Source organism: Alligator mississippiensis, chromosome 7 (genome assembly GCF_030867095.1).
Source record: "Alligator mississippiensis isolate rAllMis1 chromosome 7, rAllMis1, whole genome shotgun sequence".
NCBI classification, from domain to species: domain Eukaryota; kingdom Metazoa; phylum Chordata; order Crocodylia; family Alligatoridae; genus Alligator; species Alligator mississippiensis.
In genome coordinates, this window is record NC_081830.1 from 2,454,486 (window position 1) to 2,524,673 (window position 70,188).

Sequence of the window (70,188 nt, forward strand, 5' to 3'; positions counted from 1 at the left end):
AACTTGTTGATAATGCTGGAGTGGCAGAAAGGTAACCGAAAAGTGTTACCAGTGTGCAGCGCAGAATAAAGAATGGCACTGACCCATGCACTGACTGCCATCTGGACGCAAGCTCTCCTGTTCATGATGGTCTCATAGTGCAGTGGTTTGCAGATGGCAATGTATCGATCATAAGCCATGATGGTGAGGAAGGCAAAGTTGGCTGTACCAAAGAAGAAGAAAAGGAAAACTTGGGCAACACATCCAGCATAGGAAATCAACCTGGTGTTCCACAGGGAATTAGCCATGGATTTGGGGACAATGACAGAGATGCTTCCCAGGTCTAGGTTGGACAAATTCATGAGGAAGAAGTACATGGGAGTGTGAAGGTGGTGGTCGAGGGCTACCACCATGATAACGAGGAGATTCCCTATCAGAGCTGCCAGGTACGCTGCTAGAAAGATGGCAAAGTGTAAAAGCTGCAGCTCCCGGCTGTCAGAAAATTCCTGGAGCAGGAACTCGGTTACAGTGGTTTGGTTGGACATTGCCTCTTTCAGTCCATTGGGGGATGCCTGTGGTGGAAAGAACAAGGGCAGTGGTCAGGATCTGAAAAATAAAGCTCAAAGGCTCTGATTCTCCTGTCAGAAACATCTCACAAACTATCTTCCAAACATTCACATGTCTCTCCTTCTTCTTCAAGAGTGTGTGTATATATGTATTATATATATAATATATATATATTATATATATATATGTATAAAAATATACATATTATATAATATATATTATTATTATTATTACATACAAGCTCATACTATTTGATATATATCTCAATAGTATGAGCTTCTATATAATAATTCCCCCCCCCCCCCAAGGTTTGTGCACAGACTGACTGCCACCTGGTTGCAGACTAACCTATGGTGCTACATACCAGCTGGATTGTCATCTCTCTGTGAAAAGCAGATATACTACTCTCTCTCTGATACTTCTGCTCTGTATAACCACTCTGTCCCCTGCACCAAGAGCTAGATTTGGGAGGGAGTCTACCTTATATTACTTCAATGCTCTTCTCATTTATCCACAGCATTTGGTTTCATCTTGCAGCAACCTGGCCACACACACAATGCCAATCTCATTGACTTTCTTTCTGTCCCTAGCTTCCCATTCTATGCATTCGGACTTGAAGCAACTTACCATGCTGTTTGTGGGTTTTTTCCACAAGCTTCTGTTGCATTTGATCCTTCACTGACAGGATCCTTTGCTCAGTACACAGCTCTCAACCTACTTAAATACTCTTTCTTCTGCCACTGTGTTTCTAGAAGACAGGCACTGATATTTGATTCAAGCCTATTTCTGTGTACAGATGAACTGGGTGTCTCTGCCTCTGAGCATCCCTGGCATGAAAGAACAAAAGCTGCAGTAAGGTGCTTTATCTGTGTCCCTCTTCTAAGGGCTTGTGAGACTCATTCCCCTGAGCTCTGGATAGCTCCAAAGCAGAGGCCCAGAGGCAAACAACCTGGAACAAATTGTTTTTAAAGATAAAGAGACAATTGTGAATCTGTTGTTCGATCTACTGTAAGGCCCAGGTCATAAGTTTCACCCAGGGCTCCCTGCTTCTATGTATCCTGTGGGACGGATCGATAATGGATTATTTGCACCCACATGCAGACAGATGCTCAGTTGAATTTAGCAAGCTACATATGCAGTTTGGCTAGTTCCCTTCGCTTAGGAGCTGTATTAAATCCCATGAGCTGCTTACCTAAATCTTTAAGAATCGCAGTGCCTATGATACCCGATCCTGAATGTATGGCATCATCTATACTCTCTCTCCACAAGGGGCAAACTGCCATGAGTCAGGTTGTACCAAACATGCACCAAGTTATCATGAAGTAGCAAGTCTTCCCCCTTATTTATTTCAGGGACACTTCTTTAATTCCCTGTCCTGATAGATTCCTTGAAAATCACAGTCAGACATGATAGCAAGAGCAGCCAGGCACCAGGCACTGAGAGAAGAAGTTAAGATGACTAAGTCTAAACGAGATCCAAGTCAAATGCTGCAATGAAGACCAGATAAAGTTTGCCCTCAATGATTCCTAAGCACCTAAGATTTAGCTTCTGTACACCTTTGGAAGCAATGCAATTTAATCACCTAGGAGCCTGTTTCCCTTTTAGGTTCACCTATCATCTAGATAAATGCTGGAGGGGTGACCAGTCCTTTGGGGGAATCCAATCCAGTGGGTGTGCTCCAAGCATGCCTAAGGCACACGGACAGCTCTGAGCCTAGACCACCCACGTTGGGCTTTAAAAGCTTAGTGGTTGAAGCACTCACCCACAGATCAGGAGACCTGAGTTACAGGCCTTTCTGCAGTAGTGTCTGCTGTCTCTGCAGATGGGTGGACTGGATTGATTTGGGACAGAAAAAACTCTCTCAAGCATCTCATTACATTTCTATTCCTCAGTCCTACTGCTTTGTGAAGCCCCTGCCACCCGCCCTCCAGTTCTGCCCCATGCCCTCACCCAAGCTGAGCCTGACTGGATGTTGGGTAGACCTGCAAGTTCCCTATGGCCCTCTTATTTCTGTGGGTACTTTACTGTTCCCAAGAGGTTTGTCACTTGTAGCCTCTCCTGAGAGAGAGACAAGGGGTCCCATGCCAGTGGCCCAGCTTTTCTGGGAGGCATGCTCCACTGCTGTCACTTCATTTGGAGGGTAGTGGCAGGAAGAAGAGCCCCAGTGTATGTCCCCACATTGTCTTCATGAAGCCTTGATGGTCAGGAGAAGCTGGTCTGGCAAAAAAATGCCTCTCTTCCAGAGGTCCATGGGAGCCAACATTTCAATCACATGGAAATGCCAGTATTTCAGAATCTGTCTCAGCAACAAAACTCACCCTCTCAGATATTTTTTATTTCATCCTTTCCAGAAAAATCTCAGAGCAGTTTATGCGTAAAGAGAAAACATATGGAAACATCATAAAATACCAAAATAAGAAGGTTAGAGCCAAGCAAGCCCTGCCACTCCAAATCTCCAGCATTCAAAGCAATTCACCCTCACTCCCCAACTCCTTCCTGCTCCTCTGCCTCTGAGCAAGGAGAGTGCCCCCACTCCCAACCCAAACCAACTGCCCATCCTGCATTCACAATCTCCATGAACACCAGCAACATTGTGCATTTCTTCCCCAACTTCCCTCCTATCCCTCCCCACTGCCACTCCCCCGCTTCTCAGCTTCCTTACCCCCGATTCATAGATTCATAGATGTTAGGGCTGGAAGGGACCTCAGTAGATCGTTGAGTCCGAACCGTGCCCTGGGCAGGAAAAGCGCTGGGGTCAGATGACCCCAGCTAGGTGGCTGTCCAGTCCCCTCTTGAAGACCCCCAAGGTAGGGGAGAGCACCGCCTCCCTTGGAAACTTATTCCAGATTTTGGCAACCCTTATGTGAAGAAGTTTTTTCTAATGTCCAACCTAAATCTTCTCTCCATCAATTTGTGGCCATTGTTTCTAGTTGCTCCAGGGGGTGCCTTAGTAAATAGGGCACCGTGCTGATTTCCTTTCTGATTTATTTTCCCTGTTGGGCTCCCACAAATGTGATCCTTAATGATTTTTTCCAGAGTTTTCCCAAGGATAGAGGTGTGACCAACTGGCCTACAGTTTCCCGGTTCGTCCCTCCTCCCCTTCTTGAGAATAGGGGCCACACTGGCCCTTTTCCAGTCTTCTGCGACCTGACCGAGGCACCATGAGTGCTCGAACAGCAGTGCCAGCGGCTCTGCTATGACACTGGCCAATTCCTTCAGTACCCTTGGATAAAGTTCATTCGGGCCCACTGATTTGGATATATCTAGCCCCTCCAAGTGCCCCTTCACTAAGTCTGTGCTAAGAGTTGGTGGGCTGGTGTGCCTCCTGTGTCTATCTATGATCCAACTGGGAGATTGGTCTAGGTCTGTGTCTAGGAATACAGATGAAAGAACTCATTGAAGAGCTCAGCTTTGCCCCACTCCTATTCCTACAGTGTCTTCCACCAATGGGAATGTTGTGCGGGAGCACAATCCAGCTGTCATTGTGTGGATGAACAATGCATCTGAGCATGTCCAGCTTCTTTGCTACTTGTGGTCACGTCAGAACTATGGGAATAGAAAGAATAAATAAACTAGGAAGCAAGGTGTTTCTTCCTGGACCAACTGCATCGTTGGGAGAGAAGTCTGGCAAGCTTCCAGGCACAGACTCCCCTTCTGCAGACCTGAGGAAAGGAAATGTGTGTTGAAAACCTTGGCTGACTTCTCTCCCAATTATGTAGTTGGTCCAATAAAAGGTTTTGTGGAAAAAAAACAACAGGTTCTCATACAGTTCCTGCACCCTCATGGCTACAGAAACACTAGAAGCCAAAATGGGATCTACTGTTACCAGGGCCTTCATGGGTGTCAAAGAGCTCCAAGTAGTGTAAAGCTGGTGTGTAGGAGAGAAGAATCTGCAACATTTCGAGTTAGACTCTCAGCAAGCCAGCACAGGGCTGCTGATTTGATGAAGCTTAATGGACTTATGCACTTTGGGGATCCCTTCTCGTGCCTTCAATGGAATCTGTTTCTATCAGATAAAGACCGGTCCATTTGCTTTAGTGGCATGATTCATAAGTTCATAGTTGTTAGGGGCTGGAAGGGACCGCATGAGCTCACCAGGTACAGCCCCTGCTTCCTTGGGCTGTCTCTGGCACCCAAGAGTAACACAATACATACCCTAGTGTGAGGCACCTTGAAACAAAGACTCCAAGATGAAGAAATGGAAGGAAAGCAGGACAAAGCAAGAGTCCCAGGAAAAGAAAGTTTGGCCTTTTGACTAACGGGACTCTATTCTTGACTTGAGCCCAGCAATGGTGACACAAGGACTCTGCTGGCTGTATTGCAGTAAGCCAGTAAATGCAGTCTTGCTTCACAGGGGCTGTATGCTTTCTGCACGTGTGATCCTTTCTCTTTGTGAGGCAAAGTACCGCTCCAGGAGCTAAGGCAACTGGAGCTCGTTGTGGAGCTCAGCCAACTCAAGCAGCAGCTGGAAAGCCTGGTCTTGTAGTTTGAAAAGCCATGTGTTCACCTCTCTAGAAGCTACATCTGGGCTTGGTTTTCAGCAGGACACAGAGAAACCACATTATGGTTGAATATTCTCGAGAAAGAGCCCCTCTAGAGAAAGCGTAATAGGGTGAAGTGCAGTTCATCAGTGGATTCTGTAGTCAACTGCCCAGAAATTCAATTTCATGAACAACATATACTTACTTCCTTTATTTGACATGATAAAAAGGACCTTAGTTAGAGTAATACATGGGCACACTTAGTTTAATTACTCAATAATACTGGTGACCTTAAAATAATTATTTCAACAGAAGCTGAGCAATGCCGACACTTTCTACTTGTCTTTTCCACTCTTCATCATTGTGGAGAGAAATCCATCCCCCCCCCGGATTCCCCATTTACACAAAAACAAGGGTATGAGGAAATAATAGCTGAGCAATCATGCAGATGTCCCTCTAAGCAAACATTTCCCCCCTCATTGCATCCATCTTCCCAAGCACTTCCGAATACCTGTCCTGAAGAAAAAAATGTCCACTGCTTGGCTGGTGGGGAGTATGGATTTAAGACTCAAAGATGAGGTCTTAGCCTACAGAATGCCAGAGGTTCCCTGAAATCCACTTCTTGACTTTCATCTGCTCTTGATTTTACAAGGGAGTTGATTAATTAGCACAAGTATGGCTTTTAAGTCTTAATGATCTGTGAGTTCCAGGGGGTAGCATGATTTACATACACCAGTTTCTGGAGTCAATAGCACATAAGGAAGCTATGTGACTAGCATCACATCCAGCCACCTTTGACTGTGAAGGACTGTTAAGCAAGTACATGCTTACAAGTAGATTGAATTAGGGGGGACATTAGCACCAAGCCAGAGCAAGGTTTAATTTTTAACTCACTGGAGCTGTAACTACATACTGTAGCACTTTGTCATCAAGCTCCTTTAAGATGGGAAAGAGGGTAGTATAAACTTCTAAGGAAAGAAAGTCTAATTGTAATCTTTAGGCACTTTAATTTCTTCAGTGGAGTTGGTCTGGATTGCACATTGCCTTACTTTTGTGGACTTATCTACCGGTTAAATACCTATATGATGCAGAAAAAGATAATCAAACAACACTTATGAGAAAAAGATGGGCTCTTTCTTTCAACTGAATAAATTCCAGGCAATATGTTTCCCAAGGGCAGCTTTGATTTCCTTGTTCCTAATGCTGTAGATGATTGGATTGACTATTGGTGGCAGTACGGCATACAGAACATCCCCCATGAGATCCAGACCTGATGAGGAGTTGGATGTGGGCTTCATGTACGCAACCGTGGCAGTGAAAACAAGCAAGGAGACCACAACAAGGTGAGGAATACAGGTTGAGAAAGCTTTATGCCGGCCCTGCCTTGAAGGGATTCTCAGTACCACACTGAAGATCTGGACATATGATACAACAATGAAACCAAAACAGATGAAATATAAACACACACTAAAGATAAGAATCCCAAATTCACTGAGAGAGGAGTCAGAGCAGGAGAGCTTGAGCAGCTCGGGGACATCACAGAAAAACTTGTTGATAATGCTGGAGTGGCAGAAAGGTAACCGAAAAGTGTTACCAGTGTGCAGCGCAGAATAAAGAATGGCACTGACCCATGCACTGACTGCCATCTGGACGCAAGCTCTCCTGTTCATGATGGTCTCATAGTGCAGTGGTTTGCAGATGGCAATGTATCGATCATAAGCCATGATGGTGAGGAAGGCAAAGTTGGCTGTACCAAAGAAGAAGAAAAGGAAAACTTGGGCAACACATCCAGCATAGGAAATCAACCTGGTGTTCCACAGGGAATTAGCCATGGATTTGGGGACAATGACAGAGATGCTTCCCAGGTCTAGGTTGGACAAATTCATGAGGAAGAAGTACATGGGAGTGTGAAGGTGGTGGTCGAGGGCTACCACCATGATAACGAGGAGATTCCCTATCAGAGCTGCCAGGTACGCTGCTAGAAAGATGGCAAAGTGTAAAAGCTGCAGCTCCCGGCTGTCGGAAAATTCCTGGAGGAGGAACTCGGTTACAGTGGTTTGGTTGGACATTGCCTTTTTCAGTCCATTGGGGGATGCCTGTGGTGGAAAGAACAAGGGCAGTGGTCAGGATCCGAAAAATAAAGCTCAAAGGCTCTGATTCTCCTGTCAGAAACATCTCACAAACTATCTTCCAAACATTCACATGTCTCTCCTTCTTCTTCAAGAGTGTGTGTATATATGTATTATATATATAATATATATATATTATATATATATATGTATAAAAATATATATATTATATAATATATATTATTATTATTATTACATACAAGCTCATACTATTTGATATATATCTCAATAGTATGAGCTTCTATATAATAATTCCCCCCCCCCCAAGGTTTGTGCACAGACTGACTGCCACCTGGTTGCAGACTAACCTATGGTGCTACATACCAGCTGGATTGTCATCTCTCTGTGAAAAGCAGATATACTACTACCTTTCTGATACTTCTGCTCTGTATAACCACTCTGTCCCCTGCACCAAGAGCTAGATTTGGGAGGGAGTCTACCTTATATTACTTCAATGCTCTTCTCATTTATCCACAGCATTTGGTTTCATCTTGCAGCAACCTGGCCACACACACAATGCCAATCTCATTGACTTTCTTTCTGTCCCTAGCTTCCCATTCTATGCATTCGGACTTGAAGCAACTTACCATGCTGTTTGTGGGTTTTTTCCACAAGCTTCTGTTGCATTTGATCCTTCACTGACAGGATCCTTTGCTCAGTACACAGCTCTCAACCTACTTAAATACTCTTTCTTCTGCCACTGTGTTTCTAGAAGACAGGCACTGATATTTGATTCAAGCCTATTTCTGTGTACAGATGAACTGGGTGTCTCTGCCTCTGAGCATCCCTGGCATGAAAGAACAAAAGCTGCAGTAAGGTGCTTTATCTGTGTCCCTCTTCTAAGGGCTTGTGAGACTCATTCCCCTGAGCTCTGGATAGCTCCAAAGCAGAGGCCCAGAGGCAAACAACCTGGAACAAATTGTTTTTAAAGATAAAGAGACAATTGTGAATCTGTTGTTCGATCTACTGTAAGGCCCAGGTCATAAGTTTCACCCAGGGCTCCCTGCTTCTATGTATCCTGTGGGATGGATCGATAATGGATTATTTGCACCCACATGCAGACAGATGCTCAGTTGAATTTAGCAAGCTACATATGCAGTTTGGCTAGTTCCCTTCGCTTAGGAGCTGTATTAAATCCCATGAGCTGCTTACCTAAATCTTTAAGAATCGCAGTGCCTATGATACCCGATCCTGAATGTATGGCATCATCTATACTCTCTCTCCACAAGGGGCAAACTGCCATGAGTCAGGTTGTACCAAACATGCACCAAGTTATCATGAAGTAGCAAGTCTTCCCCCTTATTTATTTCAGGGACACTTCTTTAATTCCCTGTCCTGATAGATTCCTTGAAAATCACAGTCAGACATGATAGCAAGAGCAGCCAGGCACCAGGCACTGAGAGAAGAAGTTAAGATGACTAAGTCTAAACGAGATCCAAGTCAAATGCTGCAATGAAGACCAGATAAAGTTTGCCCTCAATGATTCCTAAGCACCTAAGATTTAGCTTCTGTAGACCTTTGGAAGCAATGCAATTTAATCACCTAGGAGCCTGTTTCCCTTTTAGGTTCACCTATCATCTAGATAAATGCTGGAGGGGTGACCAGTCCTTTGGGGGAATCCAATCCAGTGGGTGTGCTCCAAGCATGCCTAAGGCACACGGACAGCTCTGAGCCTAGACCACCCACGTTGGGCTTTAAAAGCTTAGTGGTTGAAGCACTCACCCACAGATCAGGAGACCTGAGTTACAGGCCTTTCTGCAGTAGTGTCTGCTGTCTCTGCAGATGGGTGGACTGGATTGATTTGGGACAGAAAAAACTCTCTCAAGCATCTCATTACATTTCTATTCCTCAGTCCTACTGCTTTGTGAAGCCCCTGCCACCCGCCCTCCAGTTCTGCCCCATGCCCTCACCCAAGCTGAGCCTGACTGGATGTTGGGTAGACCTGCAAGTTCCCTATGGCCCTCTTATTTCTGTGGGTACTTTACTGTTCCCAAGAGGTTTGTCACTTGTAGCCTCTCCTGAGAGAGAGACAAGGGGTCCCATGCCAGTGGCCCAGCTTTTCTGGGAGGCATGCTCCACTGCTGTCACTTCATTTGGAGGGTAGTGGCAGGAAGAAGAGCCCCAGTGTATGTCCCCACATTGTCTTCATGAAGCCTTGATGGTCAGGAGAAGCTGGTCTGGCAAAAAAATGCCTCTCTTCCAGAGGTCCATGGGAGCCAACATTTCAATCACATGGAAATGCCAGTATTTCAGAATCTGTCTCAGCAACAAAACTCACCCTCTCAGATATTTTTTATTTCATCCTTTCCAGAAAAATCTCAGAGCAGCTTATGCTTAAAGAGAAAACATATGGAAACATCATAAAATACCAAAATAAGAAGGTTAGAGCCAAGCAAGCCCTGCCACTCCAAATCTCCAGCATTCAAAGCAATTCACCCTCACTCCCCAACTCCTTCCTGCTCCTCTGCCTCTGAGCAAGGAGAGTGCCCCCACTCCCAACCCAAACCAACTGCCCATCCTGCATTCACAATCTCCATGAACACCAGCAACATTGTGCATTTCTTCCCCAACTTCCCTCCTATCCCTCCCCACTGCCACTCTCCCACTTCTCAGCTTCCTTACCCCCGATTCATAGATTCATAGATGTTAGGGCTGGAAGGGACCTCAGTAGATCGTTGAGTCCGAACCGTGCCCTGGGCAGGAAAAGCGCTGGGGTCAGATGACCCCAGCTAGGTGGCTGTCCAGTCCCCTCTTGAAGACCCCCAAGGTAGGGGAGAGCACCGCCTCCCTTGGAAACTTATTCCAGATTTTGGCAACCCTTATGTGAAGAAGTTTTTTCTAATGTCCAACCTAAATCTTCTCTCCATCAATTTGTGGCCATTGTTTCTAGTTGCTCCAGGGGGTGCCTTAGTAAATAGGGCACCGTGCTGATTTCCTTTCTGATTTATTTTCCCTGTTGGGCTCCCACAAATGTGATCCTTAATGATTTTTTCCAGAGTTTTCCCAAGGATAGAGGTGTGACCAACTGGCCTACAGTTTCCCGGTTCGTCCCTCCTCCCCTTCTTGAGAATAGGGGCCACACTGGCCCTTTTCCAGTCTTCTGCGACCTGACCGAGGCACCATGAGTGCTCGAACAGCAGTGCCAGCGGCTCTGCTATGACACTGGCCAATTCCTTCAGTACCCTTGGATAAAGTTCATTCGGGCCCACTGATTTGGATATATCTAGCCCCTCCAAGTGCCCCTTCACTAAGTCTGTGCTAAGAGTTGGTGGGCTGGTGTGCCTCCTGTGTCTATCTATGATCCAACTGGGAGATTGGTCTAGGTCTGTGTCTAGGAATACAGATGAAAGAACTCATTGAAGAGCTCAGCTTTGCCCCACTCCTATTCCTACAGTGTCTTACACCAATGGGAATGTTGTGCGGGAGCACAATCCAGCTGTCATTGTGTGGATGAACAATGCATCTGAGCATGTCCAGCTTCTTTGCTACTTGTGGTCACGTCAGAACTATGGGAATAGAAAGAATAAATAAACTAGGAAGCAAGGTGTTTCTTCCTGGACCAACTGCATCGTTGGGAGAGAAGTCTGGCAAGCTTCCAGGCACAGACTCCCCTTCTGCAGACCTGAGGAAAGGAAATGTGTGTTGAAAACCTTGGCTGACTTCTCTCCCAATTATGTAGTTGGTCCAATAAAAGGTTTTGTGGAAAAAAAACAACAGGTTCTCATACAGTTCCTGCACCCTCATGGCTACAGAAACACTAGAAGCCAAAATGGGATCTACTGTTACCAGGGCCTTCATGGGTGTCAAAGAGCTCCAAGTAGTGTAAAGCTGGTGTGTAGGAGAGAAGAATCTGCAACATTTCGAGTTAGACTCTCAGCAAGCCAGCACAGGGCTGCTGATTTGATGAAGCTTAATGGACTTATGCACTTTGGGGATCCCTTCTCGTGCCTTCAATGGAATCTGTTTCTATCAGATAAAGACCGGTCCATTTGCTTTAGTGGCATGATTCATAAGTTCATAGTTGTTAGGGGCTGGAAGGGACCGCATGAGCTCACCAGGTACAGCCCCTGCTTCCTTGGGCTGTCTCTGGCACCCAAGAGTAACACAATACATACCCTAGTGTGAGGCACCTTGAAACAAAGACTCCAAGATGAAGAAATGGAAGGAAAGCAGGACAAAGCAAGAGTCCCAGGAAAAGAAAGTTTGGCCTTTTGACTAACGGGACTCTATTCTTGACTTGAGCCCAGCAATGGTGACACAAGGACTCTGCTGGCTGTATTGCAGTAAGCCAGTAAATGCAGTCTTGCTTCACAGGGGCTGTATGCTTTCTGCACGTGTGATCCTTTCTCTTTGTGAGGCAAAGTACCGCTCCAGGAGCTAAGGCAACTGGAGCTCGTTGTGGAGCTCAGCCAACTCAAGCAGCAGCTGGAAAGCCTGGTCTTGTAGTTTGAAAAGCCATGTGTTCACCTCTCTAGAAGCTACATCTGGGCTTGGTTTTCAGCAGGACACAGAGAAACCACATTATGGTTGAATATTCTCGAGAAAGAGCCCCTCTAGAGAAAGCGTAATAGGGTGAAGTGCAGTTCATCAGTGGATTCTGTAGTCAACTGCCCAGAAATTCAATTTCATGAACAACATATACTTACTTCCTTTATTTGACATGATAAAAAGGACCTTAGTTAGAGTAATACATGGGCACACTTAGTTTAATTACTCAATAATACTGGTGACCTTAAAATAATTATTTCAACAGAAGCTGAGCAATGCCGACACTTTCTACTTGTCTTTTCCACTCTTCATCATTGTGGAGAGAAATCCACCCCCCCCCCCCCCCCCCGGATTCCCCATTTACACAAAAACAAGGGTATGAGGAAATAATAGCTGAGCAATCATGCAGATGTCCCTCTAAGCAAACATTTCCCCCCTCATTGCATCCATCTTCCCAAGCACTTCCGAATACCTGTCCTGAAGAAAAAAATGTCCACTGCTTGGCTGGTGGGGAGTATGGATTTAAGACTCAAAGATGAGGTCTTAGCCTACAGAATGCCAGAGGTTCCCTGAAATCCACTTCTTGACTTTCATCTGCTCTTGATTTTACAAGGGAGTTGATTAATTAGCACAAGTATGGCTTTTAAGTCTTAATGATCTGTGAGTTCCAGGGGGTAGCATGATTTACATACACCAGTTTCTGGAGTCAATAGCACATAAGGAAGCTATGTGACTAGCATCACATCCAGCCACCTTTGACTGTGAAGGACTGTTAAGCAAGTACATGCTTACAAGTAGATTGAATTAGGGGGGACATTAGCACCAAGCCAGAGCAAGGTTTAATTTTTAACTCACTGGAGCTGTAACTACATACTGTAGCACTTTGTCATCAAGCTCCTTTAAGATGGGAAAGAGGGTAGTATAAACTTCTAAGGAAAGAAAGTCTAATTGTAATCTTTAGGCACTTTAATTTCTTCAGTGGAGTTGGTCTGGATTGCACATTGCCTTACTTTTGTGGACTTATCTACCGGTTAAATACCTATATGATGCAGAAAAAGATAATCAAACAACACTTATGAGAAAAAGATGGGCTCTTTCTTTCAACTGAATAAATTCCAGGCAATATGTTTCCCAAGGGCAGCTTTGATTTCCTTGTTCCTAATGCTGTAGATGATTGGATTGACTATTGGTGGCAGTACGGCATACAGAACATCCCCCATGAGATCCAGACCTGATGAGGAGTTGGATGTGGGCTTCATGTACGCAACCGTGGCAGTGAAAACAAGCAAGGAGACCACAACAAGGTGAGGAATACAGGTTGAGAAAGCTTTATGCCGGCCCTGCCTTGAAGGGATTCTCAGTACCACACTGAAGATCTGGACATATGATACAACAATGAAACCAAAACAGATGAAATATAAACACACACTAAAGATAAGAATCCCAAATTCACTGAGAGAGGAGTCAGAGCAGGAGAGCTTGAGCAGCTCGGGGACATCACAGAAAAACTTGTTGATAATGCTGGAGTGGCAGAAAGGTAACCGAAAAGTGTTACCAGTGTGCAGCGCAGAATAAAGAATGGCACTGACCCATGCACTGACTGCCATCTGGACGCAAGCTCTCCTGTTCATGATGGTCTCATAGTGCAGTGGTTTGCAGATGGCAATGTATCGATCATAAGCCATGATGGTGAGGAAGGCAAAGTTGGCTGTACCAAAGAAGAAGAAAAGGAAAACTTGGGCAACACATCCAGCATAGGAAATCAACCTGGTGTTCCACAGGGAATTAGCCATGGATTTGGGGACAATGACAGAGATGCTTCCCAGGTCTAGGTTGGACAAATTCAGGAGGAAGAAGTACATGGGAGTGTGAAGGTGGTGGTCGAGGGCTACCACCATGATAACGAGGAGATTCCCTATCAGAGCTGCCAGGTACGCTGCTAGAAAGATGGCAAAGTGTAAAAGCTGCAGCTCCCGGCTGTCGGAAAATTCCTGGAGGAGGAACTCGGTTACAGTGGTTTGGTTGGACATTGCCTTTTTCAGTCCATTGGGGGATGCCTGTGGTGGAAAGAACAAGGGCAGTGGTCAGGATCCGAAAAATAAAGCTCAAAGGCTCTGATTCTCCTGTCAGAAACATCTCACAAACTATCTTCCAAACATTCACATGTCTCTCCTTCTTCTTCAAGAGTGTGTGTATATATGTATTATATATATAATATATATATATTATATATATATATGTATAAAAATATACATATTATATAATATATATTATTATTATTATTACATACAAGCTCATACTATTTGATATATATCTCAATAGTATGAGCTTCTATATAATAATTCCCCCCCCCCCAAGGTTTGTGCACAGACTGACTGCCACCTGGTTGCAGACTAACCTATGGTGCTACATACCAGCTGGATTGTCATCTCTCTGTGAAAAGCAGATATACTACTACCTTTCTGATACTTCTGCTCTGTATAACCACTCTGTCCCCTGCACCAAGAGCTAGATTTGGGAGGGAGTCTACCTTATATTACTTCAATGCTCTTCTCATTTATCCATAGCATTTGGTTTCATCTTGCAGCAACCTGGCCACACACACAATGCCAATCTCATTGACTTTCTTTCTGTCCCTAGCTTCCCATTCTATGCATTCGGACTTGAAGCAACTTACCATGCTGTTTGTGGGTTTTTTCCACAAGCTTCTGTTGCATTTGATCCTTCACTGACAGGATCCTTTGCTCAGTACACAGCTCTCAACCTACTTAAATACTCTTTCTTCTGCCACTGTGTTTCTAGAAGACGGGCACTGATATTTGATTCAAGCCTATTTCTGTGTACAGATGAACTGGGTGTCTCTGCCTCTGAGCATCCCTGGCATGAAAGAACAAAAGCTGCAGTAAGGTGCTTTATCTGTGTCCCTCTTCTAAGGGCTTGTGAGACTCATTCCCCTGAGCTCTGGATAGCTCCAAAGCAGAGGCCCAGAGGCAAACAACCTGGAACAAATTGTTTTTAAAGATAAAGAGACAATTGTGAATCTGTTGTTCGATCTACTGTAAGGCCCAGGTCATAAGTTTCACCCAGGGCTCCCTGCTTCTATGTATCCTGTGGGATGGATCGATAATGGATTATTTGCACCCACATGCAGACAGATGCTCAGTTGAATTTAGCAAGCTACATATGCAGTTTGGCTAGTTCCCTTCGCTTAGGAGCTGTATTAAATCCCATGAGCTGCTTACCTAAATCTTTAAGAATCGCAGTGCCTATGATACCCGATCCTGAATGTATGGCATCATCTATACTCTCTCTCCACAAGGGGCAAACTGCCATGAGTCAGGTTGTACCAAACATGCACCAAGTTATCATGAAGTAGCAAGTCTTCCCCCTTATTTATTTCAGGGACACTTCTTTAATTCCCTGTCCTGATAGATTCCTTGAAAATCACAGTCAGACATGATAGCAAGAGCAGCCAGGCACCAGGCACTGAGAGAAGAAGTTAAGATGACTAAGTCTAAACGAGATCCAAGTCAAATGCTGCAATGAAGACCAGATAAAGTTTGCCCTCAATGATTCCTAAGCACCTAAGATTTAGCTTCTGTACACCTTTGGAAGCAATGCAATTTAATCACCTAGGAGCCTGTTTCCCTTTTAGGTTCACCTATCATCTAGATAAATGCTGGAGGGGTGACCAGTCCTTTGGGGGAATCCAATCCAGTGGGTGTGCTCCAAGCATGCCTAAGGCACACGGACAGCTCTGAGCCTAGACCACCCACGTTGGGCTTTAAAAGCTTAGTGGTTGAAGCACTCACCCACAGATCAGGAGACCTGAGTTACAGGCCTTTCTGCAGTAGTGTCTGCTGTCTCTGCAGATGGGTGGACTGGATTGATTTGGGACAGAAAAAACTCTCTCAAGCATCTCATTACATTTCTATTCCTCAGTCCTACTGCTTTGTGAAGCCCCTGCCACCCGCCCTCCAGTTCTGCCCCATGCCCTCACCCAAGCTGAGCCTGACTGGATGTTGGGTAGACCTGCAAGTTCCCTATGGCCCTCTTATTTCTGTGGGTACTTTACTGTTCCCAAGAGGTTTGTCACTTGTAGCCTCTCCTGAGAGAGAGACAAGGGGTCCCATGCCAGTGGCCCAGCTTTTCTGGGAGGCATGCTCCACTGCTGTCACTTCATTTGGAGGGTAGTGGCAGGAAGAAGAGCCCCAGTGTATGTCCCCACATTGTCTTCATGAAGCCTTGATGGTCAGGAGAAGCTGGTCTGGCAAAAAAATGCCTCTCTTCCAGAGGTCCATGGGAGCCAACATTTCAATCACATGGAAATGCCAGTATTTCAGAATCTGTCTCAGCAACAAAACTCACCCTCTCAGATATTTTTTATTTCATCCTTTCCAGAAAAATCTCAGAGCAGTTTATGCGTAAAGAGAAAACATATGGAAACATCATAAAATACCAAAATAAGAAGGTTAGAGCCAAGCAAGCCCTGCCACTCCAAATCTCCAGCATTCAAAGCAATTCACCCTCACCCCGCAACTCCCTCCTGCTCCTCTGCCTCTGAGCAAGGAGAGTGCCCCCACTCCCAACCCAAACCAACTGCCCATCCTGCATTCACAATCTCCATGAACACCAGAAACATTGTGCATTTCTTCCCCAACTTCCCTCCTATCCCTCCCCACTGCCACTCCCCTGCTTCTCAGCTTCCTTACCCCCGATTCACAGATTCATAGATATTAGGGCTGGAAGGGACCTCAGTAGATCGTTGAGTCCGAACCCTGCCCTGGGCAGGAAAGAGTGCTGGGGTCAGATGACCCCAGCTAGGTGGCTGTCCAGTCCCCTCTTGAAGACCCCCAAGGTAGGGGAGAGCACCGCCTCCCTTGGAAACTTATTCCAGATTTTGGCAACCTTTATGAAGTGAAGAAGTTCTTTCTAATGTCCAGCCTAAATCTTCTCTCCATCAGTTTGTGGCCATTGTTTCTAGTTGCTCCAGGGGGTGTCCTAGTAAATAGAGCACTGTGCTGATTTCCTTTCAGAATTATTTTCCCTGCTGGGCTCCCACAAATGTGATCCTTAATGATTTTTTCCAGAGTTTTCCCAAGGATAGAGGTGAGACCAACTGGCCTATAGTTTCCCAGTTCCTCCCTCCTCCCCTTCTTGAGAATATCATGTTTTTTCCAGGGACTGAGGTGAGGCTGACTGGTCTGTAGTTCCTCAGATGCTCCTCCTCCTTTTTCTTAAAGATGGGCACTATATTTGTCCTTTTCTGGACCTCCCTCGATCACCATGAGTTTTCAAAGATAATGCCCAGTGGTTCTGCGGTCACTTTGGCCAAGTCTCTCAGCACCCTTGGGTGCATTTCATTGGGCCCCATGGACTTGTACACATCCAGTTTTTCTAAATAGTCCCTAACCTGTTATTTCAGCATTGTTGCCTGCTCTCCTCCTCCCCAAATTGGACTGCCAGGTGCAGTCGTCTGGCACTTGACCTCTCCTTTGAAGGCAGATGTGAAAAAGGCATTGAGCACTTCAGCCTTTCCTGCATTTTCTGTCACTAGGTTGCCTTCCTCATTCAGTAAAGGACCCACCCTTTCCCTAATCTTCCTGGTGTTGCTGACATACTTGTAGAAACCCTTCTAGCTAACCGTCACATCCCTTGCTAGCTGCAACTCCAGTTGTGTTTTGGCTTTTCTGATTTCATCTCTGGATGTCCAAGCAATATATAATGTATAATATACTCCTCCCTAGTAGTTTGTTCAAGTTTCCCCTTCTTGTGCCCTTCCTTTTTGTGTTTTGTCTGACTGAAGTTTATTGCTAAGCCAAGTTGGTCTTCTGCTGTACTTGCCAGTCTTCCTGTGCACTGGGATACTTTGTTCTTGCTCTCTCACTAAGGGTTCTTTAAAATGCAATGGAGTCCAGGAGGACCCATGGCTTCCCAGGGGATCCTGCCCATTAGTTCCCTGAGGGAGTCCAAGTCTGCTTTTCTGAAGTCCAGAGTCCTTACCCTGCTGCTCCCCCTCCTTTCTTTCCTCAAGATCCTTCCTTTCCTCGATTCTTCTGTCCCAAAACAATTGACTCCAGCGCTTAGCAGACTCAATAGACACTGCTGCAGAAGGGCCTGACACTCAGGTCTCCCACTTGGTGGGTGAGTGCTCCAACCACTAATCCTTTGTGCTAAAAGTTGGTACACTAAGCTCACAGCTGTCTGTGTGACTTAGCCATGCTTGGAGAGCAACTATAGGATGAGATTCCTCCACAGGATGAGGCACCCTTCCAGCATTAACATGGATTACAGTGGAGCCTAGAAAGGAAACATGCAGTTAGGTGATTGAATTTCATTGCTTCTGAACACGTACAGAAGGTGCATTTTGGGTGCTTAGCAATCCTTGTAGGCAAACTTTATTTGGCCTTCATTACAGCATTGTGCTTAGATCTCACAAGCCCTAATCATCTTAGCTTCTTCTGTCCAGTACCTGGTGCCTGGTTGGTCTTGCTGTCAAGTTAGACTATGATTTTCAAGGAACCTAAAGGGATAGGAAAAATAAGTCTCCCAGAAGTAGAGGAGGAGGAGATTTCCCTAGTTTGTGATAACTACCTCTGTGCATGGTTTTACCCCATAGTGGTTGCAATCTGAGTCATGGCAGTTTGCTCCTTATTGAGAAAGGGTATAAAGGATGCCATAGATTCAGGACCAGGTTTCCATAGGCATTGAGATATCTAAAGATTTAGGTAAGCAGCTATTGTGATTTTAAGCACCACTTAAACAAAAGGAACTAGGCAACCAGCTCGTGGAGCTTTCTACATTCAACTGAACATCTCTCAGCATCTGTGGGTGCCTAAAAACCTTTGTCAATATGTCCCAAAACTTACACTGAGCTAGGAGCCAGGGAACCCTGGATGAAACTTATGACCTGTGCCTTACAGTAGGTCAAACTACAGACCCAGGGTGGTTATTTTGCCTTTAAAAACCATTAAATCAGGAGTGTTTACTTTGGGGCCCCTGCTTCTGAGCAATGAAGAGCTCTAGGGAGCGAGTCCCGTAAGCCCTTAGGAGAGTGACACAGATAAATCACCTTACTGCATCTTCTGCCCTTTCAGTACAGGAGACTCAGAGGCAGCTACAGCCAGTTCATCTGTAGACAGAAATAGGTTTGAATCAAATCATCCATGTCTTTATTATCTAGAAGCTATAGTGGCAGAGGCAAGAGAGACTAGATAGATTGAGAGCTGGGTAATGAGCAACCAATACTGACAGCGGAGGACCAAATGCAACAGAAGCTTGTGGAAACCCCCACAAAGACCAGCACGGTAAGTTGCTTCAAGTCTGAATACACAGAATTGGAAATGAAGGGCATAAAGAAAGTCAGTGAGGCTGGGATTCTGTGTTTTTGGCCCCGTTGCTGCAGGCTAAACCCAGCTGCTGTGTAGCAATCACCGGAGTAAGGCAGACTCCCTCCAAATTCCTGCTTTTGGTCCTGGTGGCAAAGTGACAGCTTGGTTATACAGAGCAGAAGTATCCGAGTGATAGTAGTACCTCCTTTTCACATAGAGATGACAATCCAGCTCTTATGCAGCCCTGTATGCTAGTTTGCAACCAGGTGGCAGTCAGTCTGCGTGCAAACCTTTGGTGTGGAGTTATTTCTTACAAGCAGGTCCTGTGTGGTATATCCTCGGGAAGATGGAGCGATGCCATGCTGAAACATTACTGTTACTGTTTGCTTGACACACTGTATGGTTTTTTCACAGTGGGGTTGGGACCTTTTTTACCTAAAGGTTGTATTTGCTCTTATTTTTTCCAGCCGAGTTTTGGGACAGATGCTGCAAGTGACTCAGCCCTGTGAACACTACAAAAGATCTCCCATGTAACAGTAGTTTCATAATGAACCTGAATACAACACGAATTTTGAAAGCGTAGTGAGTTTACACCTCCTAGCTGATAGCAAGAATGTCATCTGTCTCATAGTGCCTGCTGAATAACACTATTGCTGTTTTGTATCCATATCAAAATATTCCTTCAAAACCAAACTTTTCCCGTGGACTAAAGATCTGGCTCCAGTTGATCCTGTGTGTATTTGAAAGTGAGCGTGTGAGATGTTTTTGACGGGAGAATCAGAGCCATTCTGATGCTGATTGCTGAGCTTTTTGTTCCCTCCACAGGCATCATACAATGGTTTGAAGAAGGCAATGTCCAACCAAACCACTGTAACCGAGTTCCTCCTCCAGGAATTTTCTAACGTCCGGGAGCTGCAGCTTTTACACTTTGCCATCTTTCTAGCAGCGTACCTGGCAGCTCTGATAGGGAATCTCCTCGTTATCATGGTGGTAGCCCTCGACCACCACCTTCACACTCCCATGTACTTCTTCCTCCTGAATTTGTCCATCCTCGACTTGGGAACTATCTCTGTGACTGTCCCCAAATCCATGGGCAATTCCCTGTGGAACACCAGGTTGATTTCCTATGCTGGATGTGTTGCCCAAGTTTTCCTCTTCTTTTTCTTTGCTAAGCCAACTTTGCCTTCCTCACCATCATGGCTTATGATCGATACATTGCCATCTGCAAACCACTGCACTATGAGACCATCATGAACAGGAGTGCTTGCGTCCAGATGGCAGTCAGTGCATGGGTCAGTGCCATTCTTTATTCTGCGCTGCACACTGGTAACACTTTTCGGTTACCTTTCTGCCACTCCAACATCGTCAGCAAGTTTTTCTGTGATGTCCCCCAGCTGCTCCAGCTCTCCTGCTCTGACTCCTATCTCAGTGAGGCAGGGATACTTGCCTTTAGTGTCTGTTTATATTTAAGCTGTTTTGTTTTCATCCTTGTATCATATGTTCAGATCTTTACTGCAGTACTAAGAATCCCCTCGGAGCAGGGCCAGCATAAAGCCTTCTCCACTTGTGTTCCTCACATCATTGTGGTCTCCTTGTTTCTTCTCACTGGCATTTCAGCTTACTTGAAACCAACTTCCAGCACCCCATCCATTCTGGATCTCATAGAATCTGTCCTTTATGCCATATTGCCGCCAATGGTCAACCCTGTCATTTACAGCTGGGCCTTGGGAAAGTGATTGTCTGTAAAATATTCACTGGGAAGCAAGTGTCCAGCTTGCAGCTTACCCCCAGTGTGAGAAACACCCCCTTTTCCACCTCTTGGGAAGAGAAATGAATTCTTGTGCGCCAAACCCCTGCCGTTCCCCACCCACCCACACCCACACACACAGAGAGAGAGAGCATCCAGGCCAGTTTGCAGTTGCAGCTGTTTATTGCAAAAAGCAGCCGGAAGGTTTAGCTCGGTCACAGCTTTGAGGACTCCTCATCAGGATGCTGGAGGATTGGCTGCACGTTCCTGCTGCCTCTGGATTTGGGCGCGGAGGGGAGATGCTGTTCTGTATATTGGGCGCTAGGGGCCAGAAGAGGAGAACGGCTGGGCTGGGAGTGCCTGTTCTGTATACTACATATGAAATAAGCAGTAGCGCGACTAAGGAGGGGAGATGGATGTGGGACGTGGGACGTTACTTTGGATGTGGGAATAACAGCGGCTGCCAAAGTTGTGCAACCATGCCATAAGTCACCGCTTCCCCACTGCGTTGTCCCTGCCCTGTGAGCCCAGCTGCTCTGTTGCACCTCTGACTGTAACTAGTGAATGAGGTGGATTTGGGACCTCTGTGACCAAGCCTTTTGCTCCAAGCAAGAGCTGAGGTTTGCAGCGGGGTCAAAGCCTGCCCCACCCCTGGCTACTAGGGGAAGCACTCTTTGTAGCTGCCATAGTGGACAGGTGCCAGTCCAGCTCCGTGGGCTTGCTCACAGGTTATGCAAATCCTCCGGGACAAGGTGGTTGCCTTGTACACGCAGCCTTGCCGTGGGTCCTTTCTTATAAGTTTGCAGTCAGTGACATAGAAGCTGTCGTTGCTGTAATACCTGTTGTTGGGCTTCTTAGTCCCAGTCCGTGTGCAGACGGCTTTTACTGTTCCTAAATCTGAGTGAATGAAGGTGTTGAAAAGCTTGCACTTGGGAGTGGTCATCTTCTGCTTCTTCATCCTCGTGTTGCAGTAGAGGTCATTGAACAGCTGGTCTGGCACCTCGTCGATGTGCTGCCGCTGGAACTTCTCGTATTGCGATTCCTTGCCGTCCGCGGTCGGCCAGGAAGACACCAGGGTCAGCATCAGGAACATCAGCAGCACGGCGGCGTGGGGCCCTCTGGGAGACATGGCTTCCTCAGAGCCACTCGATCCACCTGCAGTTGTGGAAGGGGCAGGGGACGTGGGTGGAGACGGTTATAAGGAGTACGGATTAACCATCCACCCGACTCTGTTATGTACCCAAAACCCATCACCTCCCCCCACCCTGTCCTCCCCAACTCTCCCTCCCATCATCAATGCCCTAAAGCCCCTTTCTCTCCCAGCAGCCATTAGTGCCATACAGAGATCCTCATCACCTAGAAAACAGGAGGATTGTTATTGGCATTGTCGCAGGGCACCTCAGTGCCTGCTCCTAGGGAGTAGAGACTGCCAGGGAGAGCGAGAGAGCCCCGGTGAAGGCGCAGCGTGCGGTGTGGAGCGCAACCAGTGGGTTGCGGGCGGGGAACATAGACCCCGGGTTGTGTGTGGGGTACGTAGACCCCAGCCCCAGAGAGGGGCAGCTTTGAGGCGCCCTAGCACAGGCACGACGAGCCCCAGAGAGGGGGCCATATTATTAGGAAGCCCGGTGCGGGCACGGTGAGCCTCTGAAGAAGGGCTCGGGGCAGAACAAATACCCACTTGGTCTCCAGGAGCTTGTGGGGAGCATGAATCATGGAGTGGTATCAGGGCCCTTTCCTATTTAGGGTGGCATTCCCCTTCCCTGCAGCCCCAAGGGGAAGGAGGGGAAGAAGGAAGATCTCTTCTTGTCTTGGGAGCCATCTCTGCAGGCATCTTTCTCTTCTTCTGCATGGAGCCTAGGCCCCGGGCAGATGCAGCATTCGCTTCAAAAGCAACGAATGCTTCAAAGGGTGAGTGAGCAGACAGCAAGCCCTAAGAAGCCCTCCAGAAAGGGCCACAGTGCTCCAAAAAATGAGCCCGGCTCAAGAAACTGTTTGTTAACCTTTGGTTGTTGAAGCACTTCCAGTCATATCTGCATGCTGCACAAGGCGCGCTGGGAGGTTGCTCAGGTCTCGGGCATCCCACAGCGCTCGGCTCTCCCCCACCTCCGCAGGGCAATGGGGCAGGACAGGGGGAAGACTGGGGTGGGCAGCAAAGCAGGGCGCTCCAGGGTGCCTGGCAGTTTTGCAGCTGGAGAGCAGGAATGGCTACGTGCATCTCTGACTCGGGTCCCTGGCCCCCCAGGGTGGGGTGCTCAATAATCCCCAGGGTTTTCTGACCTGACACTTCTGCTTCATCGCACTTGGAAGGCAGCTCCTAAGTTCGACTGCGTTCTGCGTTATTCCACTTGGGAAACGTGCATGTTGAAACACCCTTAAATGTTGGTTTTCCTGCTACCTGACATTGCCTTCTCGTTTGAAAATGCAATTTAGTTTCATTTTGAGTGGAAATTTAAGGCACAAATACTGAATAGTTTTTGCAAACCTTTGTTTGTGTCATTGTAAAATCAGTTGTGCTTTGCACTGACAATTCATTTTTATTCGTTTTAAATTTCTAGTGGCAGGCATGGACCTCTTCCTCAGATCTCTTGAGCACGTTTCAACATGGTCCACGGTATAGCCCCGATAGCTCTCAGCCCCCAGCTTTGCCTATGGCAGGGGAGGGGGCTTAGGGAGTTTGGTGGCATGATGCCGTTGCCTTGTAGTTGTGCAACAAGGTTCATTGTGTAATTTTTGGAATATGTTAGCTAAGGAGTTACATATCAGGGGTGCAGTACTGCCCACCGCAGCAGGTAAGGGGGGAAGAGGAAGGAGAATGGGGGTGCAGATCAAGGCCCCCATGCTGAGGGTGGGTGTGAAGCAGAGAGAGGGGTGGGCGCGGGGATGAATGGTGCCCCCGGGGCAGGTCGCGGGATGCTCGGAGCCCAGGAGGCTTGCCCAGGGGTGCAGGGGGCACGCACCTCAGCACAGCCCCGGGGGGGCACATGCCCCCAGATCTGTGCATGGGGCAGAGACAGGCTGCTGCTGCGGGCTGTACAGGACTTCAGTTAGATCAGTCTTGTCAGGCCTGATCTGTTAGCCCACATCACAAATAGGGTTAACTTTGGTCTATAAATGGGCAACCTGATCCACCAAACTTCCTGAACTTCTGGAAAGTGCATACTTAGATCTCTACTTGGGTCAATCAAGTTGAAGGTCTGCACCCGAGTGAACTAAGTTAGATTGGGTGGCCATTTTTAACCCAATCTAACCTCCCTGAACATCTGTACCTAGCCTGTGTGCCTGGGAGAGCCCCAGCTCCTGGTTAACACGTGGTAGCACCTATGCCCTGACTTCAGCAGCAATGCCCACCTCACTGCCCACACAACCCCCAAAAAGGCAGGACGCCCCAACCAAGCAGACACACGCTCCCCAAGCTACCAGGCTTCACCCCCCTCTCTCTCTGCCGTGTTCAGGACAGAAGCCACAACAGCCAGAGGAACCAGGAACAGAATTTATTTACAGAAATCGTGCGTGTGCACACACGCACGCGTAGCAGCTTGCTCTTAGTTTGTGCCGGGCCTCAGGCACCCAAAGCAAAACATAGAAAATATACGGGGCAGAGTACGCCCATGGTTTGCATCTGGAGATTGTACCCTTCCCCAAGGGCTTTTCGAGATTGCCTCCAGGACCTGGGTGGCCGCGACTTGCACTGGTGGTGATGAGTCCTTTTCCAGAGACCTCAGAGCTGGAAGGAGAGAGGAGACGTTCATGAACAGACCACTCGTGCTAGCAGCGCCACAGGCGGGTCATCCCTGGGCATCGGGGCTCAGGAGTGATGTGGGGTGGGCAGTGCACGATGCATGCAGACGTGCGGTCTCTCGGGGTCCTGCAGCCTCTCGGCTCCTTCTGGGCTCCAGAAGGGAAGGGCAGGGGCTGGATTTCTGACTTACAGCTCTGCAAGTGGGCGATGTTCAGCCACCTGGTAGTCCCTGGGCTGCTGTACTCCAGCATGATGCCTAAACACACAGCAGGGACAACCGATCAGCTTCCCCTGGTCGGGGTGCAAGGAGAACTCAGCTCCGAGGCAGGTCACTGGTTCCCCTGTGCCGTGTTTGCCATCACAGGCAGTTACAACCAACACACACCCTGCACGCTGCGGCCCAGGAAGCCCCTGCCCCATCCCATTTGCCTCCCCCATGAAGTGGGTGCCGAGCAATCCTGAGCCGTGCCGAGTGACCATGTCCCAGACATGTCTCCATCACTCAGGACAACTGAACCACGGCCCAGGGCTTCTCTGCCACCACCCAGCCCTGCTGTCTGGTTCAGTCCCCCTCCACACCAGCCTTGCAACACTGGGAGCATCATGCTTTCCCAGTGCTTTCTGGGGAGCCTGAGGCACGGGCTGATTTGCAGCCTGATCCTGCTCAGCAACAGCTTTCCCATTTCTAGTGAGGGTGGGGGAAATGCACAGGGACCAGGCATCCTCTCTCACCGGTAAAATGTATTGCTGCTGCCCGGATCTCTGGCCAGGAGCTGGTGTAGTACCTCCTGGTCCTGTAGCACAGACCCTCCAGGAGTGCCGGTTTTTCTTTGACCTGGAGGGACCAAGGACACGTGAGCTCCCGGTGGTGAGAAGACCTCCCGCACCACATGCTGGTGCAGATCAGGAGGAAACAGGAGCACCAAGGAGCAATCTTGGCCTGTCCCGTGCCCTGTGGTCCTGGACCTGGACCTTGCAGGCATTGGCACTGCGCCCCGGTTCCCTCCCTCCATCCTACAAAGAGCCCTGCCCTCCCTCACCTCCTGCCGCTCACAAACTCACTCACCAAGTGCCTGCAAAGGTCTCTCAGCAGAACGTTGACCCGCACCTCTCCTGACCCCTGCACATAAAAGGCCAGGACTCCCTGCACCCTCCTGAGCCCCAGGTAAGGGCAGCAGAGGCCCACAGCTCTTCTGCACTCCTGAAAAACATGGTCACACCAGGTCTGGACTCCCTGCTGACTGCTGAGCAGAGCCCAAGGATTGCCTCTTGACCCATGACTGTGCCCAGGCCAGGAACAGGAGGGGCTGGCCAGGAGGAGCCTGGCACTAGGCACAGAGGAGAGGCGGTGGGCAAAGGGAGGACTTCTCCTGCCTTTCAGGTGCCACCTGCAGCTGACCCCCGTCTCCCGCTCAGTAAACCATGCGGGGAGACTTCCTGCCTGCACAGGGGGTCGGATGTGCAACCTGCCCTGGACCTGGGAGGCAGCCCCAAGCTCAAGGAGGTGCCTGCATGAAGCTGCCCCAGCGGGAAGGGGATGGCCACCACAAGATGCAGGATTGGCAGAGCTGCCCTGGGGCTGGACGGGGGAGACCTGGGGGGGCTGAGGACACCAGTGTCACCAGTCCTTACCTTGGCCACCTCCTTGTTCGGGTCCTGCAGGTGCAGCAGCAGCGCTGCCCAGCTCTGCCTCACCTGGGTTTTAAACCAAGTGTGCCATCTTTTTCTGAGGCACCCTGCCAAGGTGGCGAACAGGGCAAATGAGGCTGTGCGCAGGGCATCATCCTTCTGTGGACAAGAAACCCCAGTGGGGTCACAACCAAACCTCTATCTCATGGGCTTGCTTTTCTTCCTGAGAACTCATTTCTTCCACAACAGTTAAAATCTTCCAGTTTGGGCTGGAGCAAGGGGCAGCAAGTGCATCCCCTCCCCGACAGGGCCCACAACGAAGAGCAATCGAATGGGGGTGGGGAGCGGTGCTCACTCACGTGGTCGAAAAAGGCCCTAACGTGCGTCCCCACAGCCAAAATGACGGGCCCTGTTCTGGTCCCGAACTGCCTGAGGACCTTGGCCAGAGATATCATGCCCTCTGTCATTAGCTCATCTGAAGATGGCACGAAGGAGGCTTGGACCAGGGTGTCCAGGATGAGGGTCCGGTGGTGTTTCAGCTGGACAAACAGAAGACGTGACACACGGATCAGCGCCTACGCTCCTCACCTCTGGGGTCCCCGTTATTCCCAGAGCGTTCAGGACTTCATCTGTCCAAGCAAGCCCCCGCAGCTACATTCCCGTATGCCTGTGAGATGCAAAGCACCCACTTCTACACCAAAAGTACACTCGTCACCCCAACGGTCCCTAGGGACACCGCAGGGGTGAGAGAGCAACACTGGAGATATGTCGGGGGGTTGTGCACCCTTTCAGCCCTGCCTCATTGTCCGGTCTCTATGGTCAAGCTCCGGTCCAGACATGGCAGAGGGATTTCGACCTCACCTGCGCAGGGGCACCATGTGCCACGTTCCCCAAGGCCCTGGCTGCCATCTGCCGAACAGCATAATTGCTGTCCTTGGCTTGTTCCACCAGTAGAAGAAGGGCTGGGTTCAGCAGCTCCTCGTCCTGGATGGACGGGTCACTCATAACCTAAAAGAAACCAATGCATGCATGAGATCCAGCACAGTCATTGCCAAGAGCCGAGCCCTGCAGCAGAAAGGTATCCTGTGCCAGAGCAGAGTCCCACAAAACACCACGAGGAAGAGCCTCAGCCCGTGGTGCTCTCCTGTTGGACGTGGGCATGCTTGTCTGCTTAGAGCCAGGGCAAGCATCAAGACAGGGGCCTAGCGTGAGCGGGAGAGGTGGTGCCGATGCGAGTAGATGGGGGCACTGCTTGGCTGAGAGCAGCGTCTTCCTGGGATGCCGGGTGCTTATAGAGGATGCACTAGTTAGGACCAAGCTCGGAGCTGCTGGCTAGAATGAGGGCTCGGTAAGGAAATCCCTCTCCTTGTCACATGGCAGAAGTGGTGAGGCGTGGGCAAGGGCACAAGAGAAACCTCTCAAGTTATTCCAGTGATCCTCCCTCCTAGGAAGGGGCTGGGGCACTGCCCAGGGAAAGAGCACAGCAACCAGCCACCTTTCCATCCAACTGCTCATTCTCTACGGGGCCTTACCTGGCTGAGGAAGGCTGTCCCTGTGAGCCTCAGCTTTGGTGACCCAGCCCGCACCCATTTGAGGATCTCCTTGATGAAATTTGGCGTTACCATGCCCGACGGCAGCAGAGCCCTGAAAGAGAAACCCCTGGCTGTGGGACCGGCTGGGCACTGCCAGAGCTCGGTTGCTCGGAGGAGGCAGCTCTCATCTCTTGGGGCACAAGCTCCCTGTCCCCAGCCCCACGCGACCCTGCAGCTTCAGCACGGAAAGTGCCCCCTCCGCCGCTCTCCCCTCTGCCTAGAGCGCAGATGCAAGGCAGCCTGCCTCTTACCTGGCCAGCTGGCACACCCCCTCGTGGTGTGTCTCTGGGCACTCAAGCAAGGGCCACGTTCCCTCCTTGCACAGGGATGTGGCCACACTTTCCCCTATGCCCTTTGAAATGGCGCAGGCCAGGGCCTCCATGGAAAGCCTGGGGAAAGAGAAGGCCACGTGGACAGGCTGTCAGGAGGTGCTGCAGCCGGAGCAGGACCAAAACTCCCTGTCACTCGGGAGGTGTGTTACTCAGACACTTATACACACCCAGCCAAGTGCGGTGTGATACCCATGTGCCTGGCCCCCCAAAGGGAGAAAAGGCCCTGTCTGCCCACAGCTGCAGCTGTAGGGATGACAAAGGTCTCCAAACTGGTTGCTACTTCTGCTCTCCAAGCCTTCCCGATGGCTAAGGCAGACAGCTCAGATCAAACCGATGCTGCCATTGTTTCTCATGCCTTTGTCCCCTGGCAGGGACAGGGCGGGCTGGGCCTTGCACGCATCAATGTTGGAAGCCAGAAGGCAAGCATGGAGGCTCTCCCAAGCCCAGAGGAGGTCAGATGGGAGGATCAAACAGCCATAACATGTCAGACTCGGCCCTTGGCAGACAAGCCCCATGTCTTTCAGCTGCCAGCACCAAGACAGCTCAGCACAGCCCTTGGCAAGGAGACATCACCCTGCAGGCAGCGGGCCTGAAGCGAGGCCAAACCTGTGACAGCAGTCTGAGCCTGCCCCTCACCTGCAAGGGTTGCCCACTACGTGGACTTGGCCCTCTGTAATGCTGCAAAGGCTCCCGCCGGGCGCTGGCATTTTTTGCCCCACGGTGTGGCTTGTTTGCTCCACAAGAGCACGCAGCATGGCTGGGAGCATGTCCCTCAGCACTTGGCCACACTGCAGGGTGCTGACAATCTCCAAAGCAGCACAGGTTGCCTGAAGGGAGAGAGAGGACCAGAGTCAGCCCGGGGAAGACATCTGGAAATCCACAACTCCAAGTCCAAAGGTCTCTTCCTCACATCCAGGAGAGCACAGGACAGCCCGGGGAGCACCTCCCTTAGCAATTGGCTCTCCTCCCAGTCACATCCCTTCCCAGTCAATCCCTTCCCAGTCACATCCGTGCACACCTGGGGCTGGGCTCTCACTTACTGCCAGTGGCTCAAATGCTGCGGTGAGTGAGCTGCTCTCCGTCTCAGCCCGATGGTCCAGCTTGGCGAGGAGCAAATGCAGCACGTGGATGGACAAATCATTGCCTCCACCCATCGCCCGCCACAATTCAGAGGTGTCACTGCAAGTTAATCCGAATTACATACGAGCTATGGATACTCTGGTGATGTCATGAAGCAATAGGGCATTGGAGCAAAGGCCAAAGGTGCTGCTGGGGTAGGACGGGGTTGGGCGCAGTGATTCCTCTGCCAATGCCATTAGGCACAAGCCTGGCATTTCCTACACACACCCACCAGGACATGGCTCTCTGGAAGCCATCCCAAGGGATCTGCACCTGGCTTGACCCTCTACGGGCTTATCCAAGCTGTGGGATCTGCGTGTCCCTCGGTACAGGAGGTGGGGAGTGGCAAGTACCTGTCCATGGGCAGAGGTCTACAAAGCAGGCTGCTGGTGACGGCCTCTACGTGGAAGCCTGCTAGACTGGCCACAGCTTCCAGCAGGCAGCTCTTCCTGCACCCTTCCTGCATAGCGGGCATGTGCATCGTTATGGTGCCCAGGATGTCCGGCACCTGCAGGGAAAAGAAGAAGAACAAGGGCCCTTGCTCACTCGCCAGCACAAGACAAACCAATCCCTCCCACGCTTGGAAAGATGCTGCCATCTGAGCTATCCCTTGCTTTAAGGGACTAGTGTCCAGACACTGCCGCCTCAGGGTGATCCTTAGCAACGAGCACGTCCCTATGCCCCTGCCCGGGGTGAAAGTGGGCGCTGCTACACATGCGCCGACATCCACCGACCCACTACCCTCAGCCCCTCGTGCACCCATGTGCACACACCTACAGCCTAATGGCATGTGCCACCTGGGACCTATTTCTGCCTGCCTTAACCTCGCACAAGCACCCCAACCAATATCAATATCTGGGAGCTGATTTAAGATGCTCATTTTGGCCTTTTGCCTGTGGGGGTGCTCAGGTGAGGACCAACAAGCACCACCAACTTCACACCCCCTGATCCGCGCATCCCCATCTCAGGCTAGCAAGGGAAATGGCCCTTGCTTCATGCCCAGGGATCAGCGGTAAGATCGCTGTCCACACCGCATGAAAGCAGCATTTGAAAAGCCTGAAGCAAATGCAGAAATCCTCCTCAGCTTCAACTTCACCTCCTCCAGCAGGGCCTCTCCATGCTCCTTGATGATTCTGAGGAGCCAATGTCCTCCTGCTGTGGCACATGTGGGGCTGGCTCTCAGCATGGCATTCAGCATGGTCTCCATAAACTCATGGGTCTGGCTTGATGTAAAATATTTTCCAAGGACCTGGAGACAAATTGAAAGAAGGGAAACTGCGCTGATTTTCTTCTCCAGGTGAGACAACTGGTAAAGACCTAATTGCTGCTGAACGACGGTTCATGAGCAGGTGCTGCAGGAGGGATCTAGCTCCTCATTGGGAATGGCAGCTACCCCAGAGCTCAAGGCTGATGTTAAAGAGTCGTGCTGTGCAGAAGCCTCTGCCCTATGGCAGCGTGGTGTACATGCAAGAGGCAAACCCTGAGCTTAAATGTTCCTTCCGTCTTCAATGGAGAGAGCCTCATTTGATAACACCAAATGATCCCAGCCAAGCTGTGCCCCAGGATATGTCGAAGCAGGTACACAAGGTGACCGAGTCCTGGTTATAGCTCTCATTTGGGTGCTGTACTGACACAGGTTTCTTCTTGTGTGCAAGGACAGAAGTATCTATAAAACTTTCTAAACTAGCTCTGACTTCTTCCTACCATGCACTTGGGGAAACAGCAGCAGGCAGTGGATGAACAATAATTGTCCCTAATGCCTGCCCCATGCACTCCATAGAAAGAGGTAAACCGTGTGTGAGCAAAGGAGTGGACAGTGAAGGACGCCCGGTCCCCAGAGTCCCCACACCAGCCTCTTGAGACACTCACCTTGGCCATGCGGGAGGATGCGGCAAGCACAGTCTCGGGGGTGGAGGCTTTCAGCTCCTCCCGGATACCCCTCAGCTCCTCCTCCGCTGCATCCATGCCCATGGACTGATCTGGAATAAAAATAAGGAGGATGGAGGGCTGTAATGATGTCTGCTACAGTACCTTGGCCCCATGGAGGACCCACGTGCAATGTCATGGGCAGTGCGGTCCAAGGGTGACGTCTGAGGTCTGAGCTGTTTCAGGAGGGTGGAGGTGCAGTGGGATCAGAGCTGCTACAAGCCTCTCCCCATGCAACTCTCCTCTTCCAGGAGGTCATCCCAGGGCCAGTCATGGGTCTTTTGAGATATCTTTAGACTAGCTGGGAATGGACAGAGGAGAGGAGCAGCGTTTCCAGAAGGAGAAATGGGGCAGAGTTACTTGCACCTACTCCGAGTGCCCTCACCTTGTACGGGGAGGAGGCAGGCAATGCAGTCAGCAGCCCACAGCCGGGATGTGGCCAGAGAGGCGCAGGTGTAGGGCGCCAGCAGCCCCAGCAGGAACCCGGTTTTCCCGAAGGGCTCTTGCAGCTGAGAAAGGAGGAGAAAGACCTGAATGAAATGTGCCTGGGTCTGCCTGGAGTGACATTCAAGTTTCTGGTCCTGGGAAGGTGAGAACAGGAATGCATCCCTGTCTGCTAGGCAAGATGTCTGGGTCTCGGGGGCAGACTGCCACAACGACACCAAGGCAAGAGAGAGTTAGCCCATACTTACTCTGCAGTAGACGGCCTCTCGGCAGGCGGCAAGCAGCTGGGCGCTGCCCTGCAAGGCCCTGTCCCTCTCCCACTCCTTGCCAGCTGAAAGCCATGGCTCAAGAAGCTGTCGGGAGAGCAGACTACTGTCAGAGGCACCTCCAAAACAGCTCAGATGAACCGTTTCAACCACAAACATCACCATCGCCCCTGACATCCCTCCAAGCAACCTGATCCTTTCACCCTCTGGACACATCCCAGGGGGACCGTCATTGCCCTGAAGCCGCAGGACCTGTGCAGTGACCCTGGCACAACAAGGGGCAGCTACGAGGCATGTCAATGGGATGCCTGCCCATACCCCCAAGGACACCTCTCATTTGCCCTGCTGAAGGAAACCTTCCTCCCTGTCTCTTGGGCCCATCCCTGCCTTCCCAGAAAAGAGAGCTCTGCCTGCTCCTGCTGGCTACTCACGTGGAACATCTCCATGACCCAGCTCTCAGTGGGGTCTTCTTCAAGGAGGCCTCTCATGAGCTCGCCCAAGGCCTGCATGGACAACTCGTGCAAGGACTGCAAGCGGGAGACAGAAGAGGGAAGCTGGAGCGTGTGCACACACCCCAGACCCCTTTGGGGAGGTCGGGGGTGACTGCCAGGCCCAGGGCCGGCTGGGGATCATGCCGGTGGTCCCAGCAGGCGATGCCACAAGTCGGCTCTTTAGGCGTACCTGTATTTGCAACGAGTCCTGAGCTGTCTCCCCCTCCTGTCTCAGGTGCTGCACAGCTGGGAGAGGTACCAGGCACCTGAGGCAGGTTTCAAGCAGGCTTCTGTTTGCATCCCGATTCAGGGAGGGTTTCACCTTGCTGGCAGGAGACAGAGAGGAAGAAAAGCCCTCCATCACACTGGAAAGTGGGTCCAGTGCTCAGATACGATCTGAACCTGGAACCTGAAATCCAGACACCCCTGGGCATGGCGGCTGAGAAGCTCTTGCGCTGCCCATCACTCCTACTTGTCCCACCACCACCTCCAGGTCTTTCCATCCAACTCCCCAAGCCGACCAAACACATTGCAACCCCCCCTGAACCCCGCTGCAGGCAGGGCAGCCTGTGACCTGAGCCCTGCATGTGTCTCTCAGCTCCACATCTGGCAGGAAGAGCACCCCAGGGTGAAGCAAGGAGCTCATCTCTGAGCAGGGCATCCCAGCGCCGAGAGCCAGGGCACGAATCACCTACCTCAGGTGCTTAATGGCAAGCATGGCCGTGAGGCGAACAGGAGAGGCCAGGGAATCCATCGGTTCCTCTTTTATGAAGTCCTAAAAGGATTAGCAGAGATGTGACTCAGGGGAAGACGGATGTGAAAAGCAGTCTGCCCCCACAAAAGAGCCACTCCCAGGAAAACCAGTCCCGCTACGTTCCCCCCAGGTCCTTTGCAGTTTGGGCCCCCGGCCTCCTCCCCACTCACCAGCATGTACCCCAGCAGCTCCTCTTTGTACGTGAACTGGAAGCTCTGGGAGCCGTCAGCGTCCAGGATGGCACGGCTGATCTCAGTGACTGACCGGATGAGGGTCAGCTTTAAGTCCAGGTCCTGAATTTCACGGGGGAACGACAAAAAGATGGGGATGAGGAGCGGAGAAGAACCGAGGTCTAGAAGGGGTGAAAGGCAGCCTCCTTTGCACCCCTGAGAGATGTCTACAAGCCCCAGAAAGCCCCAGATCCACCCCCGTCTCAGACAAGGTGCATGGCAGTGTTGGGGCTCCCGCCTGGGGTAGGTCATGGTGCCTCAGTGACGCAGGGAGTTAGGGGCTGGGAAGTGCATGAGCAGAGGTGGGCTCGTTGAACATTTACCTTATTGAGGATGGTGATGCCAAGCACCTGGGAAATGAAATGCAAAACTACCGTCAGCGCCTGGGACGGCCCCAGAGCACAGCACACTGCCGGGTCCAAACAGCGTCCGGGCTGGTGAGCGCGGAGCAGCGCAGGGGCATGAATGCACAACCCCTGCCAGAGCAGGACAGGTTGTGAGGAGTGTCTAGCCCAGCACTCTCCATACGTGGGTCCTTCCCCCTGCCCATCGCCCCAGGAGCATGAACGCAGGTGCTCCTCACAGGCAGGAGTTCAGGGGCATCAGAGCATCCGAGCCGTCCAGGCACCCCGGTGCAGAGCAGACCTCAGTGCCACGGCAGGCCTGTTCCCACCACGCTGCACTCCCGGGCTCCTACCTGGCAGCTGCTCACGTAGTGCTGCAGGACCCTCCTGGTGATGTCACGCTCCACGCGGGGGAGCAGCTGCGTTTGGGGGGCATGCACAGCTATTTGGCTGTAGGCCAGGATCAAGGCCCTGTGGGTCCTGCCTCTTCTCCCCTGGTGAAAGTCCTGCAGGGGTGACACGACACTTGCACCAGGGCTTCCCATGCCCTCTGCCCCCAAGTAGGAATCCCTGCTGACCAAGGAGCTGCCCCAGCAGCGATACCAGCTCTCCCTGCCAGCCCCATGAGACCCACAGCTCTCACAGCACCATCCCCACTGCTTTGTTTTGGATGCCCCCAGGCCTCATCATGTCCATCCTGCACCCGGGTGGCTCGGCAGAGAGAGCTGCCGTGCCACGCTGAGCCACGGAGGTGCGGGCAGGGGCGGGCGAGAGGTGGTGACCTCCGGGAAGTGGGGCAGCAGGCCTGGTGGTGGGGCAGGGGGTGGGAGTGCAGTCCTGGGTCCCAGCCCCTGCTCCAGGGCCGCGTCGGGCATTTGGCCATAACAAGTCCCTGGGCACAATGCATTGGGAGGGCCGGTGTGGAGGAGGTGGCCCTGCCTGCTGTGCTCGGTGCAGAAGCTGAGCCCCATTTTCTAGCAAGCACGTAGGTGCCTTTCGACCCCCCAGCACCTGCCCAGGGAGCTGGGTGTGCACGCGGGCTATGCACTTGGAGCTGGTACTTTCAGGCTGGGCACTAGGGCTCGTGTCTCCTCTCCCACAGCTAACGGAAAGAGGTGAAAACTACACAATCTCCTTCTCTGGGTGAACAACAGATGTAGTTGCCTCCAGGCCCAAAAGGGGCTCTTTGAATGCTGACGCATTAACCTGAGGCATAAAAAGTGTGACTAGTGCAAACTGCGCTCCACGCCGTCTCAGCAGACCTCTGATGTGGAGCACGTCCCCTGGGAGAGGGTGCCACTGCCAAGCTGCTCTTCTCCAGGGTTTGTAGGGGAGGAAGCCGGAGAAAGCCCCCAGCTCCATTACCTGCAGGAGGCTGATGATCCCAGACACCTGCACTTTACTCATGGCAGCACCAAAGTCCTCCAGGGTGCTCAGGGTGAGGTCCAGGTGGCCCTTGGCTGAGAAAGCCAGGATGCTCACGACTTGCTGAAACCCAAGAAATGCTTTGGTGAGTGGGTCTGACCTGACCCGAGCATCCTCCCCATGTCCCATTGATGCTGCAATGCGCACCTGACCTGGAGCAAGCGAGGGGGCTGTGCAAGGGGAAGACCAAGGGAAAGCCGTGTAGCAAACCAGCAACAGAGAGGTGAGGACACGAGGGGGAGTCAGGGAAGACCTGGCCGTGTCTGGACAGAACAGGGCCCTCACCTCTCTCTCCGAAGCGTCCATGTAATCTGTGTCCTTCAGAAATTTCTGGAGCTGGGATTTCACGTAGGCAACATCCTGGCAAGAGGCCAGCGTGGTACCAAGTGCCTTATATAGGAAAGTCTGAAAGAAGGAGACCAACATCACCAAAGAGCTGGGAACACAGCACCGCGCTACTCAGGGCAAGAGCAACCCAGAAACACCCCGTCCCCAGGAAGGACCAAGAGAGCCCAGCCCCAGCACCCACGCACCCAGCAACTGCCCCACTCTGTGCAGGGAACTGGCAACTAAAGGCAGGGGCAGCCCCTCCGAGCAGCTCCCTTTGGGGCAGTCAAGTGGGTAGAGAACCAAGGACCATGCCTTGGATCAAGAAAATAGATTGGAAAAGCACAAACTCAAGAGAGAAAGTTTCTGCAGCCTTCCTGCCCCAGCACCGCGAAACAGGTGCAGCAACCCAGGCTTCGCCAAGAGCACGCACCTTCTCCGGGGAGGAGCAGGCGTAGCTGGCCGTCTGCAGCTGCAGCTCCAGGATCAGCTCTCTGCTCCAGGCATCGTCATCGATGGTCTGCAGTGTCCTGTTCAGGAACTGAGGGCCCAAGTGAAGGGAAGCAAAGGGACGGGTGCATGGGCTGAGTCGTCGTCTTCCTCTTCTGCTGTGCCCTTTCTAACACCCAAGAGGCCCCGAGCAAGGCCTCGTCCCCTTCCACTTCTTGAGCTCAAAGACGCTATGGAAAGGCTGGACGATCCCAAATGACAACTCTGGATGTCAAGCCAGACTCAAGGGGACTGGCAAACCTTCCAAGTTGGACTCCTCCTGCCTTATTGACACCCAGCACCTGATTTCCCTGAGGTTTGAGGGAACCCCCCCTTCCCAGACAGCCCTCCGCGGTTTGCCTGGCTGCCGTAACAGCTCTGCGAGCCGTCCTGTACCTTCAGCAGCAGGTGCTCCCACCACACGTTGTCCTGGCAGGTCTGAGCTGTTCCTGAAAGCGGGAGGGAAACAAGAAGGATGTCACTGCTGTCGGCGCTGAAGAAGAGTCCCAGGTGCCTCCCTGGGCATCCCTTCTGCGGAAGCTCCTGCATCCGCACCCTGGCACCTCCTGGGTCCCAAAGTCACGGGCCTTGCCCCCCATGCTCATTGGGTCCAGGACACATCATGCTGACAGGCCTGGGAGTTGTGCACAGCCAGACCCCACAGAAGTGGCCGTAAGAGGAATGGAGGGTGCTCAGCACCTGGCGGACATGCTCAGCACAGCTCGGCACAGGGCTGGGATTTGCAGAAGGGCAAACAGCACAGAGTTTGCACTGGGGGAGCCCTTCACGGGCAAACCCTCCCCTGGGTCCCACCAGCCTCAATGCTGTCTGGCCCCTGGGTTCGTCCCCTGTGACGAAGAGCAGAAGCTTTCAAGCATGTGGCGCTGCGGCAGGGGAATGACACCCCGGGGCGCTCCCCCCGGGTCGTTACCTTCCATAGTCATGAGCAGGATGGGGATCTTGATCCTCCACTGCTCCCCAACAGCAGGGTGGATCGTGCGGTGCAGAGCCCACAGTCCCCGCAGCGCACAATGCGCACGGGTCCTGTCGCCCAGGGCCGAGGCGACCACCTGACAGCGAGAGAGAAACAGGGGCTCAGCTCTGGAGCGGGGCTGCACGCCTTTCCTTAGCAGGGAAACCGGCCTCCAGCACACATGGCCAGAGCCTTCAGCCATCAGACACAGGCCACGTGCTGTGCTTGGCCTCTCCACAGGCTGCGAGGCGGGGGCCGAGCCTGGCTGTGCTCCGCGAAGGGCAGGGAGCTCTGCCGGCAAAGGGCAGCTCCGCGTGTGGGAAGAGGCAGAGCGTGCTCCTCCAGCCAAGGCCACGGGCACGTGTCTCCCACCCCACTGCCCTTCCCCACTCCTCTGGCAGGGCCCTTTCCAGGGTACTCACCAGGAGTCGTGCCAGCAGCCCCTGGGCACTGGGAAGTTTGGCTGGAGAGAGAAAGAGGGCATGGCCATGCATGACTGCTTTGCAACTACAATGCACATGCTGCTACAAGCCCGTCCATCCCCAATGCGCCTGCTCACTTATGCCCTGGGTCCTGGGCACATCTGGCACTTCCATGGCACCTCCTGTGTCTGGATTGCAAGCAGCTTGCCCCCTGCCCCTCTGTGAGGCAGGTGCTGCTCAGGCACCCCTGGATGAGTGGGGAAGCTGAGGCAGAAAGGCCCTGGCATTCCCCTATGGCACAGCATACATCTGGGGTAGCCCTGGGTTTGGGGGACCCACACCTCCCGGGTTGTAATGACCCAACTGAGAGCCCTGACGTTGGGCCTTGCATTATGGACACAAGAGGTCAAGAGGCCCTTGGAGCTGGTTGAATGCACAGGGATCCGAATTGCAAACCTCCTTTGCTGGGGGGTGTGCCAGGCGACGCTTCTCCCTCCCACTGCTGCTGCTCGGCCAGGTCCCCGAGGCATCGGCACAGCGGGCTCAGAGTGCAGCTGTACTGAGCCGGCACGATGTACTCCAGCAGCCGGGGCCATAAGACCTGGAGAGAAGAGCCAGACAGCTCCGACTCAGCTCCCACTTCTCCTGCGCCCGGGAGATGCCTTGATAATGCAAGGGCACCAACTGGTCACCTACTTGGCTCATGCCACGCACTGAGACGTCCACATATTCCAGCAGCTCTACACAGGTGGCTCGGATGCTGTGTTCCTCCTCAGCATCAGCACTGCAAAGGTTTGTGGACGACTGCACAAGACACAGAGAGAAAGCTCAGGAGTAGTGCAGAGACACTAGCAGGGCACTCAGTCTCCATCTCTTCTGCAGCCAGCGTGGGTTACGTCTTGACAGCTGCCACGTTCTTTCTTCCCTCGTCCACCCAAGAAAACCCTTCACATCCAGCGCAGCGCACACCAATGTGCAGGCGTCACCCCTCCGCTCCATCTGCCCCGGGGGCCAGCCAGCTCGATCCTCTGTGTCCCCTCAATGTGACTGTCACTGGCCAAGCCACATCCTGGGCACCTAGACATGTCCTCGGGGTCTATTTTTACTCGAGAGCATTTCTGTTCTCAAGTGACTCTGCCTGGCTGCCCTGGCGCGCCCCGTGCTCCTGCTCCAGCCAGTGCCAGGCTTCCCCCTGCTCGGACATCAGCACCAAGCGCCCACCCTCCATTTCTCTTACCATTTGGCTGCTAGATGAGCTGGCCTGCTTGAAAATATAGGCCACCAGCTCCCAGGCCCACTCCTCCAGGCCGTGCACAGTGAGCACCGTCCTGCTGAAATGGAGCACAGCCTTCTTCACCTGGGAGGGAGGAGAGGACAGGTGGGAATGAGGACCGCCCTTGTGCCCAAAGGGTGGAGCGGCCGGCCATGGCACGAGCCCTCCCTCAGCCCTTGCACAGGGTGGCAGGGAGGAAGGAGGGTCCTCAGACCTCCCATTTGACTTCAAGGTTGATAAAGAGGAGCCCACTCACACGGGCAAGACAGCAATGTGTCCTTGACATGCAATAGCACCATGATGGCTGCTCAGGGAAAGCAGATGCCCTCCCCACCCACCGGCAATGGGAGGGATAACACTTCCCTGGCCCCCGGCTCCCCCCAGCTATGGATGCAGAGGGGCAAACGCCCTGCAATGCTTGCCCTGGAGATGCTGGGAGGGAGGAAAGGTTTTCCCTACACAAATGCAAGGACCTGGGGTGGGAATATTGTGCCAGGCCCACGTGCCATCCCCGGCACAGCCACTGCTCACACACCACCTCACCTCAATGCTCTCATCGCCGAGCGTGCCCCTCATGGCCTGCACCATGTCACATTTTTTCTCCCGCATCTCCGGCACTGGAAGGAGAAGGAGGGCACGGTGTGGGCTTGCTTTGGGCACCCACCTCCACAGCAGGATGCACCTTGGTTTCAGAAGACCTGCTTGTGGCGATCCGCACGGCCCCCTGCCTCTACTCTGCAACCGGCTCTTGGGCCAGAACAAGGTTTCATTAAACCTCTTCACTTGGGAGTGTGGTCAGGAAAGGTGCCCGAGCAGGATTTGACCCCAGCATTCCTGCATCATCCTGCAGGACGCAGGGTGCTCCTGGCCCTCTGGGACCGAGCCGCAGAGGACCGAGGTCTGGCTCTAGCTCTCCGCAGCCAGGGCTCTTGAGCGTAGCTGGAGCGGGATGGGTTATTAGTCCTGGCCAGTCCTAACGCAGGGCCTGACGGGTCAGCCAAGACAGCAGCCGACATGTTTGCTCTGCTCATACTTACGGTCAGCAGCAAGGATGCCACTGAAGATGGAGAGGGACGCCACACGGCTTGCCTCCTTGTCGGCCTGGAGCCAGGAGCCCACAAAGGAAATAAATTGGTCTGGGGAGAGACAGGCTGTGGGGAGAAGAGCACAACCCTGGTGAGCTCAGCGCTCCTCGTTCCCGTTCCCCCCCAGGGTTTGGCCCGGCGCAGGGAGGGCCAAAGGAAACCCCCGTGGCACCTGGACTCTCTTGTCCTTACCGAGCAGACTGAGACAGTACAACACCTTGGCGTGGTTCTCTGGTCTTGGCAGCTGCGCATGATCACACACCTGTGGGAGGAAGGGAAGGGAAGGGATGCTCCACAGTCCCATCTGGATGGGGATGAAAGTGTGGCGTGGATCCACAAGTCCCACTTTCCATGACTTGAACCAGAGTTTTCCTGAGCCCCAGGAGACATCATTGCCACCACAGCAAGAGCCAACAACACAAAGGTCCAGACCATAAACCAGAGGGGATCCTGGCTTCCAAGTCCCTTCAGCAGCACGGCCGCTCTTGGCTGGACTCGTGCCACAGGGGGGATCGTTCTGGGTCCGACTCGCGAGGAAAAGGGATTTGCATGCACCTGCTCCAGGGATTTGAACTGGACTGAGGGGAGACTAGGAGGCCACAGCCTGTTTGCTTCTTCTTGGGCAAGCAGAGAGCTCACCAGCAGAGTGGGGCTTTGCACGGTCATCAGCTGGCTCTATCGGGTTCACGAGACTTGGACCTGCTGGGCCCAGGATGAGCGGTACACGACCGGCCGTCCCTTACCTGGTCGTGCAGGGCGAGGCAGACGATCCCGAGTGTCCCGTCAGGGAGAGGGACCTGAAAATCATAGGCCACCTCCGAGACCCGGCTCAGACTCTGCAGCAGAAGGTGACCGTCAGAGGGAGGGTCAGCGAGGGCAACCAAGGACCTCTCCTCACCCCCACCCATACCCGCGCAGACCGGCACGGCCAGGGCTGCTTTCCCAGGCGGTGTCTCACCACGGTGACATGAAGGTTGTCGACCCCTGCCCCGTACTGCTGCAGGAGACAGGGCAGGCTCTCAAAAACAGTATCACGATGCCCCTCGTGATGGAGGAAGAGACCCATGGCAGGTCCCAGTGCCTGGACTGCAGCCTGCTGCAGCTGCAGAGAGGGAAGGCAGGACTGAGTCCCTCGCACACACTTGCTGGGAGGTTGCTCTGGACCAGGCTAGTGTGCAGAGGAAGCAAACTCCTCCTTGCTGCCACCCCCCACAGACACCACAAGAGACACACCTGGAAGGCCCTGCCCCTACCCCAGTGCTCACTGCCACCCATTAGCGCACACAACTGCACGCCGCCTGTGGGCAGAGCATTTCTCACACATGTGATATCACCCCGGACACGGGGTGTCCCTGCCACGACTGCACAGACATGCACGCATAGTGACACGTGACGGATGTGCTGCAGGTTTAGAAAGACAGCAGCCCTCACCTCTGGGTCCTCGCCGCTCAGCCAGCTGCTGCTCATGAGACTGAAAAAAGGGAGCACATGGAAACAGTAGTCGGCCGCCCGATTGATGGGGAACGGGACCTCGTCCCTGACCTGGAACTTCATGTTGGCAGCGTGAGCAAAGCCTTGCACCACTGCGGAGGGGAGGAAAGACAGGGTGTTTGCAGCACAGGTCCCATGGCCAGTGTGGCACGCTCTGGTGGGGTCCAGGCTCGGGGTTCGGCCCTGGGTGCCCACTGGGGCACCTGCAGGAGGGACTGGCACTCACCTGCACACAGTGCCCGCTTCATCTGGCTGGTCTCCACCAGCCGCAGCACGTAGCGCAGTTTGCTGAGCGTCAGCACCAGAAAGGGCTCAGACTTCAGGGCTGCAGAAGGGATGAGAGGACACACTGTGCTGTTGGAGACGTTCCTGTCCACCTTCATCCCTCACACTCAGCCCCGGGGCTGGGCTGGGCTGGGCTGGGCTGCCTGCTGTGGCCTCCCCAGCCTGGCCAGCACACAGGGGATTTGCGGATGTCCAGGAAACCCCCCAGCGACCTCCCCTACATAGGGCAATTCTGTGTCTGCTGCCCCGGCCATGCCCAGATGCAGGAGAGGAGCAGGGGTGCAGGGGCATGTTGGGGAATGGCACCTGGTCTCCACTCCTTCCCATCCCAAATGCTTTTCCAGCTGTGACGGGAGTTAGTGCCGTCCCCTCAGAGCCAGGAGGCAGACTCCTTGGGCCCCAAATCCAGGTCAGCTGTGGTGGCCCCATTGGGCAGAGGTGGTATTCATGCCCTCCCTCCACAATCCCTGAGCAGAGCCCGGAAGAGAGGGAGCAATGCTGTACCATAGGCTGAGACCAGGTCGCCCAGCGTGATCAGGAAGGACAGGGATGGGAGCTCAATGATGTCCACATGGCTCTGCAGCTCGTGCATCACCTCGTTGTAAAAGGTGCCGGCAAGCGCCACGAGGGTTTTTCCTGCCACCAACTGCACTTCCTCACTTTCTTGCTAGAATAAAAACAGAAAACTGGAGCAGGCGCCCGGCGCACACTTGATACCGCCCTAAGTCAGGCTGGGGATCAAGGTCCCTCCTCCGAAAGGGAGTCAGAGTGCTGCATTAGCCTCAGCATCTCCACTGTCTTAAGTCCATGCCATCCTTGGGTAGCCCTTGGCTTCAAGCAAACTCTCTCTACCTACCAGCCACACACTGGCAAAGCTGCTCCTGAATTCACCAAATCCCGCTAATAATTCCCTGCATGAGAGCCCTCACCCATGAACGCCAATGGAAATCCTTGGGTGAACAATATTTCGGCTCTAGTTGTGTGCTCAAGTGCAGAATTCACCTGGGCTGCAGCGCGCAGCGCCAGCATGGACCAGGATATGTCTTGGGCAATGCATGCTGGTGCTGCCCCCAGTAAAGCACCTCTGCGCTCTGGGCTGTCCCAGCACTGGAGCTGCCCCAGGTTTCAGAGGAGCTCAGCACTGGGCTGGATCCTGTCCGTGCTCTCCAGAAACATCTGGAGATCGGTCTTGAGCGAGACTGCAGCCCCTAACCAGGGTCCGTGCAGGGGATGCACCGTCAGCTCAGGCTGCACCGGACCAAACAAACTGGGCACAGACTAAGGCTTTGCGTGGAGCAACTGGGCCGAGCTCACTCACCTGGGTCTCCCTCAAGTCTTTGGAGGACAAGTGAATGATCCTCCCGACAAGGCTCCTATCCAGGCCCTTGATGTCCCCCTGCAAGACTTGCTCCAGGCTGGAGTAAACGGTTACTCTTGTCTCCTGGGAACACACCGAGAGAGAGACCCGCGAATGGGGTAGGCTTTGCTTTGGGACCAGCGCCCGACCATCCAGGACTATCGTGTTGAACATCAGCCACCCAGGATCAGAGCAGGTCTGACGGGGAACTTGCTCCCTGGACAGGAACACAACCCCGGCCCTGGCATGCAGATGTTGACAGCTGGCACTAGCAAGGGAGGCGTGTCAGGCACTGGGAGGGCAGGATGCACCAGGGTGGCGGGAGATGCAGAAATACAATCAGAAAAGCAGCCAGATGCATCACAGGCACCGTCCCCCGCGTGCACTGGGGAGGTGTCCCTGACTGACACACGTTTCCTTCAGCCAGGGGGACACTTGGGGAGTGATAAGGGGCTGCCGGGTGACCCCAAGCAGCAAATTTAGCATTGGGTTGCCAAGCAAAATGCTGCCTTAAACCACTGTGTGATTGGGTGTGTTGCTGAATGCAGAAAGGAGTGGAAATACTTGTGAGCCAGGTTCCCCTGACACAGTGGGGTCATCTGTGGATGAGAGCACATGAGGTGGGGCACGGGTGCTGCTGGGGTCTAGACCGAGACACAGCACCCTTGGCTGGATGCCCAGCTCTTTTCCTGACTTGCTGTGGGCCATGGGCACCCCACTTCACCTCCTGGGACACAACGCTGAGGCTTTCCAGGCTCACGAGGTTGCTGGGAAACTATAGTTTATGTCAGCTCAATGCTGCGCGATACTTGGAGGAAGACGCTCAAGAGGGTCACAGCATTATGTGCAGGGTGAGGGCTTGTCTGAACGTGGCTTATACCGCACCCACCATGCACTGGGAGCAGGGAGATGATGCCCGTGTGAGCGTGCCCTGATGTCATAGTGACATCACAATAGACCGAGGGCATGTTGTATTGGGACCTTGTTTTGGGGGAGAAGGAATGGGAAAGACACAGCGGATGGGCAAGGACCAGCCCTACCTCCTCCCGCTGGAGTCTCTCCAGCACAAGGCTCACAGCAATGGCCAGCTCCACGTCCGATGCCTGGCCGGACCCTCTCCCTGCAGAGGCATCATCGATGGAAAGACCTGAGATGGAGGGAAAGGACTCTGCTGATCTCCATGTGAGATGTCACCTTGGTCTCTCTCTTCACCCCCCGCTAGCAGCTCTGCCGGAGCTGAACCCTGTGGCCTGGCTCCAAAGCAAAGGTTTCCTAGCACAGCACCCACAGGACAGCTCTCCAGGCCGCCCTCCTGGGGCACTTTCCTTACAGCAACTTAGTTCTGCCAAAAAGCCCTTCGTTGTCAGTGGGATGGAGATGATGCTCTGGCGTTGGCCAGCTTCAAAGCGTTACAAGTTATAATCATCAGTCCCGTGTGCGATGGCCATGGCTGGACCAGCCACAGGGACCTGGTCAGGGAGAGGAAGATGCATCTTCCCCTTGCTCCTCTTCCGACTCTGTTATGCTGGAAGATTTGCTTGCAAAATGACCCAGACACTTGAAAGGGAAATTACTGTGACATTTGTTTTCAGGAAAATAAGGGCCGTCATGTAGACAGTGACAAGTCTTTTCCCCTTGGCAATTAGTTGGAGAATTGGGAGCACACACCATGATTGCTTAGGGCCAAAGTTTTCAAAAGTTAAGGTGCCTCTACACGTTCTGGGGGTGCGGAGGGGCTGTTTAAGTTAGAGTGGTTCCTCAATAGCCACTCGAATGAAAACGGCTCATCCTCACATGTATTAAGTCTTCCACATTTTAAAATGGCCACGAGATCCCTTGCAATCAAGCTTATTCAATACGCTTTAGTGAAAGGACCCGATGTAGCTGATAAGGCTATCTGAGGCACGGAGAACAGCCCTGGCATCTTACCGCTGCCGTGTAGGGTCAGGTCCATGTCTTCCATTATTCAGAAATGGCTTCAACAAGCTTTCCGTCTCTCGCTCGCTGAGCAACTCCTATCGCGAAGGCGTCCGGAGCCACTCAAGCACCAGGTCCAGGATGCAGGGAAGAGGTGAGCCAACCGCCTTTGTGATGTAAGCACCACCATGACAACGAAGTGACCGCGTCTGACCTCATAGAGGGCTGCTGACCAATGAGGGGCTGCGTATCGTGTCAGCTCTCACATGGCTGCACAAGGCTCCACATCCAAGCATCCCCCGAGGAGGCTCAGTTTGTTTAATGTAGGAGATCCCCGGCCCTGAGATCACCGGGGAGTTTTTCTGTCGTCTCAAGCAGCGCGGTACCGTCCAACACCGAGTTAGTATTTCGATCTGCCCAGGTTGGATTTGTAAGAGATAAAAACAGGGCAGGACCGAGAGAAGCTTCCTCTGAGCTGCTACTTGCTTGGCCTCCTTTGGTTTGTCATCTTGTTGTCCAAAAGGGCTTGTTGAGGCCCTCAGACGCTACAGGACTGGGTTGCAACCGTCTTGTCCAGACTGAGGTTTGGCACGGTTCATGTTGAAGTTACATGTACTCGTCATGGCCAAGGGCCACAGTGCGTCTGAATGATTAAGTGTCCTTCTTTAGCGTGACTGGGGGACATGATTTAGGGGGAAAGACTGAGGGAAATGGGCTTATTTAGTCTGGAGAAGAGGAGACTGAGGGGGATTTGATAGCAGTCTTCAGCTACCTGAATTGGGGTTGGATAGAAGAGGGAGCTGGACTGCTCTCAGCAGTGGCAGGTGACAGGGCAAGGAGCAACGGGCTCAACGTGCAGCAATGGAGGTTTAGATTAGATATTAGGAAGACTTTTCTCACCAGGAGGGTAGTAAAACACGGGAACAGGTTACCCAGAGATATGGTGACAGCTTCATCCTTCATCCTGCCCTCCCTCCTGGGGAAGTCTCCCCTGCACCCTTTCTTCCCACCCCTCTCCTGCCTCAGCACCCATCCCAAACATGCACGTGCTCTTGTAAGCAGCCACTTCCTGCAACTTTCTGCAAACTTTCCCGCTCCGCCGTTGCAGGGATCCTGAGCCCTGCTGCAAATCCACACCAGGTACGCCTAGATTATTGCTGCCCAGAGCAGGGAGGGGTTGGACTCCATGAACCTCAGGGTCCCTTCCAGACCGAATGTCTACAGTTTCTATGACCAGGGGTTGTCCAACCCCTTTTGAACACCTCTAGTGATGGAGAGTCCACAACTCCCCTAGGCAGCCTATCCCACTGCCTCCCTGTCCTAGCCATGAGGAAGGTTTTCATGCTATGCAGTCACAACCTACTTGGCTGAAACATCAAGGCATTGGTCCATGTCCTACTCTCCACAGCAAGAGAGAAAAGGTGTTTGCCCTCTCCTTCATAACAGCCTTCATTTCTTTGAAGACCGTGTTCATGTTCCCCTTGAAGTGCCTTTTCTGCCAGCTGAACATGCCTGTTTCCCTCAGCCTCTCCTTGCATGACTTGCCTTGCAAGCCCTTTCCTCGTGTCTGTCACCCAAGTACATTGAATCCCTCGAGAAGTAAAGGCTCATTTCCACTGGCCCTGCTGCTAGAGTGACCAAAACCCATTTCCAACACCACAAGGGGAAAATACATTTTTCTCACTGGTCATCTTTTCACTCAAATCCTGATATGAGGCTCCGATAGGCGCTAATAAGGGTATGCATTTATTAAGAACTCTGAGATCCAGCACGAATCTCCAAGGATTTCTTAATAATTCCCTGTTTTTTCCCCAAATCCATAGTGATCTTCCCACCACTCCTGCTCCATGGACTGGCTCTCCATCCTCCCAACCTCGACCGCCCAGAGCTGAGCAGGGAGCGAGCGGCACAGCTGTCCATAGCTCCATGCTCCCTCCGGGTCCTGGTTTCTGAATCACTTTGGCTCTGTTCCTGAACGCCGACTTTCTAGCTGTCCCCTTGGATGTAATAACCCAGTTGCTGACTCCTGAACCCTAACCCTGCCTGTGTTTTGGGCTCTGCCTCTGGATTTGATGAACTGGTCTCTGACTCCTGGCCCCTGGTGCAGCCTATGGTTTGACTCCTGCCCTCCTGCAGTTGTAGCCTAACCGCCAGGCAAGGTCCCCTGCCACCCAGTCCCTGACATAAGTCCCCAGTCTGGAGCAAGGTGGTCATAAAGCTGGGGTATTTATGGGGATGGAGGTTTGGGGTGAAGCCTGCTAAGCGGGGTTGCCTCCTGATCTCCCAGTGGCAGTAGGTAACACCGGAGTCGTCCTTCCTCAAAGTCTTCAGGGAAGGTGAAACCTATAATCGTACAAAGCCAACCATTTCCATCCCTGGAGCAGGGAAAATGAATAAAACAAGTTATTATGTACAGCGGGCCCTTTCCCTCCCTCTGCCCCTCCTCCTCTCCTCCCTTCCCTGGTTAGAGCAACACACACAGTCCCAGACAGTTTGCACTTGCAGCTGTTCATCGCACAAAGCAGGGGGTTGTGGTGCTGGGGGTGCTCAAGTGCATGGTGGACAGCCCCAAGGTTACAAGTTGGAGGCCACAGCAAAAGTGCTCGTGGTGCGGCCCCGCCAGATTCCAAGAAATGTGTGAATTCTGCTAAATACCTCGTCACCACGACATGTAAAAGGAAAGGAAATGCAAACAGCAGCAAGAAGGCTCCTCTCCACACCTATCCTGTATAATGGTTAAGTGGATTTTGAACTGAGATGGGGCTGCGGTGCTCAAGCCAAGGTGCAGTTTTGTGGTGGGGCATAGTGCGCTGGCTTATTTCTAATACAAGCAATGCAAATCTGCCCTCTCCTGACACATCTAGTGTATTGACAATCACTTTGTCACAGGGCACCTCAGTGCCTGCTCCTAGGGAGTAGAAACTGCCAGGGAGAAAGAGAGAGAGCCCTGGCAGCACATAACCACAGCTGCAGGGTGCCGGGGCAGCTAAGGAGAGCCAGCTGCCTGTAGGAGCCAGGGCCTGGCCCTTATAAAGCCCAGGGCTGAGGCTGGGCTGGCAGTCCCCTGCCAGCAGCCGGAGGGGCAGGAGCTCCTGGAGCTAGGAGGCGAGCAATGCGGGAACTGCTCTAGCTGAGGGAAGGAGGGCAGCTCTGAGAGGATTGCGCACTATGGTTTAGCCAGGTGGCTTGGAGTTAAGTTGCTACAGCCAGAGAGCGTTATGTTTGAGTTGTAGCCAGGAGGCTCGAGTTTGTGTTCAGGCTTTGATATTACACCGGTGGTTTGGGTGAGGCTGTAGGGGTTGGAGGAGGCCCAGTGGGTTGCAGGTGGGGAACTTAGACCCTGGGTTGTGTGCGGGGTATGCAGACTCCAGCCCCAGAGAGGGGCAGCTCTGAGATGCCCTAGCATGGGCACAACGAGCCCCAGAGAGGGGGCGATATTATTAGGAAGCCCAGTGCGGACGCAGTGAGCCTCTGCAGAAGGGCTAGTGCTGTGACAAACCCCGGAGCAGGGCAGAGTGCTGCGGTTGCCCCGGCCAGAGGGGGTAGTAGCGCGGTGAGCCCTGGGAGAAGGGGGCCACAGCGCGGTGGGCACAAGAGTCAGGGGGTGCCACCAAGAAGTCCCCAGAGTGGGCGCAGAGACCCCAGAGAGGGGGGCGATATCATTGAGAAGCCCAGCGTGGGCATGCAAGGTCCCAGAGAAGGGGGACTATTGAGAAGCCCGAGACGGGCGTAGCGAGCCCGGCTGTAGGCTAGTGCGACAACACCCCTCGGGCAGAGGCAAGGTGCTGCGGTTGTCCCTGAGGAGAGGGGATAGCACTGCGGTGAGCCGGGATCAGAGAGGGTAGCCGTGCGGTTGGCCTAAAGGACCGGAGACCCGCCAGAGGGTCCCTGAGCGGGACAACACTTTTAGAGAAGGCCCAGCGTGGGCTCGACGAGAGTCCCAGTGAGGGGCTGTGTATTAGAGAGCCCAGAGCGGGCTAGACCATAGAGGAGGCCCCAGAGAGCGGGCGAGAGTACATAGAGGAGGCGCGAGAGACGGGCTGTGTACATGGGATAGACGCTGGTATGTCTCTCTCTATCAGCAAGGCTTGGGGAGTGGTATTAGGGGTTGGTAGGAGCCATGCGTAGCCCATAAGGCTAGGGTGCCCCAAGGCACCCATGGGTGCAGGATAAGACCCGCGAGAGGTCCAGGAGTTTACGTGCCCAAGGAGACGCAAGGCAGCCTCCCAACTACACATAAACATCAAAGACGTGGCGGGCGAGAATTTGAGGGTGCCCTCGGGCCGACTCGGCACAGGGAGGGGGTCGTAAGGAGATCACGGCCCTCCTATAGGACCCCGCCGTGACAGGTTCCTACCCTGGAGCGGCAGGAACAGTGGTTTAAACTAAGGAAAAGCAACTGGTGAACATGGATAGTGCTGGAGGCCTGGGGTGAGTTGTGGGACTTGGGGCGTCAAGCAGAGTGGAGTATATGCAATATTAATTTCCTAGGTCTAATTAGACAGCAAGAGATGAAAGAGGAATTGGTTCTTCTTTGTGTCCTGGTGAAAGCAAGGTTTTTCCTGATGGCTGAAATGAGTAGAAGCTATTAGTTTCCTAGGAATAAGGTCAGCAAAAAGCAGCTGCCACAGGGAAGCTCCAAAATTATGCATATGACTTGATCTGGCCAGGACTTCGTGGTTGCATTTACTGTTCTGTGGCCATGGGGTGAAATCAGATGAAGGCACGGTTGTGTTTCCAGAGTGCTGTACTTGTCTGCCCTGGGGTCTGCCAACAGAAAAGAGGGGTGTGCTATTAAAGAGAAGCTGTGAGTGACACAGTCTCACTATTTTTGGCTAATAGGACTTCGTGTCATAGGCTGTGTCCAAGAGAGACTGAGTCTGTAGCCTGATGGTTTGAGCACTCCCGTCAGCCTTAATAGAGGATAAAGATTTGATTTGGCAACTTTGGCAGAACCACATCTGGATTAGTAAACAGCTGTAAACACTGTAACTAACACCATACAAGAGAAAAAATATTGGATGAAGCAGTCGGAGAACGAGATGGTTCTGTCTCCAGTGAGGAAGCTGGCCAGCATCCTGGGCAGGAGGGTGCAGGTGTAGCAGGTGTCTAAGCAGGACAAGTTTCCCAAGAAGAAGTACATGGGGGTGTGCAGATGCTGAACAGCTATAATGAGTACAGTGATGAAGACATTCCCAGCCACGGTTGCAATGTAGAGTAGGAGAAACTTCAGGAAGAGAAGTATTTGTAACTCCGGAAGAATTTCAAAGCCCAGGAGGATAAATTCAGTGATGGAAGTTTGATTTCCTCCTTCTGCATCTGCCATGGCATCAGAGAAATTCCTTACAGCTCTGCAAAATAATCCAAAGGAAACAAACACCTTTGAATGCTATTGAATCAGTCCATATCCTGACTTTTCAAGAGACTAATCTTGCTTGAACGTGACGGATCCAGGAGGTGTTCCAAAGCTCCACTCTGGAGGTGAATACTGCTGCATATTCATTTCTACAACACCTTCATGTAAGCCAGTGCCTCACGTGTACCATTGTGAGATAAGAAAGGGCAATATTTGGTAGATATGCAAGAACTGTTTTACAAAGATGTCTAATCGCTGCACCATGTAGCCTTCACCCTCACGTCCTAAGTTCATAGGGCAGAACAAAGATTCTTCTAATCTGAGAAACTTCAGGTTACAAAATCTGCAATGCAAAAAGAAAATGGACAAATATTGCATGTTCTATATTTGGCTGCTTTGTAACATGAATTATGACTTCCATCTTTTAATTAAGACAGCTGACATCATAAATCCCACTCATACTACTCTTCCTTGTGTTTCAAATATACTTGTGCTCCAAAACCTGGTTCTAGGAATAGCAGTCAAAGGTTTATAGGTTTTACAGTTAATATTTCACAAATTCCAGATAAATATTCTGTTCCGTCCTTACATTATAAAGTGGAGGAATAGGTACATTCATGAAGAATAATGAAAATCTATTTTCAGTCAGAAAATCCCCCACTGCCTTTCCATAGGCAGATGGATGGCATGATTTTCTTCTGTCCTGATTGTTAAGATGCTCTGTTACTGCATTAGAAAATAGTGCCACTTGCAAGTGTTGGGAAGACATTTGTCAGGCTCCAAAAGCATGAGCTTGGTTTGACTGAGAACGTGTTGCATGTGACAAAAGAAATTACTTCTTTTCCTCTCCACAAACACATGATATTAAAAAATGTAAGTGATTGAGATGCCATATATGTACATGTGTGTCACTGCTGAAATTCACCCTAGATGCTTAGGACCAATTCTAAGAAGGGAGTGTAGAGCACTGATTGCATTGCTTCTTCACACTCATGTGAACAGCAGAGATGGCAGTGGCATCCTGAATGGCTGTGACACACGGGGCACTATCAGTGGCTGTTGCTTCAAGGGTAAAGTGGACTGAGAATGGGTTTTCAGTTCTGTTTTCACCCCTTATGAGAGAGAAAGTTGCCCAAAAAGAACAAAACCATATGATACACTGATGGCATTCCCCAGTAGGCTGTTACCAAGTGCCAAGCTAAAGTAATGAAAGGTTACTGGGCTACCTTGAAATACCACTGTTTAGCTGAACCAAAATGTTTATAGTAAAACCATGACAGCCCTTTATCATGCACAGGTAATTATATGGTTGGGGCAATTGCCAGAGTAATGAGAAAATAATTCTTGTCATGGGTACCCAATCCACAACTGTACAGCACCCAAAGCTGAAGGAAAGGAAGAAGGGATGGTGAATGAGACTTGTAGCCAAAGGGGACAATGGTCTTAAAATTAATTCTGATTCTTTTAATTTGGAATTAAACATAACCCTAAAAATATGAAGCAGAAATGTTCTCTCACGAGACAGAGCCTCTGGGCCCCTGGAAAATTAACCAGTGGGGACTTATCTCTTATCTCAAGAGGTTCTGAACATATCCTCATAGTTGTAGATAGTTTCTCCTCCCGGGTTGAAGCCTTTCCCAAAACATATCTCAGAAAACAACTCAGTAGCTAATAAGTGTACTTGGTAGATGGGAATTCTGAAGGTTACAGACTCAGACAGAGGTGGCCATTTCACTGGAGATGGGGTGAAGGTGGTCTGTAGACTAGGAATTAACTAGCAATTATTGTAACATAAAGACACCTAACCTAGACATATTACCAACAGGAACATAGTTTATCACAGAAGCACATTACTGGAGTTAATGCACCAGGAATCACCTGCGATGGGAGTGTTCCCTCAGGTTTCTTGTGCATGTGTGCAAGGCAGAGCCACTTAACCAGTTTGCCCCATATAAGATACATTGCCTGGTTGCACAGCATCCTTTTGGGAATCGGTAATGAGATCTTTACCTGGCTACCTGATCCTAGTTTCCCTGCCTGAACAATGCCTGCAACATGTGGAATCCTGATCCTGTCCTGTGAAGTGTCTGCTGCCCGACCCTGCTTGGTGTCATCTGCAGATTTTAGTGTGTATGGCTGAAGTGACAGGGAAAACTCTTAGCAAGTTTCTTAGATTTCATAGATTTCATAGACATTAGGGCTGGAAGGGACCTCGGAAGATCATCGAGTCCAGCCCCCCCGCCCAAAGGGCAGGACGTCAGCTGGGGTCATAGGATCCCAGCAAGATAAGCATCCAGTTTCATCTTGAAGGTGTTCGATGAAGGCGCTTGAACAACCTCCGGCGGCAGGCTGTTCCAGACCTTGGGGGCTCGGACAGTAAAGAAATTCTTCCTTATGTCCAGCCTGAAACGATCTTGTAGTAGTTTGTGACCATTCGACCTCGTCATCCCTTGGGGCGCTCTGGTGAACAAACGTTCCCCCAGATACTGGTGGTCACCCCTGATAAACTTGTAGGTGGCCACCAGATCACCCCTGAGCCTGCGCTTTTCCAGGCTAAAGAGCCCCAGGGCTCTCAGCCTGTCATCGTAGGGTCTGCTTCCCTGACCCCTGATCATAGTTCTTATAGTTGCATTAAAAAAGACTAAAAATGTACAAGTATTAAAGCTCTAACCAAAGCCCATTCAGATGCTCAGACGTCTGTCCAATGACTGCAATATATTTTCTATCACAACATATATATTAAACGGGAGAGAATACAAATATGTATATGTGAGAGAGGGAGGGGGGACTTTAGGAGTAGCATTCCTGCATTTCTGCAGGCAGTTGGATCAAACAACTTTTGAGGTCCGTCCCAATCCTATGATTCTATCACGTGCCCGTTTCAATTAAGTAGGAATTTTATGAAGGCAGTTTTCTGTTTGAAAAGAGCTGGACAAAAGGTTTGCTTTGTGCTCAGTTTCAAAGTTCAGTCTCTAAAAATCATTTGCGCTATTATTGCCAATCCTGTAAGTCTGACAGACCTACAACTTAGGCAACTGAAGATGTTCTATGGAGATTTAATTCAATATTTGAATCCACATCATGCCCAAAAAGAGATCATTAGAATCATTTCAACATTAATTCAGAATAAAACAAGCTTTCATGATACTTTTTTCTTAGATCTGATATTACCATAATGTGTAAAATTTATTCTTTTATTTCTTTAAACACTTAAAATGCTATTACCCTTTGTTTTTCTAATTTCTACCTATTTATATTTTCACTGACATCCTGTCACACTTTTAGCTTCTCTCATTCCTGTTTGCCTGACCTCCAACTCTTTCTTTTATAACAGACAGCCTCTTTTCTACCTTGTTTTCTATCATTTAATGTCTCCCTTTCACCATTTTTCCCACCTGCCTTTCCCTCCCCCTGCTTTACCTTCTGCCTTTCTAATTTCTACCTACTGTATTTACATGTGCACTGACATCCTGCCACACTTTTAGCTTCTCTCTGTCCTTGGAGTCTTAGACCGGCAGAGACTGAAAAAGGGCGACTGTGCCTGAAACCTTGCCAAGAACTTTTTTCCAACTACTCAGCTGGTCTAACAAAAGATATCGCATCTACCCAAAGAACCTTGCCTGCCATGACATAATCATATTTCTTTCATTGCCTAGAATTACATATCTATCTTGACATTTTTGTGTACTTAATAAATGTCACACTTTTATAAGCATTATTTAACCTTATATTTCATATTAACCTGGCTAAAATGTTTGCAGCTAAGAAACAGACTTTCAGAAAGTAGAAACTGAAGGATGAGTATGTCCCTGTAGACAGAAAATGTCTGTGTTTTTTGTATGTACAACTCTATACTAATATTGAAATATTCAGGTTATTTCATTTATTCATCTTCTCTGAGTTTTGGAATAAGGGCCAGATTGGAAAAAAAATCTTTATCTGTTCAAATAAATTATGTGTATAAACATGTCTGAATACCTATGTTATATTTCAATATTGATTATATTTTGGTATATCAAAACATAATATAGTGCAGCTCTAGCACAAAGAGCTACTCAAAATATTTTCAAATCAACCGAAAATGCTATTGTTTTTATTAAGGTACTAGTCTATACTATTATGCCAATTTTCAGGCTTTTTATTCTGTTTTTCTCAACTTCTCTGAATAATGGAATATAGATCAGTATTGAGAAGAAAATATTTGTGTGTTCAAATAAATTAATCAATGTATATTAAAATGGCCAAATGCTGGTGTTCTAAAATATGAATATTGATGTTTTTGGCATATTGAAGCACAACCTCATGCTTCTGTTGCAGAAATAGCTCATCAGTATACTATTTATATGGAACTTATTTGATTATTGTATTTACATTCGTGGGTGATCAAACTACTTCTTTGTATCTATCCATCTCTCTGACCTTCTCTCTACCTACCTGGCCAACAATTCACCCTAAAGCAGAGGTAATATTATTTAAAGAAATTACAAGAAACAAGTTGCTTTACCTTACAAGGATGAAGGAAAGTTTGAATCTCTGATGTGGTCTCTTCCATCGTCATGATGGATGATGACCAAAGGAGGACTTCTGAAATCAGTCTTCTATCCTACTGCATTTCAGATGCATCATTTCTCCCAGGTGAGAGACCTACATATTCTGAGAAAGATGCTGTGGTTCTTCTCCCATGCCTTTGTTCATCTGTGTGATAGAGACTTACATAATGTCAGTCTCTCCCTGCAATTAGTATTTATCCTTTGTCTGAGAAGGTGATAATACTCCAGACATTTCTGCTGATGGGCATGTCACATTATTACTGTGCAGGCAAAGCACGATATGAATAGAAACAAGTAAGCAAGTTAAAAAAAAAGCCTCCTGAAATATCAGCAGGAAAGATATAAAAAGTGGAACAAAAACACAAAAACAAACCCCTCTACTCTCATTGGGACTGGTACAATATCACTAATGATGAAAGAGGATGCTGGGCAATCGGGCACAGTCTCATAATGGGCAAAATTTGTTAGGTGGCTTTCCCTTGTACAGATACACAAGAAAGCTCTTGTGACTGAGCTGGGAAGAATACCCATAATTCTGTGGTCCCCTACTTCTGTCTTAACTCGAAACAGTTATCACTTTGTAATCATGGGGTGTTGGGATTCCTCCTGAAAGCTGGGACTTTAGAAGGACTCAAATTAGGCAGACCTAAAATGTTCAATAGGATTTGAGAAGAAAACTTCATACAGTTTGGTTAAAATCCAACTATAAGTTTATTAGGCAAGGATACAAAATGTAAGGAAGTATCACAGAGGAGATTCACCATACCTGCCAACAACCTCTTACCTATTTATAATGGATTGTTAGGCATACCACTTTTCTTATGAGGATCTCATTGCAACATGAGAGAAGTCAGCTGCCTAATTTTTCCTGTTTATTCAGCAGTATAATTCCCATGTTCGGGCAGGGAAGACAAGGTTCAGCAAGACAAAATTATATAAGACTAGGAAGTGAGTCATGGAACAGAAGTTACATGAGTTACAAGTTCCTGATTGTCTCCGTTTCTACCCAGAGCCTCCGTTTCAATAATTCTGTCATTGATTCACCAGGGCATAGTGTAAACTGACACAGGCTCAGAGGAGAATGACATGAAACACAGATTTACAGTGAAGTACAGTATTTGTCAGTAAGATACTCCATCAATAAGAGATGGAGTAGGGTTTTGTAGACTCTGTTCAAATGTGTTCTGGACTTTTTTCTGGAGAAACAAAAGTGTTTGAGGGTTAGGATACAAACATGTGAAGAATGTGTCAAAAAGGTGAGCGAAGGAAACCCCCGGTTGAAGAAATCGGGTGTATACTGGCTTAAAGCACAGACAGTTCATATGGGAAATTTCATTCCGAATTCTTCTCTGGAACAAATTTGAAATGAACACTGTTGTTTCAGAGTCCATTCATTAGTACAGGGTGCAAAATGCATTTAATCACGCTAAAGGTTTTCCTTCTTCTAGATTTCCCCACAACACATGGGCAAGAAGGCATTCACTTTCCCTCGTTCTGACTCTTGCTATTTCCATGTTGCCTGAACCTGCTGGTAGAGTTCAGGAATGGCTGCATTCTTTTCCAGTTCATAAACACACAGACAGCTTTCCTCATTGCCTCTTTTACTTCCCTGTTTCGCAGGCTGTAAATGAGAGGGTTGGCCAATGGAGTCAACACAGTGTAGGAAAGAGACAATATTTTGTTCAGGGCTCTAAGGGTTCTAGTTTTCGGGAACATGCAGACTATAGTTAGAGACCCATAGAACATTGTCACCATAGTAATATGAGAGGAACAAGTGGAAAAAGCCTTTTGTCTCCCAGTAGTGGAACGGATTCTCAGTATGGTGGTGACAATGCAGACGTAGGACATGAGAGTCAAAACGAATGGGGGTAAAAGGAACGTACAGTCAAGAATGAAAACTATAAAGTCCAGCTCATAGGTGTCACTGCAGGAGAGTTTAATCAGTGATAAGTAATCACAAAAGAAATGGTCGACTTGATTTGGTCCACAGAAGGTTAATCGTAATGAGGAGAGATATACAACTGAGGAAACTATAAATCCACCCATCCATGAGCCAGCTGCAAGGTTGAAACAAAGTCTGTCACTCATAAGGGCTGCATAATGCAGAGGTTTACATACAGCTAGGTACCGATCATAAGACATCACGGATAAGAGACAACACTCTGTAGCTAACAACATAGCAAAGACAAGTAACTGAAGAAAGCATCCAGAGAATGAAATGGTTCTGTCTCCAGTGAGGAAGTTGAGCAGCATCCTGGGCAGGAGGGTGCAGGTAGAGCAGGTCTCCAAGAAAGACAAGTTCCCCAGGAAGAAATACATTGGGGTGTGCAGGTGATGAACAGCTACAATGAGGGCAATGATGAGGATGTTTCCAGCCATGGTTGCAACGTAGATTATGAGAAACAGAAGGAAGAGAGGTATTTGCAACTCTGGCAGAATTTCAAATCCCAGGAGGATAAATTCGGTGATGGAAGTTTGATTTCCTCCTTCTGCATCTGCCATGGCATCAGAGAAATTCCATACAGCTCTGCAAAATAATTTTAAGAATATATCTTAAAATATTAGAATATATCTTAAAACTCTGAATGCCAAGGAATCAGTCCATCTCCTGGATTTTCAAGAGACTAATCTTGCCTGAAAATGATCCATCTACATAGCGGGTTCCAGAGTTCGTGTTAGGAAGTAAATAGCCCAGCATCTCCATTTCTTGATTGCCTTCATGGAAGCCATTGTCCCAACTGTATCATTAAAAGAAAAGTAGGGTCAAAAAATATCTTTCATAGATGTGTAACAACTGTTTCACAGCATGTAAAAATAATGCATCATGCACCCCTCCTAACTGCCTAGGGTCAAACCATGGGTCTTTTCTTTTGGGATTCTTCAGGTTACAATCTTTGGTACAGTTGGTGATAGGAGAAAACAGGCAAATCTAGCAGGGTTTATATTAGGTTACACTCTAACTCAAAGGTATGAAGTATTTGTTTTAAAATTACACAGTTTATAATATCAGTCCCATTCACAGTGTGTTTGTTGTTTCTAGAATCGTGCTCCCGTAGAGGTTGGCTCTAAGAAAGGATTATACTGTTTTATGCTAAATGTCACGAACTCCAGATAAAAATTCTAATAATGTCTTATATTATAAAGTAAAAACCTTATCTGTTTTTTTCATTGCTAATTAAATGCATATAGTTTGCAGTCTTAGAGCACTGGGATCTTTCTGACTTCAAAATTTGTACATCAGGGAGACTAATAAATAGATTCTTAATGACAATAAATCCCCACTCGCTCTCCATAAGCAGGTGAAAGGCAGAATTTTGTTCTGTCCTGGTTGTTAGGACGCTCTGTTACTGAATTTGGAAGTACTGCCAACCCCAAGGGTTCGGAAAGCTTTTGTCAGGTTCCACAAATGATGACATTGGTTCAACTGGATGCCATGTAATTTGGCAAGAAAAGTAACTTTTTTTCCCTCCTTACAAGCAGAGCTTGTTTTAGAAAAAATGAAAGTGACTGAAATGCAAAATATGGACATGTGTATCTCTACCAAAATTCACACTTGGTCCTTTGGGACTATGCTGAGAACAGTGTAGAAAATTAAGTATATTGGATCTGCACTCCAGTGTAAGAGGCAGAGCATCCTGAAGGACAGCAGCACATAGGGCAGGATCAGTGGCTGCTGTCTCAATGGCAGTGGTCAACTGAAAGGGACCACCCAACTTATATACTCCTCCAGTTGCTCATACAGCGCTGTGATGGACACCTCTTTGGTGACCTCTTGATCCACCTGCCAGGGGAGCAATATTTTCCCCAAAAGTACAAAAAAATGATATACTGATGGCAATGACTAGGCTGTTACTAAGGATCAATCTAAAGTAATGAAAGGGTACTGCACTACCATGAAACACAACTATTTGGATGGGCCAAAAATTTTGCAGTGCCACCCACAATAGCCATTTAGCATGCATGGGTAACGATCTGGATGGGGCAGTTCCCAAGGCAATGAAACAGGGATTCTTGTCATGGGTACACGTGTCCTCGGGAGATTACAGATGGTTATAAACTGAGACAGAGGTGGTAATGTCTCTGGAGATGTGGTGATGGCATTCTGAGTTACTAGGAATGGATCAGATATGCCACAGTGCTTATCACCTCTGGGTCTTGGGCCAAATGGAAAGGATGAACAGGGAAATTAATGGTCTTTTAGTCTCCATTCTTTCCCAGTCTTATAGCCAATTAGGGAAATGAGGTGTGCAACAGTATTGTGACATAAACACACCTAATTTTTAACAAGTTTCTTGCAGTGGGATTAAAAAAGACTATAAGAGTAAAAATGTATTAAGGCTACATTATTCAATTTAAAAATCAACATCATCGCCAAGAGGACATATTTAGGAATATTCTAACATTATCACGACAGCATGTTTTATTCTGAATTGCTTTTTTCTTAAGTCACATAATCATGTAATGTGTAAAATCCATTCCATTAAACACACAAAATGCTGTCATCTAATTATGTGTCTTCTACTGTCTGTAATTCCATATCTATTTGTACATTGCTGTTGACATGACAAATGTCCTATATTTATAAGAATTATTTAAACTATATTTTACCTAAGCCACACTAAAATATTATGAAAATTATAAACAGGCTATAAGAAATGGGAAATTAAATGACTTTTAATTTAAATCCTCTCTGTAGAAAAATATTTTCAAATCAACCCAAAATGCTATTGTTTTTATTAAGGTACTAGTCTATACTATTATGGCAATTTTCAGGCTTTTTCTTCTGTTTTTCTCAACTTCTCTGAATAATGGAATATAGATCAGTATTGAAAAGAAAATATTTGTGTGTTCAAATAAATTAATCATTGTATATTACAATGGCCAAATGTTGGTGTTCTAAAGTATGAATATTGATTTTTTTTTGGCATATTGAAGCACAACCTCATACTTCTGTTGCAGAAATAGCTCATCAGTATACTATTTATATAGAACTTATTTGATTATTGTATTTACATTCATGGGTGATCAAACTACTTCTTTGTATCTATCCATCTCTCTGGCCTTCTCTCTACCTTCTGCATCTGCCATGGCAGCAAGGAAATTCCATACTGCTCTGCAAAATTATATTAAAAAAACAGATACCTTTGTGTGCCACAGAATAAGTCCATCTCCTGAGTTTTCAAGAGATTAATCTTGCCTGAAAATGACCTTTCTAGGTAGACTTTCCAGCTAGGAGAAAAATAGTTCAGCATATTCATTTCTAGATACTCTTCAATGAACGATTGTCCCACTGATGCCATTATGGAAAAGGTAAGGGCCAAATTCTTTTTGATAAAAAAAAAAAAAGTTTTATAGGATGTCTAAACACTACGTCCTCACCTAACACTGTAGGGCAGAACTATGATTCTTCTAATCAGGGAAGTGTCAGTGTATAAATTATGAAGTCTGTGTTTTAATTAGCACAGCTGACAACATTCAGTCCATTCACAAGCTTTCTTGTTAAAAAAAATACTGCTGTGCTGGAGAAGCTGGTTTTGATCTAGAGTCTGGTTCTAAGAAAAGTAATCAAAGGTTAATAGAGTTTGCAGTTTATATTTCAGAAACTCCAGATAATTCTGATAAATCCTTACAATATAAAATGAAAATGTCTCCATAATCTATCATAGTTAATCATATGAACATAGGCTTCTTAGTGTCCTGGCATCTTCCTGACTCACGAATCGGTGCACCATGAAGATAATGAATAGATTCTGAGTCAGAATCTCCCTACTCCGTCTCCATAGGCAGATGGATGGCATGCTTTTCTTCTTTTCTGATTATTAGGATGCTCTGTTACTTCATTAGAAAATGCTGCCATTTACAAGTGTCAGGAAAACTTTTTTCAGGCTCCAAAAGTCATGACTTTGGTTTAAATGATTTTTTTTTTCTGTGAGAAAAAATAATGTCTTGTCTTTTCCAGAAATGCACGCTATTTATAAAAAATGGGACTGAAAAGCAAAATATGTACTTCTGTGTCAGCACTGACACTCACCCCAGATACATAGGAACAATGCTGAGAAGAGAGTGTAGAAGATTCATTACACAGGTTCTGCATGCCAGGCTAAAAAGCAGAGATGCAACTGGATGCCTGAGCATCCTGAATGGAAATATCATGCAAGGCAGTATCAGTGGCTGCTGCTTCAGTGTGAGGTTGACTGAAAACGTGGTCCACTGCTTAGGAGAGAGGTAATTGCCCCAAAAGAACAAAAACATGTCATACAAAGATGGCATTGAAATGTAGGATGTTACCAAATCCAAAGAAAAGTAAATAAAAGTTATTTGGCTACCTTGAAACACCACTCTTGGGTTAGGCCAAAAAGCTTTTCAGTGCCACCCATGGCATCCCTTTAACATGCACGGATAATGATCTGGTCGGGGTAATTCCCTGAGCAATAAGAAAATAATAACCTGTCATGGGTACACAGCTCACCGTTGTAGAGCACCCAAAGCTGAAGGAAAGAAAGAAGGGTTGGTGAATTAGATTTATGGCTAAAAAGGAAAGATGTTCTGAAAGGTCATTTTGATTCTTTTAAAATCAGGTTCCAAGATTATCCTAAAAATCCAGAGCTGTCATGGTTTTTCATGAGGCAAACCCTCTGGGCCCTGGGGAAAGAAAACAGGCTGACTCAGGTGGTGAGCGACCTCTTACATCCAGAGGCAACACATAATTGTCATCTGCACATTTATTTAGTGCATATGGCTAAATGGACAGGGAAAACTTTTAGCAAGTTTCTTGTAATGGGATTCAGAAGAGACTAAGAATTTTACAAGTATTAACACTCTTGAGAAAGCCTATTCAAATGATCAGAAATCTTTCCATTGACTGCAGTTTATTTTATATCACAAAATATATATTCGGTATGAAAGGAAATACAAACGTGTGAGAGAGAGGGAGGGAGTACATTAAGAAGTAGTATTCCTGCATTTGTGCAGGCAGTTTTATCAAACAACTTTTAGGGTCCTTCCAGTTCCTATGAGTCTATCAGGTGCCCATTTTGATAAAGTGGCTATTTTGTGAAGGCCATTTTCTGCTAGAAACTGATGGATAGGAGAAATTTTTGTCCAGCTCTTTTCAACGTTTAGTTTCTAAAAATCATTTGTACTATTACTGTCAATCCTGCATGTCTGAGAGATCCCAAACTTAAGGTACTGAAGCTATGCTAAGGAGACATAATTTAGTATTGGAATCCAGATAATTTCCAAACAAGAGTTCCTTAGGATTATTCTAATATTATCATGACAGCTTGTTTTATTCTGAGTTGTTTTTTTAAACTCGCATTTTAATCTAATGTGAAATATTTATTCCTTTAAACTCCTAAAATGCAATCATATCACTATATTTCTTTTTCTGTCTGAGATCACATTTCTTGACATTCCTGTAATTCTCATAAATGTCACATCTTGATAAGTTATTTTCCCTGTATCACATTTTACATAATTAAAATGTTCTGAAACTAAGAAACCGCCTTTAAGAAAATAGAAATTGAAGGATGGATATTTTCATGCACATGAAATATGCAAGTGTTTATTTTTTCATGCACTAATGTATATTAGTATATATACTAATATATTATATTATAGTTATTATATATATTATATATATTATAGTATAGTATATTGTATGTATTATATATTATAATATAGTATATTAGTACATGTACTAATGTATATAAATATTGAAATAATTTATTCATTTATTCATTTTCTCTGGGTCCTGGGATATGGGTTAAATTTGAAAAGAAATCTTTATCTTTTTTAAAAAGTTAAGTAATATGTAAAAATGTCCAAAAGCCTATGATATATTATAATATTGATTATACATTGGAATAAAAAAGGTAATCTAATGATGCTGTAGCACAAAGAGCTATTCAGAATATTACTTTATGGAACAGGTTTAATTAAAGCATTTTCACCCACGAGTGGTCAAATTAGATCTCTCTCTATAGCTCTCCATCTGTTTACATACCTATCCAGTGACCCATCCTGAATCTGATACTATATTATTTGAAGAAAAGAAGAAAAAAATGGTTCTTTACCTTACAAAAGTGAAAAAATCTGGATTCTTTGATGTGATGCCTTCCCTCTTCCTTCTGGAGACCAAAGAATTGCTTCTGTAGTCAATCTGCTCTCCTGATGCATTTCTGATGCATCGTTTCTCCCAGAAGAGACATGTATATATTTTCACAAAAAATTATATTGTTCTTCAGCCCTGCTTTTGTCCATTTGTATGTTAGAGGCTTTACACTATGTCAGGCTTCCCCTAGAATCATTATTTATCCTGTCTTTGACAAAGTAATAATACTGGAAACATTTCCACAGGTGGGCATGTCAAATAATTTTTGTACAGGCTAAGCCATAGTATAAATAGTACTAACTACATAGCCTCAAAAAAACCAACTCCCTCCCAAACAAACAAATATAAAAAAACCCAAAAGAGAGAGTGAGGGTTGGCAGCTTGAAATATCAGGATGAAATGGATAGCAAATAAAAAGAAAAAAACCCACAACAAATCTCTAGTCTCATTAGGACCAACATAGTGTCACTGATTATGGAGTAATTATCACCTCCACAACTTATGAGGTTCGCAGACCCAGTCAAACATCCCTTAAGGGCAGAAATCTCCCATGGGCTCTTTTTACAATTTCAGGCTTGCTCTAGAAGGACACTGGGTGAACTAACAAAGGCAAAGGATTAATACATTTTAACATGCAAACATGCTTCATTTAGTTAAATCTGAGACTAATTCACTGCGTTGGAAAGAACATGACAAATAATCAAGGAATAAAGTTGGGTATGGACCACTGTTACACGTGAATCACTTTAGATCCTCCTTTAAAATGAAGTGCTTTTGTACCATACAGTCCCATACCAATCGAAGCACGTTGTATTGTGCTGGAGAGAATGCTACTGAGATGCTCCACAGATAGGGGTCCAGAAAGTAGGTTTCCAAGCTTGCTTTGTGGTCTCTTTACCTTCCTCCAAAGGGTTGCAGGAACAGCTGAGTGGCAACATCAGAGCATGGTGAATCTTTGATCCTACCAGGCCCCTGTTCAGTGGTTCCTCTTGTGGAACGGCATGAATAGGGGTTTAAATTTAGGAGTGGCAACTGGTTGGAGATGATTTTGCTCAAGGCCTGGGGTGATGGCTGTTGGTCGGAGAACTTCAACTTTAGTAGGGTTACTTCCATGGAGATCTGTTTTGAGACCCATCACATTAGAACCATGCCCTTAATATAAGGGTGCTGATGACACCCTGATAGATTTTAATCTGTTCCCAAAATGTGGGGAAGTCCATGACCAGATCAGCCATTCAGGAGATGAATCATTACATTCAGAAGGTGCTGGCACTGCATTTCCTCCAGGGGATCAGACCTGGATTTGCCCAGATGAGCTTCCCATTTTGAAGTGGAGCCATCAATGGCACCCACCCTACAATCCTGTGTCCAGAGAACTGTAACTCAGACTACCTCAGCTTCAAGTGTTAATTATTAATCCTGTTGCAAGACATTATGGACCCCTGGAGATAATTCACCTAGGCCAGCCATACCGTGTACAGGCAGGGTTCATTACACTATAGTCTTTGGGTACACAATGTTGATGCTTTGTCAATGGGAGGAGTGCTTGCTCATGCTAGTGCCAAAACAGTACTGGAAGGAGTGAATATATTTCTCAACCTGCAATGTCCATTTCTTGGGTACCCAAGATATGTGCTCCTCCCCTGGCTCATGAGGCTGTATGGCAGACACCTGGAGTAATTCTCGTATAATATGAGCAGCTGGTCTGTGAGCAAAAATTGCACATCATGCTACTTGGTATTGTTTTGGGCAGGGTGTGGTGTGCTCAGGTCGCAGGTGCCCACAAAATAAGCAAGAGGGAAACATTGGGGATGGGTTTATGGCAGACAGGGCAGGTTTTGGTCTGCTTGGTTGTATTGAAGTCAGCAGATCCTCATGAACTCCATCCCTGGATGCTGAAAGGCTGGGCAGGGGGGATTTTAGAGTCCTTGGCAATCATATATCCAAAGTCGTGGGAGGCAGACAAGCCTTTCTAGAAAAAGGCTGACATAGTGCCCTCCTTAGAAAAGGCAACAAGCCAGGCAATGACTGCAAGGGCTCCCTCCATACACATGCTGTAGCTGGTATGGATAGCACAAGAGTTATTCATGATGCAGGGCAGACAGTTAAGGAACAGCCTGAACTTATTGCCCTGTGCATGTCATTTCTAGCATCCCTAATAGAGTGATCCTGAGGTCTGCAGATCCCTACCTGCTGCCTCCTACATTTCATGCAATGTCCTCCTCCACAGCCTTGTGTCTCAGACTGTCACTGCTGTAGATGTGGGGTGATGCAGATGATGTGTGGGACTCAGGGTCTGAAGCAGAGTGGAGTACGAGCGATATTCATTTCCCAGGTCCAAATAGACACCAAGGACACATCCAGATGAGTGTGGCTGTGCGGTATGTAGCAGTGCAAACATGTCTGCAGTGCCACATACCACACAGTCAGGCATTCTCCATGCTGTAAGGGCCTACTGCCTGTGTGCACACTGCTTTGGGTTTTTGCATTTTTTCCCCCCACAGGAAAGCAAAGAAAACCAGAGCAGTGCACACTCGGGTAGCATGTGCTGCTGAAAAGTGGAGATGGGGCACCCCGAGTCATGCTGCAGCCGCTGTCCAGGCTGCACCCAGCAGCATTTCTGTGGCTGCAGCCCCAGGAAGCCCCCAGGACCCCTGGTAAGGTTGCTAGGGCCGGCACAGTGCTGGCCCCAGCCTCCCCTACCAGCCCTGGGGTATCTTGCGGGGCACCAAAGTGCATGTGGCACTTGTCCCCGGGAAACCAAATGTCCACACTCATCTGGACATGCCCCAAGAGTTGAAAGAGATGTCAGTTCTTCTTTGTATCCCAGACCTGAAGCAGTGGGGAGGGGGGACCAGGATCAAACCTGAACCAGGGAGGTGGCATCACATCTAAACGGGGCGGGGGGGAGTGGAGTCACACCTGAACCAGGTGAGTTGGGGGGGAGTGGGGTTGGACCTGAACTGGGGGCAGGAAAGGAAGATGGGGGCAGACTCAAAGCAGCAGGGGATGGGGTCGGATCTGAATTGGGGAGGCGGGAGAGTGGGGAGTGGGGTCAGACCCAAAGCGGTGGGTTGGGGGAGGTAGGCAGGGCCGGGCGTGGGCAATTCTTGACGGGCAATTTGCTAGTCTATTTATAAGACTGGTATGTTAATCATGGAACAGCAGTTACATCCGTTACAAATTCCTGTTTGCCACTGTTTATACCCAAAGTCTCTGTTGTGGTAAATCTGTCAGTCATTCACCACCGACTAGCATATAGGGACACAGGTACATCTGTGAAGTAAGTGAAACACATATTTATAATCAAACTATTTGGCAGTGAAATCGAGATGGAGTAATGTTCTTGTAAAACTCTGTTCAAGTCCATTCGGGACATTCTTCTGGACAAATTAAACTGTTTGAGACTCAGGGTACAAGCATGTGAACAATAAGTAAGAGAGATTAGGCTTTTGTCAAATCAGCTACACCGGGATACCTGTCCATGCACGGGCTGACTGGGAACGTCTACATAAGAGGTTTACTGTGCAGTAGATTAAATAAGCCACACATTAAATATTTTAGCGTCTACACATGTGCCTCTTTTAGGTTGGAGAAACTAATTTACTCCACAGCAGGATAGTACTCAGAAATATAAGTGCATACACTTCCCTGTTGCAGAGTAAAAATCTCTGTAGCAACTCATATGGAGATGCTGCGGCAGCTGGCTGGGACATGGGGTACATCTACATGTGCACTTAGATGTTTTTTCTACTGTGCACTAAATTGAGTACCTCTAATGGCAGGTACAAATTAATGTGCATTAGGCTGCCTTAATGCACTGTAATGAATGTGCGTGGTTATTAAGTGACAATTCACAGTAGCCTATTTTACTACACATTGGCATAGTGCCATTGTTTTTTAAGTGACTTTTTAATGCATAGTAAAATTGGCTACTGTGCATTAAACTGCACATGTAGACTCACCCAAGGGTCCTACCATGTGTGGGGGGCCTGCCAGCTAGCCCTGGACTGAAGCACCCTCAAGTCCCCGGTTGCAGAGAATGGATGTGTACTGGCTTAAAGCACAGACAGTTCATACAACAAAAATTCATGAACTTATCTGGAACAATTTCGACATTCACACTGGGGTGTCAGGGTCATCCCTTCATTAGAAAAGGGTGTGAAATGTATAGAATATCCCTAAACTTTCTCTTTCTTCTAGGATAGCCCCAAGCCCCTAGGCCAGGACCCATTCATTTTCCAGAGCTCTGATTCCTGTTATTTCCATTTTGCTTCAACCTCCTCATAGTGTTTAAGAAAGTTTGCATTCCTTTACAATTCATAAACACAGAGACAACTTTCCGTACAGCCTCCCTTACTTCCTTGTTTCTCAGGCTGTAAATGAGAGGGTTGACCAATGGAGTCAGCACAGTGTAGGAAAGAGAGAATATTTTGTTCAGGGCTCTAAGGGTATTGATTTTTGGGAGCATATACACAATAGTTAGGGTCCCATAGAAAATGGTCACCACAGTAATATGAGAGGAACAGGTGGAAAAGGCCTTTTCTCTCCCAATAGAGGAAGGGATTCTCACTATGGTGGTGATAATGCAGACGTAGGACATGAGAGTCAAAAGGAATGGGGGCAAAACAAATATACAGCTAAGACTGTAGTCTACAAGTTCAATCTCATAGGTGTCACTGCAGGAGAGCTTAATCACTGCATAAAAGTCACAAAAGAAATGGTCAATTTGATTGGGTCCACAGAAGGTTAATCGTATCAAGAAGAGATACATAATGGAGGCAACTATAAATCCACTCATCCATGAGCCAGCAGCAAGGTTGAAACACAGTCTCTCACTCATTAGGGCTGCATAATGCAATGGTTTACATATGGCTAAGTACCGATCATAAGACATCACGGATAAGAGACAACACTCTGTAACTATCAAGAAAACATAGAAAAAAAATTGGATGAAGCAGCCAGAGAACGAGATGGTTCTGTCTCCAGTGAGGAAGCTGGCCAGCATCCTGGGCAGGAGGGTGCAGGTGTAGCAGGTCTCCAAGCAGGACAAGTTCCCCAGGAAGAAGTACATGGGGGTGTGCAGATGCTGAACGGTTATAATGAGCACAATGATGAGGACATTCCCAGCCATGGTTGCAAGGTAGATTATGAGAAACAGCAGGAAGAGAAGTATTTGCAACTCTGGAAGAGTTTCAAAGCCCAGGAGGATAAATTCAGTGATGGAAGTTTGATTTCTGTCTTCTGCGTCTGCCATGGCATCAGAGAGATTTCATACAGCTCTGCAAAATAAAATGAAAAAAAACAGAAAACTCTGAATGCCAAGGAATCAGTCCACCTCCTGAGTTTTCAAGAGTCTAATCTTGCCTGAAAATGATCTATCCAGGTAGGATTTGCCAGGTTCCACCTAGGACCTGAATAGTCCAGGATACTCATTTGTAGATTGTCTTCAATGAAGCCATTGTCCCACCTACGGCATTATGCGAAAACTAAGGCAAAATTCTTTTTGATAGACATAGAAGAGCTGTTCTACGGGCTGTCCAAACACTTTACCATGTAACCTTCGTCCTCACCTCCTAGACCTATAGGGCAGAACTATGGTTCTTCTAACCAGGGCAACTTCTGTGCATAAATTAGGAAGGCTATGTTTTAATTAACACAACTGACGACATGAATTCCATTCATAGCTATCCTTGTGTATGAACTATTGTTGTGCTGGAGAAGCAATTTGTCCTCTAAAAGCTGGTTCTAAGAAAGGTACTCAAAGGTTAATAGGGTTTTCATTTTGTAGTTCAGAAACTCCAGATAACAATTCTGATTAATCCTTACATTATAAAATGAAAGTGTGTCCATTCCTATGAGAACTAATCCTATGACCAGAGGCCTTTTAGTGTCCTGCAATCTTTTTGACTCAAGAATTGGTGCACCATGGAGAGACGTTTCTTTGGGTCAATCTGATATGTTTTATTAGACCAACTCAAATAGCTAGAAAAATTCTTCATTGCAAGTTTTTGGGTATAAATACCCAATGGATTTTGTTGTATGAAGTCTCTGTGCTTTGTCAGGCTGAGGAACTATACATAGAAAGCCGTGCCTGCTTTGCCAGCATCTTTTTGGGAAGTGAAGTAATATGTAAAATGTCCAAATTTCTATGATATATTTTAATATTGATAACATTTGGGTTTAATAAAAGCTAATGTAATGTTTCTGTAGCACAAAGAGCTATTCAGCCTATTCTTTTTATGGAACAGGCTTGATTATAGCATTTTCAGTCATGAATGCTCAAATTAGCTGTATTTTTCTGTCTAGCCATATGTTCACTTCATATCCAGTAAGCCATCCAAATCTGATATTATATTAATTTTGAAGAAAATATAATATAAAATAATATAATAATATAAAAATGTTGAAGAAATTCAGAGAAAATTGTTTCTTTACCTCAAAATGGTGAAGAAAAGCTCGATTCTCTGATACGATTCCTCTCTTCTTTCTGGAGACCAAAGAATTGCTTCTATAGTCAATGTGCTATGCTGATGCATTTCAGATGCAACATTTCTCCCAGCTGAGAGACCTACGCATTCGGAGAAAGATGCTGCGGTTCTTCACCCAAGCTTTTGTCTTTTTGTATGTGAGAGGTTTTACACCACATCAGGCTCCTCTCCCTGGAATCATTATTTATCCAGTCCTTGACAAAGTGATAAGACTCCAGACATTTCTATGGATGGCCATGTCAAATAATTATTGTAGAGGCAAAGCCAAGATAGAAATAGAAACAAGTGCCCAACCTTGGGGAGGGAACCCCCCCAGAGATAGGGACAGATGAAAAACAACCTCTACTTGCATTAGGACCAGCATTGTGTCACTGACTATGAAGTAATTATTACCTCCACGATTTATGAGGTTTCCAGACCCAGTCAAACATCCCTTAAGGGCAGAAATCTCCCATGGGGTATTTTTACAATTTCAGGCTTGCTTTAGAAGGACAGTGGGTGAACTAACAAAGGCAAAGGATTAATACATTTTAACATGCAAACATGCTTCATTTAGTTGAATCTGAGACTAATTCACTGCGTTGGAATGAACTTCACAAATAATCAAGGAATAATGTTGGGTATGGACAAGTGTTGGGAATGGACAACTGCTACACGTGAATCACTTGAGATCCTCCTTTAAAATGAAGTGCTTTTGTACCATACAGTCCTGTCCTGACTGAAGTGCTTTGCCTTGTTCCAAAGGAAAGCTTCACAGATAGGGGTCCAAGAAGTAAATTTCCAAGCTTTCTTCAAGGCCTCTTGACCGCTATCCTCCAGAGGCTTTTAGGAACAGCTGAGTGGCAACATCAGAGCCTTTTGAATATGTGACCCCACTAGGCCTCTGCATAGTGGTCCCTGTCCTAGAATGGCATGAATAGGGATTTAAGTTTAGGCATGGCAACTGGTGGGAGCGGACATAGCTGGAGATTTGGGGTGATGGGTGGTGGTAGAAGTTTAACTTCAGTAGGGTAACCTGTATGGAGATCTGTAGTGAGCTAGACCCA

General features: G+C 48.8%; 4 protein-coding genes and 1 pseudogene across 4 annotated transcripts; 1 reads left to right on the top strand and 4 right to left on the bottom strand.

Annotated features, from left to right (window-relative positions):
- The first annotated feature begins 19,827 nt into the window (after positions 1-19,827).
- On the top strand, positions 19,828-20,711 carry LOC132251479 (olfactory receptor 14I1-like; annotated as a pseudogene).
- A 669-nt stretch (positions 20,712-21,380) lies between these two features.
- LOC132251480 (ribonuclease pancreatic-like) lies at positions 21,381-21,851 on the bottom strand. The gene has a single exon (XM_059731311.1). It carries the CDS (start codon positions 21,849-21,851, stop codon positions 21,381-21,383), a length of 471 nt encoding a protein of 156 aa, XP_059587294.1.
- Positions 21,852-24,454: 2,603 nt separating this feature from the next.
- On the bottom strand, positions 24,455-25,739 carry LOC132251481 (maestro heat-like repeat-containing protein family member 1). The gene is made up of 4 exons (XM_059731312.1): positions 25,728-25,739; positions 25,528-25,662; positions 25,194-25,296; positions 24,455-24,717 (listed from the first exon to the last, which is right to left on the bottom strand). Exons 1-4 carry the CDS (start codon positions 25,737-25,739, stop codon positions 24,488-24,490), a joined length of 480 nt encoding a protein of 159 aa, XP_059587295.1. The 3' UTR covers positions 24,455-24,487.
- A 501-nt stretch (positions 25,740-26,240) lies between these two features.
- Positions 26,241-39,649, bottom strand: LOC109284234 (maestro heat-like repeat-containing protein family member 2B). Its single transcript, XM_059731313.1, has 26 exons — positions 39,535-39,649; positions 39,041-39,114; positions 38,388-38,581; positions 37,921-38,008; positions 36,761-36,899; positions 36,226-36,278; positions 35,774-35,881; positions 35,299-35,418; positions 34,954-35,076; positions 33,942-34,094; positions 33,568-33,594; positions 33,185-33,307; positions 32,956-33,035; positions 32,451-32,586; positions 32,201-32,296; positions 31,752-31,856; positions 31,445-31,568; positions 30,907-31,112; positions 30,230-30,382; positions 29,487-29,641; positions 29,055-29,193; positions 28,651-28,841; positions 27,934-28,071; positions 27,623-27,734; positions 26,952-27,098; positions 26,241-26,629 (listed from the first exon to the last, which is right to left on the bottom strand). The coding sequence occupies exons 2-26, from the start codon at positions 39,104-39,106 to the stop codon at positions 26,294-26,296; spliced, it is 3,312 nt and encodes a 1,103-aa protein (XP_059587296.1). The 5' UTR covers positions 39,107-39,114; positions 39,535-39,649; the 3' UTR covers positions 26,241-26,293.
- A 27,236-nt stretch (positions 39,650-66,885) lies between these two features.
- LOC132251482 (olfactory receptor 10A7-like) lies at positions 66,886-67,908 on the bottom strand. The gene has a single exon (XM_059731314.1). It carries the CDS (start codon positions 67,906-67,908, stop codon positions 66,886-66,888), a length of 1,023 nt encoding a protein of 340 aa, XP_059587297.1.
- Between the last annotated feature and the right edge of the window lie 2,280 nt (positions 67,909-70,188).

What these genes read in the sequence shown, in the direction of transcription:
- LOC132251480 (XM_059731311.1), bottom strand. Translation starts at nt 21,851, where the DNA reads ATGTCTCCCAGAGGGCCCCACGCCGCCGTGCTGCTGATGTTCCTGATG.
- LOC132251481 (XM_059731312.1), bottom strand. An exon ending in GAGACCTTTGCAGGCACTTG is followed by an intron (nt 25,297 to 25,527) that starts GTGAGTGAGTTT and finishes TGGTCCCTCCAG; the next exon opens with GTCAAAGAAAAACCGGCACT. An exon ending in AGCAGCAATACATTTTACCG is followed by an intron (nt 24,718 to 25,193) that starts GTGAGAGAGGAT and finishes CTGTGTGTTTAG; the next exon opens with GCATCATGCTGGAGTACAGC.
- LOC109284234 (XM_059731313.1), bottom strand. Translation starts at nt 39,106, where the DNA reads ATGCGGGAGAAAAAATGTGACATGGTGCAGGCCATGAGGGGCACGCTC. An exon ending in AGGACTCGTTGCAAATACAG is followed by an intron (nt 32,297 to 32,450) that starts GTACGCCTAAAG and finishes TCCCGCTTGCAG; the next exon opens with TCCTTGCACGAGTTGTCCAT. An exon ending in CAGCATTTGAGCCACTGGCA is followed by an intron (nt 28,842 to 29,054) that starts GTAAGTGAGAGC and finishes CTCTCCCTTCAG; the next exon opens with GCAACCTGTGCTGCTTTGGA.
- LOC132251482 (XM_059731314.1), bottom strand. Translation starts at nt 67,908, where the DNA reads ATGGCAGACGCAGAAGACAGAAATCAAACTTCCATCACTGAATTTATC.